The following is a 72,089-nucleotide window of genomic DNA, read 5'->3' as shown; positions in this document are numbered from 1 at the left end:
AAGACAGAAGACAGATAATAGGTCCCAAACTGGATATAAATAACTGGGGATTAAGCAGATCAATGAAATTTTAAGTTACTCAAAAAAGCAAATATTTGATAATTAAGAATATAAGTGACTATTAAAGACTCAAATTGATATACAAAGTGAATCATCATACTACCTTTTGCCTTAAAAATGTAAATATGCTTACAAAACAAGACATTTCAAAATTTAATTAGATGTGTAACTCATTAATTTTATCTACATATTCCAAAAGATGTGTTACTGTCAATCTAAGGCATAATGACCAAGTTTTGTTGTAATTCTTTCATTTGAAACTGATAGCTGGCCATTTTATCATACACATACACACACACACATATGGGTGTGTGTGTGTGTGTGTGTGTGTGTGTGTGTGTATAAAATCTAGTTACACAGAGACATACAAGCATATCTAAAAGACTTAAAAATATATAAATCCTTTAAGCCTAATTTGCAATGTGACTGCTTGATTGAGACTGCGGTTTCGGTCAGGACCTCATGCAAGCAAACTTTTGTTCAATCACTCCCTGGGCCTATGGACAATTATTTTAATGTGGAAAATCGATGTCAAAATAAGTTTTCTTTTAGCTTCCCTCAAAACCGTTCCACTTCTTCTCCACTGTGTTAGAAGTGGTTTAATTAGCCAAGTAATTTTCTTTTAAAAACTTGTGAAATAATAAATGAAGGATACAATTTCAGGAAAGTGAGTGACATTTTTTTTACACATCGAAAAAGTAATGTTATTTCTAGCTACATGATAAATACAGTTTGAATATAAAAGAATGAATCAACTTCATCCAATTTATCAGAATCCAAAAAGAGAATTTTCACCTGCAGCAGTCCCTTTGGAATTAATGTGTGCCTGAGATTTACTTTGGTAATTTCTGTCTCTACCAGTTCTCAGTAGATTGATAGGCAGGCATTTAGCTGGATCTCCAAAAACTTCCTTCTGTCATCTAATGGCAAAAAAACTACTTGATGGTATGCAATTACTTTGATCAATCAATCAATACAGATTGTGTGCATTCATCATTTCACCATCACTGAGCCAGAAGTAAGTAAGGTAAGTGTGAATAAAACCAAGGAATGGAAGTTTGGACTCAAACGCATGCAAATTAGCTCCACTGTCACTGTCACCTTCATCCCATTGTTCATCAATTTGCTCCAGTGGGCACCAGTAATGTCTCCATTGTGAGAATAGTTGTTACTATTTTTGGCATATCGAATACACCACGGGAAGCTTGCCCGGCTCTGCCATGTGGGCAAGATACTCTCGGTAGATCGCTGGGCTCTCCAAGAGGATTAGAGGAATCGAACCAGGGTCGGCTGCATGCAAGGCAAATGCCCTACCCACTGTGCTATCGCTCCAGCCCCAAATTAGCTTAATACATATAAAATAATTATCAAAGCCCATAGCATATTCATAAAGGGTGATTTATGTTGAAGGATCACAAAGGAGGAAAAATGTTAAGGTTATATGCATGAATATGGCAGTTTCTACAGGACGGTGCTTGCAAAGAGAATGACCATGCCTATATGAACAGATTTTGACTGAATATGTGAGAGGAACAAGTTGATTCTGACTCATGCATGCAGATGTGCCTAAGAGAGACTGGCCCCACCTAAGGATGGAAAGTCTGATTAAAAAAAAAAAAAGGCAGGATTTGACTTTGAGCTGATAAGAAATTGCCCTAGAGGGTTCTACCCTTTCTCAAAGGGTTTATGTTCCAGACCTGAGGGGACGCCTAGAAGCCCTTGCTCTCACACCAGACCATCAACTCCATCAGAGCAGAGACCAAGCTCCTGTTCTGGCTGTTTGTTTCCTCAGGCCTACCTCTCTGCATCACCCTCGGCAATTGTAGGCAGAGATGGAACACCGACTTCCTGTGACCCTTAAGTGACAGACTTCTAGACTTCTGTTTGCGCATGGGCGCAACTGCTCAATTTTAGCAGACAAACACTCTCTATTTACATTGACTCTTTACCTTCAGGAAAGTCATTTGTTCCCTTCCTTGGATATTGTTTGAGCCCTTAGTGATAATTCTTAGTGTGTAACCTCCTGGCGGCTAAGGAAAGCCCCGACAGCTCTTCCTCTTCCAGGTTCGGTGGGCCCCACGGGTGACTCTCGTGGAGCGGGGAAGAGAAAGACGGTCACCTTCTCTCCAACCGCCTCAAACACCCGGGACCCAGGGTTACTGGGTTCTTGTCTCGCTCGCGGAAAAGAATTTCAGGAGTAGACAAGCAGTGAAGTAACAGACTTTATTTAGAAGGTCTTAGGGAAGGAGGAAGAGATAAGTGGAAAAGGAAAAAGCAGTAGGAGTAACGCGCTCAAGAAAGAACGCGGGCTCCTCCAAAGATGGAGGGAGCCTTGAATGGACTATTGGGCTGTTTTTTATAGGTTCTTTACAGCCTCCCCCCACCCACATGTGGTTTCTTTTCAAGTATACCAGGGAGGTTGGGAGTGGTGATAGCCTTCTTTGGGGAACCTCCTGGGGAGGGGTCTACTATCCTCAGAGTCTGTTGAAGGTCTTATCAGGTGCGGTTTCACAGGGGGGGGGTGTCTCAGGATTCTCCTCCCCGGAGGCTTTGATGATCTGAGTTTCATTGCCAGGGGCCTTTCCCTACCTACCTGCCTACATCAGGTGGACTCGGGCCACTTCCCCTCCGGGGACAGTCAGTGCCGTGGGCGGATGAGGGAGGAAACGAGGGTCCAGCTGGTCAGTGATCAGTTGCTGTTTATTCCATTCTCCCCGGGCGCCTGTTCCAGCCTCACCAAGGCCCCCATTCCAGTCTCAGGCTGCCCCTCATGCCCGGCTCCTCCGGTCTCTCCCGCTCATCTCTCCGCACTCCCTCTTGCAGCCTGGGCTCTCATCCCTCCCCACACCTGCTCCTGCATTCTCCCCCTCCATTCTTCTCGCTCAGGCCCCCTTGCTAGTCTCTCCCGGATCCATCTTCCTGCCCTGGTCTCTCTCTAGTCTCTCTCCAACTCCCCACAGTGGGGGTAGACACCACACCCCAGTAGCCCAATCAACATATCAAAAACTCTTCCTGATTGCCCATCAGGCTCAAGGGCAGAAATCCCACAGAGGGTTTTTTTTTCTCCTCTCCTTAGACCAATAATTTAATTAACATCTTAATTAAGATCTTAATTCTACTTCTTTTTTTTTCTGTTTTTGTTTGTTTGTTTTGGTTTTTGGGTTGCACCTGGCGATGCACAGGGGTTACTCCTGGCTCTGCACTAAGGAATCACTCCTGGCCGTGCTCAGGGGACCATATGGGATGCTGGGAATCGAACCCGGGTCGGCCGCATGCAAGGCAAATGCCCTACCCACTGTACTATAGCTCCAGCCTCTTAATTCTACTTCTTAATATTAGTTATTTTGTATGGACACAGTAAGAAATACATTGAGCTTGTAGGGTGGCTCTCTTGGGGACATCTCGCCACAGACTCAGGCTACAGTGCTCAGGCCAGATTAATCATTCCAAACCCTAGCAGGGTCCGAATCTAGTTATTACTTTTTTGGATCATGACAGAATTTGTTCATGACCATGCTCTTTACTTATAGTTAAGTATTATGGGGCTTTGGCCAGGCACATTTCAATGCCAGGGTAGCACATAGCTCACAGCTTGCCCTAGGTCTATCCAGTCCCTCATCGGGACCCTGCTTTTTGGGTGCTAGTAAGGGCACCCAAAAGTAAGGGCAACTGCGGCTTAAGTTGAGAGAACAGATGTCCAAGAGGAAAATATCATTCAGTCACTCAACTCCCAAGCTACAAAAGCATAGCATTAACTATCTTCTTATATTCATACAAAAAGGACTTTGCTCTGAATTAACTATGCAGAGGTCTTAAAGAGAAGAGAAAAACAATATTTACTAGTCAAGAGAGTACAAAGAAAGAGGTTACAAGTAAACACAGAGGAATAGGAGCACGGTGATGGGAGTAACTCACTAAACCTAAGCTCCCTGCGGCAAGATGGAAAGGACAAACCAATGTTATCCTATACTTACCTTAGCTAAAAATGAAGTATTCAAGAATGGTAGAAAATGAAAGAGAAATTGGCAACAGGAAGCAAGAGGTCCAGTATAATAACTAACAGATAACTTTTCTGAAATGAACTTAAATACCAAGTAATTGTGTCTAAGTTTGTCTACGGATTCACTCTTCTCTTACATTTCTCTATTTAAAAAAAAAAGCAAACTCAAATATATCTCCTTGCATCTTTGTTTTGGAAACTGGCATACAAGCCATCATTTCTTTGTAAGGTCAGTGTGTTTGCTAAGATGTGCTGGAGCACTTCTTAACCCTGGAGAGCAAGGCAAAAGTGAAATGGGAAGTAAACCCAGGGCTCAGAAAACCTCTGTGCAATCCTGGGGTATCTGCCCACAGTCACTGAAAAACAAATGGTCAGTGTATATCCGGGAAAACTGTAATGCTATCTAGAAAGAACATATTTTGCTTTTGACATGTTACTGTTCAAAAATGAAGCAAAAATAAAAGATAACTATTATGTACCAGCCCTTACCTCAGAGCAGAACAAACGCTAAACTATTAAATATGTATTAAGAATTTGAAATGATCGTTCCCACAGTGACCATAACCCAGCTGTCAGATAAATGTGTAGGAATTTGTGATGTTATATACAATACAGTGCTGTGTGCCATAAAAGAAAATAATGTTGCTTACCAGTGGCTTCTGGAGTTATTTTCATTTGGAACTTTAAAGTTTATGTCACCCTCATCTGAAATGATTTGTTTTGAATACTAAAACTCACCGTTATATTTTGTTTATATGACCGTAACTCTTTGTGTTAAACTTTTGTTGAAAGAAAGGGACAAGACAAACAAGTAGACGAGGTCATATGTTTCTACTGATCTGTATTGAAGTGCCAACTTCCGTTATTCTCTCCCATTCTAACAAAACAGAATTCTAATGTAAAGCCACAAGATTGCATCTGTAATATATAAGTAATTGTATTAGCCACTGTAAAAAAGTGAAAAGATGAATGTCACAAAGGTTTCTGTCTTAGGACTGTCCTAGAATTAATCCAGTAGCAAAATTGAATGGTTGCATGTGTGATACAGCAGTACTTTAGGAAAAGATGCCAAAGAATTGAAAAAGAGGGAATGATTGTATCTATGTAAAGGGAAAGGTAAGATGGAAACTTGACCAAAATTTATACAAATGAGGGGCTGGAGCAATAGTACAGTGGGTAAGGTTTTTTACCTTGCATACGGCCCACCTGGGTTCAATTCCCAACAACCCATATTATCTCCTGAGCACCACAAGGAGTAATTCCTGAGTACAGAGCCAGGAGTAATCACTGAGCATCACCCCCAGTGACACAAAAGGCAGAAAATAAATAAATAAGTTATACAAATGACTTCGATGTAAGCCTGTGTACTTTCTATAGAGAGAGATACAGGGTGCTTTATTTTTATATTTTTTGATACAAGGTGCTTTAGAATATCATAATCTCATTGAAATTAGGATGTGGTTTCAGAATGGCTTTTTTTTAACCAATAAGCTCTTTTTTTTTTCTTTTTTGCTCTTTGGGTCATACCCGGTGATGTACAGGGTTTACTCCTGGCTCTGCACTCAGGAATTACTACTGGCAGTGCTCAGGGGACCATATGGGATGCTGGGATTCGCACCTAGGTCGGCCACGTGCAAGGCAAATGCCCTACCCGCTGTGCTATCTCTCCAGCCCCGCAATAAGCTCTTTTATTTCCTAAATCCATGAGACTTTCTCAACCATACTGTTGGTAAAATTTACAAGGATCCAATTTTTGTCTGTTCCTTCCTTTTGCAAACTTTTATTTAGGCACTCAGATATAATATTAATAGTTTCACATATGCAATGTCCTAACCACACAGATTACAAGGTCCCTCACAACACCATCATCATTTCCTTTGACTAAGTCAGTTCTGATGGCCACAGATCCTTAGCTCTTACCATGGGCCAATTGTTATTCCCTTGCTATATTTCTTTATATTCCACACAGGACATACAGCATTCTGCATTGTCCCCTCACTTTCACTAGCTGTTGTTCCTTTGTTAGGGCTGACCTAACTGTGTCGGGGTTACCCATCTCTGTGTCCTGTGCCCGGGGCTATGCCCAGCAACATTGAGGGAACCAAACAGTACCAGAGATTGACCTGTGGTCTCCTGCATGCAAGGTATATACTCTTTCCTGTGAATTTCTTTCTTTCCTGGGGGTCAGGGGCACACTGCTCAGGGCTTAATCTTGACCCTTTGCCCAGGGATCAGTCTCGGTGTGCTTAAGAGACCATATCGGGTACCAGGATTGAACCTGGGGTGGTTGCATACAAGGCAAGTGCCATACTCACTGCACTATCCCTCCCTTCAGCTGTCATTTGGATGTTTCACATCAGTGTTTCAGTTCGCAATCATGAGAATTGTAAATAAACTTACATTCCAGATCTATATACCATTGTGTGCTACACACACAGATATGCAGACGCATAGGACTAGTCGACAAGCCATCATTTTGTTTGTTTGGGGGCCACTCCCAGCGAACACTTTACCTGCTGCTCAGTCTCTCCACCCTCCCTCCTACACCCCCCCCCCCCCCTGCTGCAAGCTGTCTTAAGGACCAAATCTCTTTCAGGTCCCTTCTCTCCAGCTCATGGCTTTTATATGACTGTGGGGAGTGTTAGAGTGTAAGGCTCAGGCAGCTTCCCGAGAAATATTCTAACTGCTGCTCCTTTCTCCGAAGCAAAAACAGTCTGGGAGAGGCCAAGAGCACATCTACCTAGAGAGATTGGGAAGGACAGATGAATCTCTTAGTCGAGACATGGAAAATGTCTAACCTGTCACCTGACAACGTGCATAAAGTGATAGTGATGCATGTTCTAGTGTATCCAAAAGGCAACCAAGTTCAACCACTAACAGGCTCCTAAGTTTGAGAAACTGAAATTGGCTGAGTCCACTCTAACATCCATTATGCGTTGAAAGAAGTAGAGATGAGGCTAGACAGAGAGAACCTGGAGAAAATCTGAACGAATTTATCATTTACTTTAAAGATATCAGATGTGGATAGAAATTATCTGACCAGTGAGTGCTAAGTCGTAGTGACAAATGTCACAAAACAAAATTGAAAGTGTGTGAAGTGACATGGATAAGCCCAGGAAATCTGAGAGATCTCATTATCATTCAGAAATGGACATCTGAGAAAAATATGGTTAAACTGAAAATAGAATTTCTGAGCACAACACAGCGCAAGGTTGCTGTAAGGGTCATATTTTCATAACCGTTTATTTTTTTTTTAGCTTTTTGGGTCACACCCGGCAATGCACAGGGGTTACTCCTGGCTCATCCACTCAGGAATTACTCCTGGCAGTGCTCAGGGGACCATATGGGATGCTGGGAATCATACGCGGGTCAGCCGCATGCAAGGCAAATGCCCTACACTCTGTGCTATTGCTCCAGCCCCTTGATAATTATTTTTAACACACAGGCTATGTGCTATATTTAAGCACATGTGAATATTAAACATTTAAATAAGAAATAAAATATTGAAGGCTGTGGAGGTAGTACAAAACTTAAACTACTTAGCTTGCATGTGGCAAATCTGAATTCAATCCCTGGTAGCACATCTGGTCCTCTGAGCATCACCAGGAGTCACAAGCAATGCTTACACACCACCAGTGTATCACCTAAATCCAAAATACATACATATATATTATAAATTGATTTTTTTCACTTTGGGGGCTATACCTGGATATGTACAGGGCTTACTTCTGGTTCTGTGCACTCAGGGATCATTTTTGATGGGTAGGGGACCATATGGGGTGATGGGGATCAAACCTGGGTCTACCACATGCAAGGCAAGTGCCTCACTGGCTGGACCATCTCTTTGGCCCCATAAGTGGATTTTTTTAAAGCAAGTTTGGGAGACCATAAGGATTTTACAGAAATAGAACCAAGGCATTGCATAAGACAGTTCAACTATTTATGCATTGCTTTATTGATTTTTGGAAAAAGAAGAAAAACATTTCTCATTAGCACATAGGTTTTTATTATTTTATTATCTCTATAAACATAAACAATAAGATAAAAATGAAGGGAAAATCTTGTAAGATTGAGAGGTAGTGAACTTCTAAAGGAACATAGCTATAGAAACTGAGGCAGGAAGTCCTCCAAAGTGAAATGAGCACTAATATCATGATATGAGATGCCCGTGGGAACAGAACACACAGCAGAACACCTGAACACATTCTTATTGGTGCCAACTTTATCAACTTTCCCACTAAAGCCAGACTGAACTCAGCACAAGGACGCAGCCTGGCTGTCTGTGTGCCAGTGCATCCCTTGTATCACTAACTCTGCAGTGACTAAGCTTAGAAATTGGAGCCAAAGTATGAAGTACTCTCGGCTCTCCAAAGACCAAAGTTATGAACCCATGTGTCCTCACAGGAATGTGGGTGAATGACCACTTAGCACAGCACTCATCGGACAGCTGAACCACAAACACTGCATCTGCCACACACACACACAAGGAATCTAGAACATCCTTGGAGTTTCCATGATGTGCTTTTCTACACTGGGATAAAACAGCGAGCAGATGCCACGTGGTTATGTAGCCCAGGCTTCTAGTGTTCGAAAGACAAAGCTAGACTCCCTCCCTTCAACCAACTTTCTCTGTTGCCAGTCCATGAAAATTGCTGTAGCATGTTTGTGAGTTATTCTATCTTTCCATTATTGTGATTAAGCTGAGTATGGTTAAATACAGTCCTTTTGAAAAAAATAGATAGGGGGCTGGAGCAATAGTACAGCGGGTCGGGCATTTGCCTTGTATGTGGCAGACGTTGGTTCGATCCCCAGCATCCCATGTGGTCCCCCGAGCACCTCCAGGAGTAATTTCTGAGTGCAGAGCAAGGAGTAATCCCTGTGCATAGCCAGGCATGACCAAAAAATAAACAAATAAATATATAATTAAATAATAATAAAATAGATAATTTGTGTAAACCAAAGGAATTTATCACACACACTGTCACACACACACACATACACACATGGGATTTGTAGATGAAGATAGTTTTGTCAAAAGTTGCTTAATATACTAGTCAGATAAACACCAGAAATCAATGTGTAGATGAATGAGCTGCAAGTGAATAAATGAAGAACGGGCATCTAAGCAGTTCTTCAAACAAGTTCAACTATGATGGGTAGTAAGGAGGTTGGAGGCTGATCCGAGGAAGATAGGACTGCAATCTTTGTACTGATTGGAGAATCCTTGCTATGACTGGAATGCCGATGAAAGGAAACTGACAGAATAAATGAGATGGATTCTGATTGTCAGAGAAGACGAGAAACAGAGTGAAGGCATTACAAATTAAAAGCTGAGCGAGATCCAGAGCATCCTTCCAGGGTGTGACCTTAGGTCTGGGGAAACACTTTTCCTCTTCTTAGAAGATGGAGGGAAGATGCCACGTGGCCATGCCTCACTGCGGAAACAGGGAGCTGATGAGATCTCTGGAGACAATATCCTTTGGGACTTAATGGACACCGTCTTCTAAAAAGAGGTGGCGGGGTTCACTGAGAAATTCTGGGGGAGTAAGCCATACTTCAGTGCCAGGCGTACTAAATCAGAGACCAAAGAAAATCCCCTGCTGGCTTGTGAGGGTCTGTGGGGTGTGTGCGCTGAGGAGTTGCAGTCACCAAGTGCTCTGTGACAGGACGTCCTCAGTGCTCGGTGACCTGTTGTGGCGACAGGAAACGGGAAGAATCTCCAGTGTATTTGTGAGACACTCTGACAGGGAAGATGGTATAGGGCAAGGCCAAGAATGACACGAAATTTAATGATCATGATATAAATGAGTTAAATAATGACTCTTGTCTTTCCCATTTGCCTTTTATTCCCCTCTTCCCAATGGACAGAGTCTGAGGACTTTGTCTACTCAACTATAGGCAGGGAGCTCCTTACTGCCGGACACCATACTAATATCTGTCTCAGTCATCTATAGCATGGTACTGTAAGAATATTTCTTTGAATTCCTCTGAACAAATGATGTGTTGAACGTTTTAAGAAACATTACAGTTAAAACATTACGTTGCTTTAAAATATTAAAAATGAAATGTTTTAAAATCATTTTACTCATTGTTGAAAATGAATAAGATATTTCTAATTTCATTGGGAAAGATTTTATTGCAAAGTATCAAGCAATTGTCTACCAGGAAATTGTCAAGGTAACAGCTTTGTGCAGATTTTTAATATTATAAAATGTGGTCGTCAACCCTAACATCTTAAGCGAGGAGTAGTCCTCAAACACTTCCGAGTGGGGCACCCAAACAAATGCATTTTCAAGTAAGAAGTTCCACACTGGGGCCAGAGATATAGTACAAGGGTCATGGCTCTCACCTTGCATGTGGCCAACCCTGGTTTGATTCGCAGCACCACTGAACCACTGATGGTTCCCTGGGTGCTGTCAGGGGTCACTCCTAAGCAGCGTCAGAAATAGCCTCTGAGCAGATCAGGGTGTAGTCCTCATTAACAACACTCATTCCTGAAAAAAAAAAAAAGAATAAGGAAAGTTCAAACATTTGTACCAGACCATTGTATGCCTGAAACTCAACAATAAATAACTTCTTAAATCACAGTGCTTTAATAAAAAAATAAAATAAAATATGTCAGTTCAACACACAAAAACACCATTTGTGTGTATTTTTAAAATTATATTACAATCACTTGAACACTGTGTGATCTCATTTTAGCTCAGCAGAATTATACTCATAGGCTGAAAAACATTGTTTAAAATTTTTCTCAAATGTTCTCATGGAACATTGTGACATCTGTGCCAAAGGATTCTAACAAGTTTTTAGAAAATGTTATGAAATAGCCTTTAGGATGGAATATATACATGGGTAGGCTGCCTAATGCAATATAACATAATGGTTCCAAGTTCCAAAACATTGGTAAACTGCATGCCACAAGAGATTCCAACTCTTGAGAAGCAAGCTGACTTTAAACATGTATGGAAAATTGTAGAACATGTTCTTCAGTAGAGCAAGACTCATGAATAGAGAGGAATTGCAAATTTGAGGAGATAATACATTTCTTCCTCAAGTGTTAGATCTTTCCCTAAAAGTTCTATAGTGTTATTAACTTAGATTCACCTTAAAAGAATACTTAAGTAGCTACAGGTAAAATTATACATTGCTCCCAGAGCCTAGTAGAATCCTAATAACAGCTCTTATCTACCCATTCACCTTTCCCCGCCAATAAAAAGTTCTCTGCAGGAAGTCTATTTGTAATAGCCCTGCTCCGATATACAAAATCTATACATTTAACATGAAAACAAATCATAGCTCCAGTTGACGCTGCAGGCTATTTGGAGTAGTGTGTATTAAAACTAAGCCTCCAGCTGGAAAAAAAACAACAACAACATGAAACAGATTTTTTTTTAAAGGAGGATATTGGAAAACAACCAAGACATTCAGAAAGGAAGGACACCTAGGGAGCAGAGTCCTAGAGAAAAAGAAATCAAGGAGAGGTGCAGTGAACACTCTGCACCCAACGATTCCTCCAGGCAGTTGTCATGTTTTGTCCTTCAGAAAGAGTTGAAAAGGCCACAAGGAGTTCATTTATTGTTTCAGGATCTCATTCACCCCTGGGAAGAGACAACTAAGAAGGGCTTCACTTTTGTCAAATCACCAACTAGTAGTTTCTTTCCTTGAACTACCTGAGGCTTATGCCTAAATCTATTTAAAAAGGACACCTCCTGAAAACTGCTTCCAGGGTTTTTTATTGTTGTTTTTCTTTTTTTTTCCCCCCACATAGTAATTATTTCTACTTGTCTTTTTTTAAATTTTATTTATTCATCATGAGATAGTTACAAGCTTTCATGTCTGAGTTGCAATCACACAATGATCAAACGCCCATCCCTCCACCAGTGCACATTCCCCACCACCAGTATCCCCAGTATACTTCCCTTTCCCACCCTCCCACTGCCTCCATGGCACACAATATTCCCCATAATCTCTTGCCCGCAAGGCAGAGCCTGGCAAGCTACCTATGGCGTATTGGATATGCCAAAAACAGTAACAAGTCTCACAATGGAGACATTACTGGTGCCTGCTCGAGCAAATCAATGAGCAATGGGATGACAATGATACAGTGATAGAGTGATACACTCTCTACTTTTGGACATTATGGTTTGCAATGCAGATATTGAGAGGTTATCATGTTTGGTTCTTTATCTACTTTCGGCACACACACATCTCCCATCCCAAACAATTCCTCCTACTATTGTTTTCTTAGTGATCTTAGTGTTTTCTTCTCTATTCCAACTGTCCTTTCCCTGCCCACTAGTGAGGGTGGGCTTCCAACTATGGAATAATCTTCCTGACCCTTCTATCTACTATCCTTGGGTGTTGGTCTTTACTCCTGCCCATGCATAGATCTAGAACATTAGAAAAAATACAGCCTGTGAAGGTTACAATAAGGTTGTTATTCTTGCTTCTAACAGTACAATAATGGTAATTTTTATTCATTTTTTAATATTTTTTTTCTTTTTGGGTCATATCTGGCAATGCACAGGGATTACTCCTGACTCTACTCTCAGGAATTCCTCCTGGTGGTGCTCGGGTGACCATATGGGATGCTGAGAATCGAACCTGGGTCGGCTGCGTTTAAGGCAAATGCCCTACCCGCTGTGCTATTGCTCCAGCCCCAATAATGGTCATTTTTAGCAACTTAAACGTTAGAACTCTGTTTCCCAAAATTTCAACTGATACATTAGTACTCTCATGAAAAAAAGAACTCTCCTTAATATAATTTTCTATGACCACATAGAAGGAATTCTCAATGTCATGAATATGGTCTTGGAAGTGTCCGTGAACGGACAGCCAGCGCAGATTTAGTGTATGTACAAGAGTGAGGTTCCCACAGCACACTTCTAGCCCCAAAAATATGACCACACTTGTAAATGAAGACCCCAAAATACTTCTACTGCCTAACAATTACTTGCATTCATTCACCTATTCATTTATTTCCAACCCAGTTAGGTTGAATATTCTTCCATTTCAGGATATCACACACACACACACACACACACACACATACACACACACACACACACACACACACATACACACTGCAGCAGCTAGACCATTGACCCTAACTTGCACATCTTTAGAATCAGAATGGAAACTAGCCCCCAGCCAAACCAAGGAGGTGTGGGGATAACAGGATTGGTCCCTAAAGAGTAGGGCTGGCCAGGAATAATCTTTTGCAGACTGTGGGTTTGGGTTGTCCTTGGGGTTGCTCTGGCAATGCCAGGAGCACAGAAGATTGACCTGCTCTACTGCCTGCAAACCATGTGCTCGGCACATTGAACTATTGCTTCAGTCCAGGAATATATATTTCTCATCTAGCTACAGCTAAGCGATGTTGAGTGAAACCATTATTCAAGTACTTGTTGTTTATATTGCTGCTGGAATATTCAAAACAATATGACTACAATATCTAAAAGGTCAAATGATTCAAATCGTTTATCAAATCTTTGTTCAAGAAAAACTGTTGGCTGATATATATCCCAATCGAAATCTAGATAAATTCTGTTTATATGTACTGAGAAATTTAAGAGTTAGTTTTTCTTCTCCACTCCCTTGGGATTTTGGTGGGGTTTTCTGTTGTTGTTGTTGTTGTTGTTTTATTTTTAATTTATTGAATTACCGTGACAAAAGTTACAAAACTTTCAGGTTTAAGTCTCAGTCATATAATGATCAAATCCCCATGCCTTCACTAGTGCACCTGTTACCCCACCAAGAACCCCAATATACCCCCCTCCCACACCCACCCCTGCACCTGAGTGACTAATGATCTTCACTTTATTCTTTCTATACTTTGGATACATTCAATATTTCAACAGAGAACTAACCATTATTATTTGGAGTTTTCTCCCAACAACCAAACCTGCTGAAAAGGTATCCTTTGATAGTTTGTTTTCCATTGCTGAAAATGAAGATTGTAGGAGCCTCTGAGGCCACGACAGCAGCCATAATGGTTTTGGATTTCTGTTGTTTTAGCTCAGTTTACAGTCTAGATGCATTTCTATAAGAAGTCTCTGGGTGCCAAAATGGGTTAGTAGACCTCCCGGATCATAGTCTTTAAGGAGCAGAGGGGCCATGTTGTGCGCGGCTGCTCCAGATCTCGTCTGGGCAGAGAGCATGCCCGTAACACCCCCATCCCATGATCTCTTGTGCCAGGTCACTACAAGATCATACCTCTGGGTTGTGAGTTCTAGAAGATGGCGAACACCGCATGGGTACTGCTGCTGCCGTTGCTATCTTCCCTGTAAGAAAGAAAGCATTGGAAGAGAAAATCTTTCCCCTTCCCCGGGCAGCATGGGGTTGTGGCTCAGCTCATAGTCTAGATGCATTTCTATAAGAAGTCTCTGGGTGCCAAAATGGGTTAGGTGACCTTCCGGATCATAGTCTTTAAGGAGCAGAGGGGCCGTGTCATGCGAGGCTGCTCCGGATCTCTCTGTTTTCATGGGCTCATCCACCTGAGATCGTGGATCACTCTTGACTCTGTGCTCAGGAGTCACTCCTGACATTGCATCAGTCCACTGTGTGGTGCTAGGGAATGAATCCAGGTCAACTGCATGCAAGGCAGCATCCTACCCACTGAATTCTTTTTTTTTTTTTTTGAGTTAAGAAATACTTTATATAAATGTGAATTTTTAAATCTTTGAATTACTCAGTTGGATAATAGTATTCTAATTATATTCCATAGACCATATGTTCTGGGAAAAGCAATAATTTAGTAGCAATACAGTGGTTATTCAGTTACTTTAATAAAAAGTCATTTTTTGGAAAATATTGGAACTAATTTATTGGATCACAATGATTAGATTCTTGTTATCAAGAGCTCTCACATAGTAAATTTAAACTTTCATAACTGTATAAATAAAAACTTGGAAGAATAAAACACTGAGCCAGAATTAAACCCTGATCACTTCCGGAAGTGATCCCAAAACCAAAACAAACAAAAACTGTCTCTTAAATAATGTGAGAGATGTTTAAAAGTTATGATAAAACAGTCATAGTAGAAAAAGCTATTGCAAAATCAACAATAACTTTGAGTATTATTATTCATTATGTATGAGGCATTAGGCTAGTTTAATTTTCAAAACGATGTGATTGTACTGCATATGTCAACTAAAATATTATGTGTTGTGTAATTTTATATTTAAGTAACAGGGAACAATTTAACTGGCTATTTACCAATATATTTTTTAAGATCACACTGAAACTGAAAATTAAAAATAATGAAAAGAGGTGATTTTATAAACAGATTTTATCATTTGCAATATGAATTTCTGCTATTATGTGCTTTTTATTCCTGCTCTTTGTACATGGAATTTGGCAATAAATGATAGAACAGTCCAACGTCCACTTCGATGATCAACCAGAGATAGATTATCACTTGTATCACTTGTCATCCCGTTGATCTTCAATTTGCTCAAGCGGGCACCAGTAATGTATCCATTTGTCCCTGTCACGTGCTAGTGCAGCATAATGATATTCGCTTGCTCCAGGAACAGGAAGAGCCTCAAACCATTCATTCAGGGATTTGACGAAGAAATCTGACCATCTACTTGGTGGGTGGCCACGAGGTCTTCTGACGTCCCATGGAATCCAGTCGGTAACAGCTCTAGTCCAGTGGTCATCTCTGAATCGCATTACATGACCGACCCATCTGATTTTTGATGCCTTGGCAAACGAGACAGCGTCCCTGATTCTTGACCATTGATGGAGGTCAGAACTCCAGATTACTTCTCTCCTTGAGTGAGACGTGATACTCCTAGTATAGCTCCTTCAATTCCTCTTTGGGATATCCGAATAGTGTTCTCATCCTGTTTGCATAGGGCCCAGGTCTCTAAGGCATATGTTAGTGCAGGAAGAATGGTGGAATCGAAAAGATGTGCCCAGAGTAGGGGGGTTCTTTGTTCTCTTAACAACTTCTTCAATACTCTTGAAGGCATTCCATGCTGCTCTCTTCCTTCTGTGCAGTTCTGGCACCAAGTCGTTCCTCATGTTGATTTCTCGACCCAGGTACACATAGCTGCTGCATTCGGAGATGTTCATTATATTGAGAGCAAATGGAGCTTCAGGGACTAGTTCGTTTTTCATGAGATCATCTTGTTGAGATTCAGCGCAATCTGACATTTCCACACTCCTGGTTGAAGTCGGACAGCATTTGTGCCGCTTGGCCAATATTTGGTGTTATGAGAACGATGTCATCAGCGAAGCGGAGGTGCTGTAATTGCCGACCATCTATCTTCACTCCCATTCCTTCCCATTCCAGTCATCACATGATGTTCTCAAGGGTCGCACTGAAGAGTTTTGGTGAAATGGTATCACCCTGCCGCACTCCTCTTTACATCAATAATCACTTCCTTGTAGAATGGTGAGATCCTGGTGGTGAATCCACAATACAGCTCAAGGAGGATTTTGATATACTGAGTTTGAACACCCTGTTTGGCCAGGGCTTCGATGACCGCTTCAGTCTCAACAGAATCGAAGGCCTCCTTTAAGTCGATGAACGTTAGACAGAGCGGCATCTTGAACTCTCACGAAAGTTCATTGAGTTTCGTCACTGTGTGGATATAGTCTGTTGTGCTGAATCCCCTTTGGAACCAGGCTTGCTCGCATGGTTGTCCTTTCTCTAATGTTCTGCTTATTCTATTCAGGATGACACGAGTGAACAATTTGTAGACGACAGACAGCAGGCAGATTGGGATTGGGCGATGGTTGCCTATGTCATGGATGTCTCCCTTCTTGTACAACAGAACAGTGCTACTGGTTTTCCACTGAGACAGAACCTTGCATTCAGACAGGTAGCATGTAAAGAGCCAAGCCAGTGTATTGATGAGTTCTGGTAGCAGATTCTTCAGGTGTTCGGGTCTGATCTTGTCTGGACCAGGTGCTGTACACGTCTTTACCAATGAAATGGCATGTCGGATTTCAGAAGGGAGGACATTGGGAACGACATATCCATCCTGCGGAATTTGGTATGTGGGCAGGTGGACAGGGCTCTCAAAGAGATCTGAGTAGAAGTCGTGAATAATTTTCTCCATTGCCTTTCTGGAAGATGTGATAGATCCATCGGGACCTTGGATGGCAGTCATCTTGGTCTTTATTTGGCGAAGGACAGGCGAGCGTTACAAATACTTTTCTGGGATTCTGCTGCACTGGCCAACACTGCTGCTCTTCTCTCTTTGAGGTCTTCCTTTATCACATCTGCACAGCTTTGTGATCTTGGACGTTAGCTTGTGGTTGCCTGAAGTTTGCGCCAAACGATGTTGACAAATGAGCTCAAGAGTTTCCAAAGGCAGGCATCTATATCAATATAGATCTCATCATTATAATAAAGCAAAGAAAAAAATCAGCTGGACCATCACTATTGTGCCTCCAAACAGACATTCAATGATAGAATTGTTAAACTATGGAAAAACCAAAAAGCTCCTTGCCCAGAAGCAGAGTAATTCAAATAAGATTTCCTTGTGTTCATAGGAATTATACATTCCATAGTCATAAATTAGATTTGCGTTTCAAATCTAAATGTTTAATCAGAAATTGCTCTTTATATTATGATAAACCCCTTATAAACATAAATTCCCTGCTTCGTTTTACCAAGTCTCAGTGTTATAATGCAGTGTTGTGTGAACATATCTTTTAAATTTTTAAAGCTCCGTGTTTACAAGACAAAATTTTCAAGAGTGGGATGCTGTTAGTATCTAGGGAAGTATCCCCCACTGCTCTATATTCTTCTCCTACTAAATGAGTAATGGACGTAGTATCAGGCAGCGTCACAAGCTAGAAATCACTTTCAGCATGCACCCATTAAATTGCAAATTCTAGAATAAAATAGTCACACATACACACACACACACACACACACACGCACACGCACACACACACACACACACACAGAGTGATAAGGGACCAGGGGTATTAAAGAGACAGAAAACAGCAGGAGAGGACAGCTTCCTCTTTACTCTCAGAGTAAGAAGATAAATTTTGGAGGGAGAGGAGGTGCCAGTGGTGCACACAAACTGGATACCCGTCAAACACACACACACACTGCGTGATACCCCTCAAATACACACACTGAGTGATACCCCTCAAATACACACACTGAGTGATACCCCTCAAATACACACACTGAGTGATACCCCTCAAATACACACATAGATTATAACCCTCAAACACACACACCAGGCGATACTCCTCAAACACACACACACACACACACACGCACACAAGCCACAAGCACGCGGACTCACACACACACACAAACACTCCAGGTGAAATCCATTAAACACACACTAGGTGATACCCCTCAAACACACACTGGGTGACACCCCTCAAGCACACATTGGGTGACGCCCCTCAAGCACACACACAGAACAATACCCTTTAGCCTCCATTCTTCTGGGGTGTGAAAAGGAGGGAATGGAAATTGTTTTTTCAACAAGTTAAAGGAAAAGGACTGAGCTGGAACAATGACAAGCCCGGCTTCTAGGCTTCTGGTCTTCTGCCTCACTTAACTAACCTGTTCAATTAAATCATGATAAAAGTTCCCTGGGCCTCCAGGGCCCCCAAAGACCACAGCTCCTCACTGCACACAGATCCTTCCCGTGCAGGAAGAGGCTACTCTACAACATACTGAGAGAATCAGACAGCTTCCATACTACCCATCACAGTCCTTGGGGTACCTGAGTCTTGGGGCACATCAATCCTATGCTACCCAACACCGTGTACTCTACTCTTAATTTACATAATGATATTGGCTATTTTGGTTAGTTAATTAATTCAGGTAGTGATTATTCCTGCTTACAATTGATTTCTAAACTAGAGGGAGCATTTTAACAATAAACAAGTTGTATGTGCCATTTATATCACTGCTTAGACTCTTCATGTAAGTTTTTTCAAGTTGTTCACTGATGATTTTTTCCCTATTTCTCTGAGGAGAAAGGAAAGATCATAAGTGTGTTTAAACATACAAACATGACTATCTATGAAATGGAAGATGATACTTAAGATGAATGATTTGGAACTGAGTACATTTTTGTAATCATTGAACTAGAAAGATCTTGACAGATAGAAAATTCACTATATTTGACAATCAAGCAAGCAGTCAATATTTAAAGGGAAGAGAAACTTCTCTCATTTTTGAAATATCGATGGGGAAGAAAAGATGTTGTTATGAAGAAATTCAGCTACTTACGTTCATATCTGTGTGCATTTCAAAGGTATCTCAAGGCACATCAGCATCAGCTGGTTCAGTTCAGATAAAGAACATAAATTCATTATAAATAAAAAATAATTATGTTCGGCTTCAACTTCAATATAATTGTGGAAAAATTTACTTGGTGTCAGTAACTCATACCAATGTGCTTAATAATTGCAAACAATTTCAGGGATTAAACAATAAAATACAACAAAATATCTTCCCTCAAAAAATAAACATTTCTGTTGGTACTTTGCTCAATATGGCTGAAATATCAATAGAGATTATGTATGTAACTCTCTTTACCTTAAAAGTGTTCCTTATGTATTTTTTTCATAGAGGACAAACATTTGCTACTTTATCATTTAATCCTAGAGATCAAAATTCTTAATTTTAAGGTGAAGCTATAATAATTAGTAAGAAAATTTCACAAAATAACATTTCCCTCAACTACTGGGCATTAAGATTTTTAGAATATTCAAAACTGTTTACGCAATGACAATATGAACTCTAAGATCCCTGTCTCCTTGAGGAAACCAAGTATTCCTGATAGAATAATTGGTTCACCTGCAAGTAATCATGGCATTTTGTTTCCTATTTAAGCTATTTCTACCTTCTTCAATTATGCAAGTTCACCAAGTGCTTAGCATGTTGGTGTGATAACAGAATAGTGAAATCTTATTGCTGCTTTTCCTTTTGTCACTTTGAACCGAGTTCTTCATCTGTGCTGTGCAGGCTTTGGGCAGCCCATTGATAATGCTCACAGCAAATGAAAATAGCTCCCATTTACTTCAAACATTTCTATATTTTCTTTGAGCAAAGCAGAATGAATAAAATAATGGTCCCTCAGCTTTATGCTTTTAATTTTCATATCTTAAAATTCTGTGGTCTGTTTTACTGATGTTCTTTCTCTCTTATCATTGGTTCTCTTTGATTTTCCTTTCTCATGTTCCACAGGGATTATTTTTTTATAAAGGACTTCAAGAAATAATAATTTTGACTTGTTCAGAAATATATCAAGTTCATAAACCAAAATTGGAATGAACATTAAAAATGGTTCTAAAGAGAAAAGTGAAATAAGTTTTAAGGAATATCTATTTTATGCCGATTTTTTCACGTCACTTAATCAGTTAGAAATTTCAATTACAAATGATAAAAGGTTTGGATAATTAGGAACATGATCTACATAATTTGATTTAGTAATGGAAATGAGCGAAAAGACACCAAAGGTGATTTGGGGGTACCTGAGAGTTCAGTTTAATTGAATTGTAAAACTGTCTGTGGCCAAGATAAAATTAACATAGAATTCAGTAAGAATATGATATTAGTTGATATAAGCAAGGTTGTCACAATTTAATGGCAGTTCTGACTATTTCAATTTTTTATAAACCTATATTCCAAGTATAGAAAATTATGTAAAGAGTATCTGAGAATTATCTAAAGAGTATCTGCAGGGAAGAAGGAAGTTGGGAAGGTGTCAAGGTGGGTGTCGAGAAGAGATTCCTTAAGAAAAGGCTAATAAAGTATTACAAGGAGAGGGAAAAGCTAATAAAGTACTGCAAGGAGAGGAAAGCCCCTGAAGAATTGCTGTTTGAGAAACTAAGATCCAAGATACTTATGCAGAAAGTTTAAGTAAGCACTGTCAAGGTGTTGCATGTGTTTAGTTTTCAAGGGGACCCAAGCAAAAGTCTGAATCTTGACCTTAAGAAGCTTCAGAGGTGTTTGCATTACAGGCTCAGCGTGAAGGAGTTCTGGAGCCAGTCAGACGTACCAGACACAAAACTCAGTGGGAGATGCCAGATGCAGCAAAGTTAGTCATATTCATGATTTAGGGATTTAAAGCACAAAACAGGCCAGAGCAACTGCTCATTTCAAATTTCAAAATGTTCAAATAAAGGGGCCAAAGGGTATGCTTTAGGTGTGTACGTTTTATCAGTCCTTGGGACTAGAGCAAATCACTTCCTCTGATCTTGGGATTGTAACTATCCCTCCTTCCTGATTGGCCAAATATGCCCAGGAGTGACCCCCTCAGGCCTCCTAAACAAAATTTGGAGTCCAAATATAAAATTTACAATAATTCAAATAAGACAAGAAACGGAGTTGGTGGTAATGTTTCTTGATCTGGGCATTGGATTCACAGTTTTGTACAAGTATCTGAAGGCTTTCACATGGAGATTCTACTATGTACTCTGAACATTATAGTTTTTTAAAGTTCTAGAAGCTAATGATATGGTACAGAGGTAAGGGGCTTTCCTTGTTTGTAGCAAGCCCAGGTTCAATCCCTGGCACCACATATGGTGCCCTGAGCACTGCAGAAAGAATCCCTGAACACAGAGCCAAGAGTAAGCCTGAGCACCACTGGGTGTGTCACTCCCCCACTAAAGAAATATTCCAAAGGTACGAAGGAAAATATAAATAATAATTTTGGATGAAATATGTTTTCTTAAAGAACTATTTTTGGAAAATTTTTAGAGCAGCTAATGATGGATGGTTGTTGGCTGAATAATATGGTTGGTAAAGAAAATTATAAAAATATATATAAGAATTGGCCAAAAGTTCCATTTTCCCAGAATCACGGCCTAGTGCTCCTCAAACGCTGTTTCCAGAGACAAGTGTAGTTAAAAGTTTAATGTCTATTCTTCTCTAACGTATTTTCCTAAGCTGCTGTATTCTGCATTCAACATAAGTTAAAACATGTCCTAGATATCGTTCTCTCATTTGCTCTCTGACTCCCCTGTATACTCGGGAATTTGCCTCAGATGGAAGTCGGGGAGCCTTTCCTTGCTGTGTGTGCTTTCTGCTACTGTGTGGCTGTCTTTTATGCGGACACACTCCAAAGAGGGACATGCATCTTCCTGGTAGCGATTCTCACACTCGTCAAGTAGCATGAATCAAAATTCTATGTACATATTCTTATGCAGAAAGAAGAAACTTTGGAGGCTAGCTGACAGTGATATTCCCAGTCATATCCTTGAACACACTGACTCAACACTGCTAAATTGTTCACTCAAAGGACTGTTACACTGTATATTATACTCAGGAATGTAATATGTTTATTTTATTTGGTTAATATTTTTGTATGGAAATGACAAATTTTTCAGTACTACTTTAATTTCTCTGAATAATTGTTTTAGGTCATCTTATAAATGCCACTTATCTTTCGATGTATTTTATTGATCTGCTGAAGAACTTTCAACACTGAATGCAGTAACACAATGAGAACTATTTATGTAGTCACAGTTTATTTTTGTTGGTGCTGCTGTTGTTGTAATTTGTGGGGTTTTATCACACAATGTGACCAATTGTCTGACAGGTGGAACTTCTATCCAGATTCTAAACTCTCTCTTGAGGATTTAAGAACAAAAAACAAAACATTACAAACAAAAGGGAACCCTTTTATCCAGAGTTTATTTCCTATCTCTCCAGTGCTTCTCTGTCAAGGCTTTCCGTAAATTATCACTGTTGCTCTTCAATTAGTTTACACATGCTTTCCTGGGATTCACTCTGAAATTTTGATATGTTTTTTCTGTGATAGTTAAGCATAATTTCTAATTTTGTATTCTTTAAATTATTTAACAGTGAAATATAGGAAACCCACTCATTGTGTGCAGTTGACTAATTTTCACATACCTTCATGGGTGGGCGGGGAAACAGTTCAAGTGGTGGCACATTTTTTTATGTGTTAACATTGATTCAAATGATTCATTGATTCAAAGTTTTCATTCCCCCAAATTATTTTCTACTTACAGTATTTTTACAATGTGCTGTGAGAGTAGGATCCTTCCGTTCTGCTTTTGAACAATTTTATTTTTTGTCAAAGAGTTTAAGATTTTTGAACATATAAATTTTTTAAAAAATTATGACTCATATTGGAACTGCTTTTTTTTGGTGGGGCTGGAGTTGAGACACACTACCCTGCGGTCAGAAATCATTCCTGGAGGTCCTCAGGAGACCATCCATGGTGCCAGGAATTGAGCCCTGGCCACCTTGCATGTCTTAATCCTTGCACTATCTCTCCAGCCACATGGAATTATGTTATTTTTAAAAAAAAAATCAGGACAGGAGAATCAGTACAGGAGGTCAGGTGCTTGTCCTGTATCAACTGACTTGGTTAGAAGTCTGGAACTAACTAACTATGGCCTCCCCAGCACTAAAGGAGTGATTCCTGAGTATGGAACTAGGAGCCAACTTTGAGCACGGCTCAGGTGAGTACCCCCCACCCCAGCCCAGACCACAGGGAAAAAAAAAATCACGTTGCCAATATTCAATCTTTCCATTATATAAGCCAATTCTTAGTTTCTTTGTGTTTGTTGTGTGATAGTTCTAATTCTGATCTCCATAAATGATGCAAACTTTGACTCTCAGGCTTACACCAATTCTTATGTGACTGTGTGCTATTGGAACAAGGATGCTTCCACCATGTATCTGTCATCTTTGTGGCAAATAAAAAACATTGATTTTTGTGACAGCATTTCCCTCATACCCTTCGATTACACTAAAGTTACCCTAAAGATTTTATCATTTATTATTTAAAATCATGTTGGATATTAAGTCTTCTACAAATACATTTTCCTTATCATATTATTCTACTTTATGTCTTCATCTATAAGCTATAAATCTCAAGACATGAGAATACAGGTATCATGTTTTTGTTCCAGAAATGGAGAAAAATGCAACTAATGTAGTAAATATTAATGTGCTAGGGCTACCACTCTTTTTAGAAATAAAATCTTTGAACATCTTATGAGAGTAATAAAATTTGTTTCTTATCATGACAATAAAATATCATGGTCATATTCACAAAATTCAAATGTTTATTGAATACTCTCAAGGAGCACTTACCCTAACATACTAGACATTTACATTTTCACACCTATAAATGTGAAAACCTATTTTTATTTGATTTTACAAATATGTATGATAAATAGATTTTTTCTCTTATCTGTATATACTTACCTTTCTAGATTGCACTGAAATAAATATTATATTAATATTGAAAGCAATAAAAATATACAATAGGATGTGTTTTAGCCAGAAAGTGGTTTTGCATATACCACTGTAGTTTTTTTTTTTTAATTTTTATTTTATCACCATGTGGAAAGTTACAAAGTTCTCAGGTTTATGTCTCAGTTATACAATATTCAAACACCATCCCTTCACCAGTGCCCATATTCCACCTACCACTGTAGTTTTTAAGTCTCAGTATCATTTGTCAGTTTTAATAAAGAATTCTAATTTGATGAAATGATTTGAAAGACACTACTTAAACTATATACTGATTAGCATATTCTTGAATAGAGAGGAATTAAGAGCATACTTTACTCACTGGCACTATTTCCAGTACTGTAAACAAGCATAATTATATTGATAACACCACCCAGGGAAAAATTCAGTTCAATAGTCCCTTTACCTAGGAACACATTAGGGAGACTCTGCATTGACTGAAGGGCAAAACTAAAAGCAAACAAGTAAACATGGGAAATTGATTGGTCAGCTTTCTGAATTTTGATGACACTGATGCTATGGTATTACACAGAATCCTCAAGTTAGCCATGATCTCTTCACAGAAGCCCCCCCTAACCTTTCGAAAATTATTTTCCTATCAGAGATAAGGCACATATTATACTGGTACCAAAATTTTGAAAAGTGCCACGTGTAGGGTGAATTCATTATAATCTTGTGCATATGCAGCTGGGTACAACAGGACCAGATAACAATTAAGCGCTGCCCTGTTTTGATATTTCTAAGATCCCTGACTTAGACTCGTATTCATTATGCCTGTCTGAGCAACACGCTTCGTCTCTGTCCTCTCCATCTTGCTGTGTTTCCTATCTCCAAATCAATAAACCTTAAAAGTGTCTTGTAATAGTTACAGGATGTTCCTCCAGGGAGAAATTGTTGTGTTAGGGTTTTGATGGTTTTTGACACTATACCAATTTCATTTGACAATGCACTGAAAGTTGAACACTGAAGTGAGCCGTGCTAGTAATTTAATACCTTCCTTGGAATATTGTCTTTCAATCTCAGACAGGAAGCCATTATCTGTGCAAACTGGCCTACGTTCATTTCTTCCGTTTGACTTTTCAGGAGGTAGCTTCAGAGTGTCTTACTGTGAAATTGTGTTAGGTCCTACCATTTCTCCTGCTTGTATTTTTCTTGAGTTTGAATTTCTAAGATATATGGTATTAATAATTCCAAATTTACTCACCACTTACTATGGCCTCTGCAGTTGCTTCCTTTATCTTCCATTAAAATAGCCAAAGACATCTCCTCAGATCTCATCTCTTCTAGATTATCTAAAGGACCATGAACAGGCCATTTCATCAAGGATGCAGTTCCTTCAACTCAAGAGGTAATGGTGTTGAAAGGACAGTTTTCAAATGTAAACTGTGATAGAAATAATAGAAATGTCTGGTGTTTTCTGCCTTATCCTGTGAGAACTCAGGACTGCACATCCCATCAGGACTGGGAGTCTTCTTGTTTGACCTTTTAATTTTCATTTCTAATAGACAGCATTTCAGCATCAGGAAATACAACATAATAGGACTGTAATGAACTGTTTGAAGTCAATATAGCATGTAACTGTGAAGATCTAAACTGGAAAAACAGATGAAAAGTCTATAGCTTCTAATATTGAATTTGTCAAGACATGATGAGAGCAAGAGTACAGAGGGTAGGATGTTTCCCTCGATGTGCTTGACCCGGGTTATATCCTTCACACCTGATATGGTCCCCTGAGCCCCCTCGGAATGAGCTCTGAGTACAGAGTCAAGAGTAAGCGCTGAGCACTGCTGGGTATCATCCCCCAAAACCTAAATAAATAAATGACTCTGCCAAAATCATTACAGAAATGAGAAGAAGGGTTATGGAAATCCCTAAATGGACAGAAGCATCTTTGCAATTAAGTGGCATTCTAGGGAACTGGAAGATGCCAGCAGGAGAGGGAGGAAATCTTGGCAAGACAGGATCCTAGCAGTTATCCTGTAGGAGACAGGAATGCAGGACACCACTGTGAATTCTGACACTTTCCATTGCACAAAGGTCTTCATGGATAGTGCATCCTGTGGACAGATCTCTCTAAAAACATACATGTGACAAATTTTTAATGATCATGCTAGAGGCTGGAGAGCTAGAGAACAGGTGAAAGCATATGCTCTCTGTGGTGCCAATCTGGGGTTCAGTCTCAGGGTGTGGCACCCCAAGGGAGGCCCAGGCAATGCCCAGCACCACAAGGCCCAAATGGCAACACATGCCAGGGTCTACGGATGGAACCACCTGCTTGACCAAGAAGTGCCAGGAGTGACTGTAGGTCCTTGAGCACCACTTGGGTGCACCCCGAATCAAAACAATAAGTCAAATGATCAAACCAATGTTCAGTTGGATACTAGAAATGCTTTAGAGAAAAGTTTTCGATGAATACTACTCATTTTATGTCTACAGGAAGATTTAGCCCATCATTGTGTGATCCAGTGACTCTCCAATGCAGATTATATGTTTGAACTTTCTCACATAAGAATACTATGGTGAGAAAACAAATCCAAACAAGCAGAAAGTATATATATAATCAAACACCACTGCCAGAATATTTGAATACTTGCTGTGTGACGATGTTTTGCTTAGTAAAGGGAATTGTTAAATAGTTTGAACATGTTTGTTCCTCTTGGAAATACAGTATTAGTTCTTTAAGTGCAAAATGTAGGGGAAATAGTATGAAATATTTATTTTATCACATTAAACGCTGATGCAATAAAGAAAAAAAATCCAAGGTACCCTACCACTTGTTTCAACAGATAAAAAAAGATAAGTATTTCCACTCTTAAATTTAAGGGAAGAAACATTTGTTGTGTTAATTATTGTGACTCTCAGCAAGCATATTGAGAAATAGAGTATGGAAGAAGAAAATATTCAGGTAAGAAGAGTCCTTTCTGCGCTGCCTTCAGGGGACTCATTTTGAAAATTGTAAATTTCTAAATATAGTCAGGCAGAAAATTGTTACTCTCTTGAAGAAAGGATTTTTTTTAGAAACCTACTCCTGTTATTTAGTGGACCAGAATGGAAAGAAGAGCACTTAAGTTCCTAATGCAAGGAAAATCTTATTAAAATACTGCACACCAAGATTTTAAGAAGTTGGTATGTTTAAAATATCTATTATTTTATTTATTCCAAGAAAATCAGAGGGAGCCAGTTTTCCAAGGCTGAAAGAAGAAATTATTAAACACTCTGATTTAGGGAGCTATTTAGCTTTTTATAAATATTTCAAACTTAATTCTCAGAGAACCTTATAACTGTTGGCTTGTGTAATGCGCAATGCATAAAATATAAATACCTCAGAAGGATTTTGTGCAATGAACAACCAACATACAACACAATCATCATAACGTATGAATTCCCCAATTATGATAATTTAATTCTCCATATGTTAAAGCCAAGAATAAATGAGTATCTCACATTTGGGAAGATAATAAATAACAGTTGGGAAGGGGACTGGAATGATAATATAAGGGTTAAAGTGCTGCCTTGCTGTGGCCAAGCTGAGTTTATCCCCAAATTGCATAATTCCCTGAGCACAGAGCCACAAGCAAGTTCTGAACACTGTATGGCACAATAAAAAATTTAAGAAAAAGATCCAAAATATTAGAATAAAGGCATTTTATAGCATTCTGATTGGTGTTGGCATATTCTATAGGTAGTATGCCTTCCATATTGATACATGGAAGTCTTCACCCTAAGTGCCCCAGGATATGATTGTATTTGGTTATAGAGCCTTAAAAAGGCTATTAGCTTAATGTGATGTGATTAAGGGTCCTAATCAAGTATAATTGGTACTTCACAAGGAAAACAGCAGGACAGAGAAATACAGAGAAGGACTTACAGGTAAAGGTACAGAAAAATAATTGTGTACAAACCAAAGAGAAAGGACTCAGAAGATGCCAACCCTCCTGGCGTCATGATCTCAGAATTTTAGCCTCCAAAATGGTGAGAAATTAAATGTCTCTTGTCAAACCATCCCTTCTGTAATACCATCTATCGCAGCCGAGTAGATTAATATAGCAACCTCCCAAGTAAAAAAGACACCCAAGGGAACGTGAGCTGTCCGTTGTTTTGATTCACATATTAGGATAAATGTACAAAACGAACAAGGGCAATATTTCCAAAACATGGGAGAAATGTTAAATACTTAAATACTGTGCCATGTGGCAGGAAAACTATACTGGGCTGAAAGTTTGTATTTACTGAATTAGACTGAGCTTTCCACGAAGGTCATAGCAGAATATAAGAATACTGCAGAGGGGGTTGGAGCGATAGCACAGCGGGTAGGGTGTTTGCCGTTTGCCTTGCACGAGGCAGACCCAGGTTTGATTCCCAGCATCCCATATGGTCCCCTGAATTACCAGGAGGAATTTCTGAGTGCAGAGCCACGAGTATCCCCTGTCCAAGGCCAGGTGTGACTGGAAAAGAAAAAAAAAAGAATACTGCAGAGCTAGTTCTCGAAACTTTTGGAAAACTATTCTCTCTGGTGAGAAGAATGTTCAAAACAAATGATTTTATGAAATTTCCATGAGTGCTGGATTTTCTTTTCAGGTGACTTACACAGAAAGTGACCCATTATTAGCTATACCCTTATTTATTGGAGTGATAAGGAAGAGCTGAGAGTCCAGATGAATATTGTCACAAAGGAAAGAAATCCAACATATTTGTCAATGAATTTATCTAGAATTCCAATATCTTATTTATTGTGCCACAGCTCCAACTTGTGAAATGAATTTACACAATGAGTTACATTAATTTTTCCACACGAGTCTTTCTACATTTTCTAAAAAAAAATTAGTTGATTAGGCTTTGTTAAAAAATCATCCTTCTCTTGGCAAAGTGGCTAAGGTCATTTTTTTTCAACTGTTTGATGAAATGGTAATTTTGTATCTGGTATTGTAGCACTGTCCTCACATTGTTTATTGATTTGCTCGAGCGGGCACCAGTAAGGTCTCCATTGTGAGACTTGTTACTATTTTTGGCATATCGAATATGCCACAGGGAGCTTGCCAGGCTCTGCCAGGCAGGCAGGAGACTCTCGGTAGCTTGCTGGGCTCTCTGAGAGGGACAGAGGAATCGAACCCGGGTGGGCCTTCTGCAAGGCAAACACCCTACCCGTTGTGCTATCCCTTCAGCCATATCTGGTACTAGTATTTATAATTCCAGGAAACCTATTAAATTATATGTTTAAAATGTCTTCATTGATGTAATTACCATTGTCAATAGCAGTGTTTCTCAGTGGTCACGGGGGGGAACTGCAGAAATGGAGGCCAAGGCATAAGGGACCACGGTCTGATAAAGGATGGGAAACTCTAGTAGAAGACATTTTTTCAAACTGACAATTGCACTTTTTAGTACCATAAAAAATGTAGAAGTAGAAATGTAATAATTGTTACATTAACTGGCAGGTAATATTAATTACAATGAATAGTATCGTGTTTTCATTTTTTGCTTTGCTTTGGTTTTTGGCCCGCACTAAGCAGTGCTGATGTGCTTATTCCGGGGTTTGTGTTCGGGGTTCATTCCTGGTAGTGCTTGGGAACCATATGTGTGACAGGAATTGAACCCAAGTAGACCGTATGCAAGGAAAGTGCTTAACTCACTGTGCAAACACTTTGGCCTTATGTTTTCATTTCTTTATAGCACTGTGTCCTTCATTTAATTTCAAAGAAACATATAACATTAGCATTTACAGAACTAGGAATTCAGATGTAGAATTATGTTCTAAAATTTATGATAAACCAGAGGACTAAATTTATTTCCTATAAATTAATGACACTAGCAAAGATCTTGAAACTTGAATTTCTATTCATTTCTAACTAAGCAATGTAAAAGATCAGTTTGAATCCTGTATGTTACACTTGAGCCATTTCTGATATTTGTTGAAACTTAATTTTATCATGAAAATGTTCACATCATTACTCCAGATTTCTTAAAATGTTGAAAATATCTCCATCCCACAAAAAATAAAATAGTGGTGTTTAGCAACTCTTTTAACTTTTCTTGGTCTCAGACTTCATTTTGAAATGGGAGCAATTATATGGACCTAAATGAACTGAAAGATTTTTTTTATACAACTCAAATAATTTGAGGTCTGTGGAAAGAGATTGCATTAAAGCACTAAGCACTACATCAAAAAGGTAATATTATGGATAATTGGGTGATTCAAATTTTTATAGGGCGGTCATATCGAAGAGTTCTTGGAAATAATCTATTTCCAAGATTAAGCTGAATATATCTTCAACTTAATCTTATGATCATTAAGAGGTAAGACACAGCCTGTCTGAAGGAAAAATGTCTTTAGAGTATCCTTTCATAGGTTAGAAATTCAGAAGCAAAATTTTTTTTTAAATAATCTAATTCAAACTGGTCATGGATTAAAGTCAAGGAGAAAGATCTGGCAGCAGAGGGAGATTAAATGATATGAAGGCATATCCAGAAGCAAGCGCTTCCAATGAACATGCATCTTAGCCAGAACTGTTCTCGGGGTAAATTTATAATAATCCTGGAAATCACTGAGTTGTGCAAACCAAACTAGACAATTGAAGCAGGTGCCTGGCATTAGGAGAGATGAAAATGAGTTTCTCTTCTCTCTGCTTTCAAGATTAGGACGGCATAATAGGAATATACATCGATTCCAAGGAGAGCATCATGCCAGCTCTCTATTGCAGATGGAACTGTGCAAAGCATCCCAAATGATTAAGGATAAAAAACAGTCCAAACAAGAATGCATGATGCATCATAAAACAACTCTTAGTTTTTCTCCTGGAAGTCCTTATGCTTCACAGATTTTGAGGTTAGAAAGTGATAAAGTTTCAGTTGCAACTGACCACAAAAATATAGTAAATTGAGACTTCTAATCTCAACTACTAGGATAAACTCTTTTGATTGGCTAGACTTAAGTGAATGCTACTAACAGGAAAAAAAAATTGCTCATAAAATCCCTTCCATAAACAGGCAAGAATTCTTTAATGGAATACAAAAAGTTATGAGTAATTTACGGTCAGACCTGAAAATTCATTAGGTTGTAATATGTCTGTAACACTGTAGTACTGTCTTCCTGTTGTTCATCAATTTGCTCCAGCGGGCACCAGTAACATTTTCATTGTGAGACTTGTTGTTACTATTTTTTGGCATATTGAATACACCACAGGGAGCTTGCTAGGCTCTGCTGTGCGGGCGGGATACTCTCAGTAGCTTGTCAGGCTCTCTGAGAGTGACGAAGGAATGGAACCTGGGTTGGCCACGTGCAAGGCAAACACCCTACCTCCTGTGCTATCACTCCAGCCCATGTCTATGGTATCTAGGGAAAATCAACATACTTATACAATATATAACAATCTCCCAGTATGTTAATATAAAGCATTACAATAACTACTCAAATTTATTACTAGAACCAGTATAGTCAAAGCCAATTATTGCTATTAAAAACAAAGTTTGGGGGCTGGAGAAATGCACAGCAGTTAGAGCATATGCCTTGCACATGGCTGACCCAGGTTCGATTCTCAGCATCCTATATGGTCCCCTGAGCACTTCCAGGAGTAATTCCTGAGTGCAGAGCCAGGAGTAACCCCTGTGCATCGCTGGGTGTGACCCAAAAAACAACAACAACAAAAAAATGACAAGGTTTAAGAAATAGTGTTGGGTAGTATTTCCTAGAACATAAATTTCATTCTGTTGAACAAAAATAAAGCAGGTACTTTATTTTTCCAAATATTTCAAAAGGTACTTGAAGTTATATATATTTTTTTAAATTTATTTATTTTTAATTAGAGAATCACCGTGAGGGTACAGTTACAGATTTATACACTTTTGTGCTTATACTTCCCTCATACAAAGTTCGGGAACCCATCCCTTCACCAGTGCCCATTCTCCACCACCCGTAAACCCAGTGTCCCTCCCACCCTCCCCAATCCCATCTCCCCCCACCCCACCCTGCCACTGTGGCAAGGCATTCCCTTCTGTTCTCTCTCTCTAATTAGCTGTTGTGGTTTGCAATAAAGGTGTTGAGTGGCCGCTGTGCTCAGTCTCTAGCCCTCATTCAGCCCGCAACTCCCTTCCCCCACATGGCCTTCGACTACAATGTAGTTGGTGATCGCTTCTCTGAGTTGCCCTTTCCCCGGAACGTGAGGCCAGCCTCGAAGCCATGGAGTCAACCTCCTGGTACTTATTTCTACAGTTCTTGGGTGTTAGTCTCCCACTCTGTTATTCTATATACCATAGATGAGTGCAATCTTTCTATGTCTGTCTCTCTCTTTCTGACTCATTTCACTCAGCATGAAACTTTTCATGCCCATCCACTTAACTACAAAATTCTTGACCTCCTTTTTTCTAACAGCTGCATAGTATTCCATTGTATAGATGTACCAAAGTTTCCTCAACCAGTCATCCGTTTTGGGGCATTCGGGTTTTTTCCAGATTCTGGCTATTGTAAACAGTGCTGCGATGAACATACATGTGCAGATGTTGTTTCGATTGTACTTTTTTGCCTCTCTGGGATATATTCCCAGCAGTGGTATTGCTGGGTCAAATGGGAATTCAATATCTAATTTTTTGAGAGTCGTCCAAATTGTTTTCCAGAAGGGCTGAACCAGTCGGCATTCCCACCAGCAGTGAAGAAGGGTCCCTTTCTCCCCACATCCTCTCCAACAGCGGTTGCTTTTGTTCTTTTGGATGTGTGCCAGTCTCTGTGGTGTGAGGTGGTATCTCATGGTTGTTTTGATCTGCATCTCTCTGATGATTAGTGATGCAGAGCACTTTTTCATGTGCCTTTTGGCCATTCGTATTTCTTCCTTGGTAAAGTTTCTGTTCATTTCTTCGCCCCATTTTTTGATGGGGTTGGATGTTTTCTTCTTGTAGAGTTCAACCAGTGCTTTATATACCATTGATATCAACCCCTTATCTGATGGGTATTGTGTAAATATCCTTTCCCATTCTGTGGATAGTCTTTGTATTCTGGTCACTGTATCTCTTGCGGTGCAGAAGCTTTTTAGTTTAATGTAGTCCCATTTGTTGATCTCTGTTTTTACTAGATTGCTTAGTTCCGTGTCACCTTTGAAGATACCTTTATCTTCAATATCGTGGAGGGTTTCGCCGACCTTGTCTTCAATGTACCTTATGGTTTGTGGTCTAATGTTGAGGTCTTTAATCCATTTTGATCTGACTTTTGTGCATGGTGTCAGGTCAAGGTCTAAACCCATTTTTTTGCATGTGGTTGTCCAGTTGTGCCAGCACCATTTGTTAAAGAGGCTTTCCTTGCTCCACTTCACATCTCTTGCTCCCTTATCAAAGATTAGATGGTCATACATTTGGGGTTGTGTGTAGGGATATTCCACCCTGTTCCATTGGTCTACGGCTCTGCCTTTGTTCCAGTACCATGCTGTTTTAATTGTTACTGCTTTGTAGTAAAGTTTGACGTTGGGGATGGTGATGCCTCCCATCATCTTTTTCCCAAGAATTGTTTTAGCTATCCTTGGACGTTTGTTATTCCATATGAATTTTAGGATTGCTTGATCCATTTCTTTGAAGAGTGTCATGGGTATATTTATAGGGATCGCATTGAATCTGTATAATGCTTTAGGGAATATTGCCATTTTGACAACATTGATTCTCCCTATCCACGAGCAGGGTATATGTTTCCATTTCCTCATGTCCTCTTTGATTTCATGGAGTAGCGTTATGTAGTTTTCTTTGTAAAGGTCTTTTACTTCCTTGGTTAAGCTGATTCCGAGGTACTTGATTTTCTGGGGCACGATTGTGAATGGGATTGCTTTTTTCATGTCCCTTTCCTCTGCCTCATTGTTTGCATATATGAAGGCCATGGATTTTTGGGTATTGGTTTTGTAGCCTGCAACTTTACTGTATAAGTCTATTGTTTCTAAGAGTTTCTTAGTAGAGGTTTTAGGCTTCTCTAGATATAGTATCATGTCGTCTGCAAATAGTGAGAGTTTGATTTCTTCCCTTCCTATCTGGATGCCCTTAATCTCTTTTTCTTGTCTAATAGCTATCGCAAGTACTTCCAGTACTATATTGAAGAGGAGTGGTGAGAGTGGGCATCCTTGTCTTGTGCCCGATCTCAGAGGAAAGGCCCTTAGTTTTTCCCCGTTGAGGATAATGCTTGCCGTAGGTTTGTGATAGATGGCTTCGACTATCTTGAGGAAAGTTCCTCCAAACCCCATTTTGGCGAGGGTTTTCATCATGAAAGGATGTTGGATCTTGTCAAATGCTTTCTCTGCATCTATTGATATGATCATATGGTTTTTATCTTTACTTTTGTTGATATGCTGGATTATGTTGATTGATTTCCGAATGTTAAACCATCCTTGCATCCCTGGGATGAATCCCACTTGGTCGTGATGTATGATCTTTTTGATGAGTTGTTGGATCCTATTTGCTAGTATTTTGTTGAGGATCTTCGCATCGGTGTTCATCAGGGAAATTGGTCTGTAATTTTCTTTCTTAGTGGTGTCTTTGTTTGCTTTTGGTATTAGGGAGATATGTGCTTCATAGAAACTGTTTGGGAGAGTTCCTGTTTTTTCAATTTCCTGGAAAAGTTTGAGGAAAACAGGCAATAGGTCTTCTTTAAATGTTTGGAAGAATTCGCCAGTGAAACCATCTGGGCCTGGGCTTTTGTTTTTGGGGAGGTTTTTGATTACAGTTTCAATTTCCTTAACATTGATGGGTCTATTCAGGTATTCCAGGTCTTCTTTCTTCAGTGTTGGGAGATTGTAGGAATCAAGGAATCCATCCATTTCTTTTAGGTTCTCCTTTTTTGTGGCGTAAAGACCTTCAAAGTAGTCTCTAATGATCTTTTGAATCTCACTGGTTTCTGTTATGATGTCCCCCTTTTCATTTCTGATTCGATTTATTAGAGTTTTCTCTCTTTCTTTCTTTGTGAGACTTGCTAGCGGTTTATCAATCTTATTTATTTTCTCAAAGAACCAACTCTTTGTTTCATTGATCTTTCGGATTGTTTTTTTGGTTTCGATGTCATTAATTTCTGCTCTAATTTTTATTATTTCTTTCCTTCGGTCTGGTTTGGGGTCCTTTTTCTGGTCCTTTTCTAGGGTCTTGAGTCGTGAAGTCAAGCTATCTATGTGGGTCCTTTCTTCCTTCCTGAGGAATGCTTGGAGAGCTATAAATTTTCCCCTTAACATGGCTTTAGCTGCGTCTCATAGGTTTTGGTAGCTCGTGTCTTCATTCTCATTTGTTTCTAAGTATCTTTTGATTTCTTCCTTGATTTCCTTCTTGACCCACTCATTGTTCAGCATGGAATTGTTTAATTTCCACGTGTTTGATTTGATTTTCCGTATTTGTGGGTGGTTAGCTTCTATCTTCAGCGCATCATGATCTGAAAAGATGGTTGATACAATTTCTATTTTTCCGATTCTATTGAGGTATGTTCTGGGGCCCAGTACATGGTCTATTTTTGAAAATGTTCCATGTGCACTGGAAAAGAATGTGTATTCTTTCTTTTTGGGGTGTAAGGCCCTGTATAGGTCTATTAGGCCTCTCTCTTGAAGCTATATTTTTTATACCTTGATCCTGTATGACACTCTGAGAAGAGGCCAATAAGTTCTCCTTCTTGAGCAACTAAGTTCAAAAACCAACAACTTCCCTGAGCAAAGGGACTACCATGTACCTGCCCTAATTGTCCCCTGGTAGGTAACAGAAAACTGGAGAGTATATCTATTCCCAAGAGCCTGTGCAATTATTCAAATTAGCTGATCAACTGGGAGTCTTCAAAATCTAGCTAACACCACCATTCTTTCCATTTATAAACTGCCCCTCTCCATAGAGAATTTCAGATTGTGACTTAGTCCCAAGTTCCAGGCACTTAGACAATGTGGCATGGCAACGTCTGTTTAAGAATACAAGACAAAAACCTCTTCTCATCTGTCTCAGGGGAATTTCAGGATTTCTACTTCCCAAAGAATCCTCACCTCTAATAAAACAAACATCGTGGCTACAAAAGGGAGAAATATGCACATTGTCTTTGTGCATTCAGGGTCTAGAAACCAAAAAAAAGAGAGAGATTTTGTGATGAAAAATATCTAACATTTATCAAACACTGTCAATGTCACTGCCATCCCGTTGTTCATCGATTTGTCGAGCGGGCACCAGTAATGTCTCTCAATGTGAGACTTATTGTTACTGTTTTTGGCATATCCAATATGCCACAGGCAGCTTGCCAGGCTCTACTGTGCGGGCGGGATACTCTCGGTAGCTTGCCGGGTTCTCCAAGAGGGGCGGGGGAATCGAACACGGGTCGACTTTGTGAAAGGCAAACGCTCTATAGCTGTGCTATCGCTCCAGGCCTTATTAAACACTGTTATAAGCAATGAACATTTTTGATTATTGCACTGATAATGTTTTATTCCTTAAAATATACTTGACATTTTAAAAATATTATTATTCTATCTTATAGAACATAAGGCTCATCAAGGGATGGAGGCAGAGTGATAAAGATTAAGACAGAGAGAGAGAGAAGAAAAGAGAGAAAGGGAATATGCGTGCTTGAGTGAGTAAACTAAATATTGATGGAAGACATTTTGGAAATAAGCTGAACTGGCAGGTTTTGGATAATATTTTACGATGGTCTATGATGGTAGTACAATATTACTATGTCCTCACCAAAATCCATTTTTCCTTAGACATCCTGGGACACTTAGACAACTTGAAAACAAAGTTGATCAAAGTGATCAACTTCCATACAGTTATGTATGGCCATGCAAAGACATCTACTGGTAATGACAGAAAAGATGCATACTTCTTTTTCACTTTATCCAACTCTTTCTACCACTGATGTCTTCCTGGACATAAAGGATACTCAGTGTAACCTTGGTAATGAAAGTCAAAATTACAGACAAAAGATCTAAGTCAAAATCTGAAGGAAAAATACCAACCAGGAGAACCTTCTTAGGACCCCAAGGAGAGGGAGAAGTAGCTTGTATTGAATTAAGCTGTTGGGCTGTAGGGGAGGGAGTATCAGTGTCAAAAAACAATTATAAACAAATATCTTTACTAAGAAAAGAATTTCTAGTACTTTGCCTTATGACTATAATGGGCATACAAGTAAAAATAGAAAATCCTAGAACTAAGCTTGTTACATTTAAGAGAGAATTATGGCTTTGTTGTAGGCTTGCGATGATAGAAAAGGTTTGTGATATCTAAGTACAGATCTTGAAAAGCAATTGGATGTTTGCTGGAAAAAATAAGCCATCTCTTAAGTAGATTTGGATTTGGGTGTCAATAACACTAAGTTCATACATTGCTCAGCAACTATAAGATAACCTCAAGAGACTATCAAGAGTGATGGCCATTGGGGCTGGAGCAATAGCACAGTGGGTAGGGCATTTGCATTGCATGTAGCCAACCCGGGTTCTATTCCCAGCATCCCATATGGTCCCCTGAGCACCGACAGGGGCTAATCCCTGAGTGCAAAAGCCAGGAGTAACCCCTGTGCATTGTCAGGTGTGACCCAAAAAGAAAAAAAAGTGATGGCAATGTTATTCTGTCAATTTACCTTAAAAACAGGACTTACATTGATTATACTTAAACTACAGCAACAAAATTCATACCAAAAATCGGTATGGGATAAAAGGAAGTAAAGATGAAGTTGAATCTAGTAGACATTAAACACTAACATTTCGATGACAATTTAAAAAATCAATACAATAAAATAAATGGCAACCAGGTAAGAAGAAGTAATGAGAATTATACTCATTATAAATTTAAACATTGATCATGCAATAGCGCATTCTGGTCAGAAATTATGTATTTGAATATATGCAGCCTTACAGTAGTTGCATTCATTAGGAAACAAAATGAGATGGTGCATTTATATCTCATCCTTAGCACAGTTGTCTAGCCCGAGTGGAAACAGCTCTTTAAAAAGTACTTTCCTGGGTTGATTCTCAGAGCAAACACGCCATTAATTATTTCAAGCAAAGAATTTCAAAAATAGTCTGGTTAGAATTCCAAAAAGAATCCATCACAGGGTCTTAAATCTAGTTTTTTAAATTATATTCATTTGTACAACTGGCCATATGCCAAACTTTATAATGAGACTTAACATGGAATGCGACTCAGGAAAATAGCAAATGCTATGTTAAAGAGTCAAAACATAGTTTTACATTTAACTAGTTCCTGAAACACTTGTAGCAAGAATTTATCTTTCAACTGTAGACATACTTTCTTCATTTCATTGGTGGGGGAAATATGTGCCTTTATAGTATCTAAACCACGTAAAATTTCACCAACTATTAAGATAGGACAAAGCATAAAAGAATTACAATTTACTCATATATAAAAATAGAATTCTTGGGGCTGGAGCACAGCGGGGAGGGCCTTTGCCTTGCACGAGGCTGACCCAGGTTCGATTCCCAGCATCCCATATCATCCCCTGAGCACCGCCAGGAGTAGTTCCTGAGTGCAAAGCCAGGAGGTAACCTCTGTGCATTGCCAGTGTGACCCAAAGAGCAAAAAAGTATAATTTTTATTTACCTTAGCTTTGAATTACATTTTATTGATCACTAGAATGCTCCATAACCTTTAGCAGATATTGCTTACTGTTTTTCTGGTATCTAGATCAGAAATAACTGAGAAATAACTCAATAGCTCTTTTTGATTTTAAAATGTGTGGTATTAGCCAAAGAAAATGTAGTCTGGAAAATCTCTTTTGGTGGAAATAATAATAAAATTTACAATATAATTCTATTTTAAGAATAAAATTAACAGCGTTAAAATTTAAACCCTCAAAAGGAAAGCAGAAAGGGGGCAAAAAGGAATTAAGCAACAGGGTCTTATTACTTCATGGGCAAAAATGTGCTCAAAAAAGTGGTATGTGATAAAAAAAAATAATAATGATATAAACACTGGGGAAGTTTCAGTACAAAATACCTAGGAAGTCGTGGACTCTGGCAAGCATCCTTTAGGGTTTCCATTCAGGTGGCTAAAAAAGACATAGTGAAAGTGAAGCAAGAATGTGACACAAATACACATCCCTGGAAGGTCACACATCCCTGTTCAAATACTGGGTAATCAACATCAGTACCAGTAGAATTCACAACTGGGCCTTGCATTTTAGGCATTTTAGGCATTAGGCATTTTCCCAAGCAGAGCTTTTTTCTTCATGCTTGATATGTTTGCAGCACTTAAGAATGAATCTCTGCTTGCAGATATTAGGACACGCTTGTTTTTATCTAACTTATGGCAGAGTGTCCAGGGCTCCCATGGAAAGTGGTTCTGGTCCCTCTGTTGATCCAATTCTCAGTGCACATTCAACCACCACAAAGCCATCACTGGCCACAACATTTCCAGGGGCTGCGAGATCTCAGGATCTTAATGTGATTTCCTAAAGCAAGTGTCTTTATAAAAAATTCAAATCCACAAATCCCCCCAATTTTTTGGTTTGTAGACCATATCAGTTCCCAATGTGGTAATGACTGTAGAATTATCCGGGAGCAGATAATTAAGCCAACAATCTAATCAGACATTTCACCCTTTTCTATCATGCTCATGGCTGTCTCCCAAGGGTTACCTTGGTTGTAGAAAGTCTGATAGGGAGACAGAGCTGGAGGATCAAAACACACTCATAGAGAACAAATCATGCTGGACTCCGCTTTGTTATCCAGATCTTCAAACAAAAAAGAACCCAAAGCATCACTGTCATTGACAGTTTAAAATATTTATGCTATTTGATATATATAAAAGGCCTCAGTAAAGAGAAACATGTGAATGGAAACATTACTAGTTCAAAGAATTTTATTTCCCAGACATAAAAGACACCCTAATTTTCTCCAAATGAATGTCACTTCTAGTGTGTTTTATGAGTACCTTCATTGTTGTTAGATCCTGAAATGCAATAAAATGAACCTAATATAGGATACCTCAGAATATTTGCTGGATTCTCCAGGAAGCTGCATCAGCTGCCATTGGAAACACTCCAAGAATGTCGCTTAGCTACCCTTTGAGGAAATTCATTTATAAAAACGTCACCCGAATAAGTAAATCCGTCTAGTTTTTAATGCTTATTTGAAATAGAGTTTTTCATGTCAGTGTGTTCTCCTCATTGAGATCATGTTCAGTCCCTCTTTGAAGATGAATTGTGTTCTAGCAACTTCTCCAAACACCTGGGAGATGTAAGTCTTGGCTCCTTGCCACAGTTACAAACTCATTTATCTTCTGTCCACCTAATTAATGAGTCCTCATCCAGAGATCCCACTGTGATATAAGGTGCTAAATGATTCTGGACCACCCCATGTAAAATAACCTCCACCATGAGGACTGTAGGACACAGTGTGCCCATGAAGTAGTGCTACCATCAAAATAGCTGTCATCCTAGATGAATATAAGGCAACATGACAGAGCACAGATGTTTGGGGTTTCATAATTAAACCTAGAAGCATAGCACCGGGTCATGGGGTTCATGTTGTGGCAATGACTTCGACTCAACAGGGAAAGATTGCTTGCAAAGCATACTCAGACAAAAAGGAACTGCAACTCTGTAACATCAAAGAGCCATTCAGAATTGATGAAGGATCCATTTACACCTGATTTCAGGGAGCCGCTTCACTTATGCCCAGAACAGATTTGCCTCACATCCTGCCCCACCCTCTGCTTCCATACCACAACAGTTATGTGGTCAGAGAAATGGGCTCAGACTTGATGCATGAGAGAACTTGGATCTGAGCTTGTATAATGCATGACGCCCTGAGTTCTGGTATGGATCTTTGGGACAAAGATATTATGACATAGTCTAATCATAATTATTGAAATGTATTTATAAGTATAAGTCATTGGATTCAATCCATGATCTCTGAATCTTAAAAGACCTACTAATATATTACCATCATAGATAAAATCATGTATTTATCTACCAATGTAAGTTAGCTGTGATTTTTTATTTCATCTTTACAATATTAGTCACTCTACGTGATTTTAAAACTCACTGTTATTAGGAAAATGCGTACTTTTTATATGGGTACTGAAAAATTAAGCAGATGGTCAAATGAATTTCTGAATATTTATTCACATAAAAGATATTTTTAGTTTTAAAATTACCTTATATGTGTAATTAAAATGTCTGAATTTATCATCCACCTCTATCTGTACAGAAAAAAATAATAAAAGTTTCAAATTTGAAAATCTTAGTATATATCCAATTCACAATACGTATTTTGTTAAAGACTATAGTAAGGAAATGGACTACCATAACTGTATTGTAACTTTAATAAATAAAAACATAAGACACAGCTAAATCAATATGAGGAATTTTGTAAATGTGGTATTTGTTTCTATTGGAAAACTAATGAACTCACTTTGAAGAATCTCAAAATACGCTGAAATTTATTCTATGGGAAATAAAATGTGCATTAATTGCTTTTTGGATTTGGTTTGTCTGGTTTTGTGTGGACTGTAGGTCTTTGATTACCATACATCAATTGCCCAAATCTCTGGAGGGTAAATACTGGTATGATAAACTGGAAAATACAAATGGGAAAGGCAATTTGTATGGCTTCATTTTTAAAGATATTCTTTGGTTGAGCTATGAATATAAGGGTCTTGTGGAGTCTCATAGCCAGTGACCACAGATGAGCAGTGAAAAGGAAGCGCAAATGGCCAGTAAGACGGAGGAGGGCGTATATTAATACACAATTTTTCCTAGGAGTTTTCCCCAAAGCTAGAGAATCTTATGACAAGGGTAAGACAAGACAACAAAAGTAGAATCCCAAGTGTGGCATGTGGAGTCAACTGTGGGCTGGCATTTCCGTGAAGGCGGAGGGCAGCAGACCACGTCTGAACTTCACCAACAGTCTGCACAGAAAACCAATAAATGACCAAAATTACAGTGTCCTCCTCATCTTCTGTAGGACCTTAAGGTAACACATCTCTCTTCAAGTAATGACAAGAATCCATTTTCCAGGAGACACTTGTAACCCCCCTTTAGTGCTATTTATTTTTAGGTATAAAGTACCTAATAGTTTTCAAGGAGAGACCCAAGAACAATTAATGCATTTTTACTTAACAAGTAAATATTCATGAAAGGAGGAGATATCCAATTTGTTATCACCTACTTTCAGTGGAAAATAGATTACAGAATTATGTATGTCAGACAAAATTTTACATAGAAAATCAGGTGTTAAGTGTTTCATTTTAAAAATAAATATATATTTGGCTGGTGGTAGGGTGATTTTCTTGCATGTTGCCAAGATGGTTTCAATCTTCAGCTCCTCACCTGGTCACTGGAGTCCCTCCAGGTTTATCCCAAAGCACATGTTGTCTGTAATACATAATTTTTTCAATTAAAAATAAATATATGGGGGCTGGAGCGATAGCAGACTGGGCAGGGCATTTCCCATATGGTCCCCCAAGCACTGCCAGGAGTAATTCCTGAGTGCAGAACCAGGAATAATCCCTGTGCAATGCTGGGTGTGATGCAAAATAAATAAATAAATAAATAAATATTGAGAAAATAGACAAAAGCATATAAAATATCCCTAGTTTTAATGACATAAAACTGTGAACATATAAATATAGAGATAATTTATAACCTATTGAATTGTCAAAAGCTTAAAAGGTCAATAGAAAGTGGCAGGAAGATATACAGTCAGTCCTTTTATGTCCTCAAAGTCATATGATCTCTTTTTGGAGGGTAGTTTAGTAACATCTTCACCTTTAAACATATGACAACTCTCAATATAAAATAAATATGATTTAAATAGCAAATTGCACAAATTAAAGTATGTTTGGATAAGATATAAAATGGAACACCATATAAACTCTCAAAATAATAGAGAGATATTCACCTACCCATAAAAAAAGTTCTATGCTCCACATCAGTACATAACAGTACATAAGAATCTTCTTCATTTAAACAGTAATTATTTTTGTGTGTTTAGTTATGAACTTAAAAATGTTTTAGAAGCTATTATTTATAGCATAATCTCATTTTGTTTTGAAATAATACTGCACATACTTCCATACTAATAAAAGAATCTAGAAAACATTATCTCATTATTACCATTGATTTCCTTTAGATAAAGAATTATTGGGATTTTCTACCTTTTATTTTATGATATGTATGTTATTGTAGCTTCAGTAATGAGCAACAGTAATCACAATCAAAAAGTGAAACAATTATTTCTTACTTATAATTGTATAAAAACTTTATAGCTATAGTTTATATATTTACATTTTTCTAATTACACTTCTATAATTATTATTATACTATATCATTATACTTTTAAATTTGGAGTTTGGGTCTGATTCTATGGGCAATTCTCTTATTTCTACTTTAGTAAAAATTGGCTCTGCTATTGAGCAGGAAAGTATACTTCAGTAACTGAGATTCATTAAGAATCATTACTCACACATGCAACCCTAACACTCTGCCAATACATAGCTACACAGTAATAATATAGTGTGCATTCATATATGAATGCATACATATTTATGCGTGTCTATAATTCAAATATATTTTAGAAGGTGGCTTTCCCTAGACACAAAAGTAATCTAATAACTGTTACTGCAGACTTCTCTGTTCTTTGTAAGTAGTGTTTTGTGATTAAATAAAAATTTACTAAAACTTTGTTTAGAATACATTCAGCCTATGAATATTGAATTATAGTCAAGAAATCTATTGAAATAATTGCTCAATGGGTTAATTTCTTCCTTTCTTCCTTTCTTCCCTCCCTCCCTACTTCTTACCTCTTCCCTGTCCTCCTGTCCTTCCTCCTTCCTTCCTTCCTCCTTCCTTCCTTCCTCCTTTCCTCCTCCCTTCTTTCCTTCCTTCCTTCCCTCCTCCTTCCTTCTTTCCTTTCTTCCTTTCTTCCTCCCTTCCTCCCTCGCTCCTTCTGTCCTTCCTACCTTCCTTCCTCCTTTCTTCCTCCCTCCCTCCCTCCCACCTTCCTTCCTTCTTTCCTTTCATCCTCCTTCCTTCCTTTCTCCTTCCTCCCTTCCTCCCTCCCTCCCTCTCTCCTTCCTTCCTTCTTTCATTCCTTTCTCCCTTCCTCTCTCCCTCCCTCCTTCCTTCCTTCCTTTCTTCTGCCTTCCTTCCTTCCTTCCTTCCTTCCTTTCTTCCTTCCTTCCTTCCTTCCTTCCTTCCTTCCTTCCTTCCTTCCTTCTTCCTCCCTCCCTCCCCAGTCAGGCTGGAGTTGGTCCTGGCAGTTCTGAAGCCCTAACTCTGGCTCTAGCATACAAAGCAAGTGCTTAGCCTTTGAGTTATTGCTCCAACCCTGCCCCCACCCAGACACTGCATTTTCAGTCTTCACTTCCACTTTTATAATTGACTACATCATTGCCACTTAGTTTTCCAATTGACACGAGACCTTCCAAAGACCTCAAGCGTCTTTTGACCAGTGTCCAGTCTCCAGGCATAGATGAATGCTCGGCCCAGTATTTACTTGAAGAGCTATGGTGCAGAAATTGGCAAGCTGTGGAAGTTGCTAAACTCAGACTATTGCACAGGGAAAATACCACATGCTTTGATGTCTCCTTACCCTCTTACGGGCTAGATGATTTATGATAATTTAAGGAGTGTCCAAGGAGAGAGTTGCCTTCCCACACCAGTTGGAGGCATATCCACACAAGGAAGTGATGGGCAAGAGGGAAGAGGAATATTACAAACCAGGCCCTTCGGGAATTCCAGGGAATTGGGCTCAGAGCAGATTGTAGGAGAAACTAGAAGGAGGACATTTATAAGCTGATTTGTTCAGCTTATACAAAGAAAGACAGCTATATCTAAATACAAGGGAAAGTGTGTGTTTGGTTAATATTATTCGGAACTTTACAAATTGAAGAGTGTTTTGTGAATTGTGATGAAACCTAAACAAAGTGTTTGAAAAATCCTCAAACTTAGACAAGAGAAATACAACCCAATCTATCTTAAATGAAATAAAGATGGAATGTGGCTCACAGTACTGAGCAAAATCAACTCCTCGAGTGGCCCGATGAAAATTCTCCAGGAGAAAACCAGGCATTTGCTTCATTTTCATCTATCATGTCTTGGCTCTGATATACCTCAGTAGACTTTGTTCTGAAGGAGCTACTTCTTGTACTTTTTTTCCAAAGCTTCCAACCGATATGTTGCCAAATTTAGACCCTTTGTTGAAAGTGAAGACTAATATTCAATAGTTGGATAAACTAGTAACAATGATTGGCTAAAGAGGGCATGAGTTCGACCCTGATAACTTGCTGTGAATTCATCCCCATGTAGCCACATATCCTGAAAACAGATGAGCATGGATATCATCAGGAAACTTGGAGTTAAAGCTAAATAAAAGAAGGGGTGAATATGCAGGTCATATGATGATATAACTTGTTGATGGACTGGAGATTAGTGAAGGGAAATATCAGATGCTGAGAAGTGGGTCCATTTGCATGCTCAACACTCCTTGGCCTTCTCACACTCCAAGTCCAAGGAAAATCTTAGAGCATCCCCATTCTCTGACTCCTAGAAGTCTGATTCTCAAAGATTCCCTTTGCGTAGAGAGACAGGGATCTCATTTCATTTCATTTCATCTCACAAGCTCACCTTTTCCTCTATACATCACTGCAACGCTGGGGGCTAAAGAGTCCACAAAAATGTCTTTTCTGAGTCTGTTTGTGCAGACCCCGAACCCTCATGCACCACGTTGACAGTAACAAGCTAAGAAAATGAAGTCTCTACATAAAACAAAAATCAGTAACCACAAGAATAGTTGTTTTTAAAGCTAATTCGTGCAGAGAAGAAGATGACTACCCATCTTCATGAGATCCACACAGATAAGACAAGGGCATGGACCGGTTGATCAACTTGAGCATTCATGAAAAATACATCCTATGAATTCATTTTTTATACTATGATTACTCCTTTTCCTCTCTTAATCATCTCTACAGGGAGACAGTCTTTAATTGTGCTTCCTATATTTGGCTCCTTTTCTTTGATTAGAAAGGCTCCACTCTACTCTTCTATGCCGTTCCCCAGAAGTCTGTTCAGATCCTCCTTAGCCTTCTAAAGTCCCGCTTCTTACCCACATCATAGATCCTGATAATGCAAAAGGCCATAGAGCCAAAGCTGGTTGTTGTTTCATTACAGTAAAAAGTTCTTAAATTAAACAGATGATTCCCTTCACATGTCACCGTAGAGAAACACAGTGTATATTTTTTTTATATTCCCATATTCTTCCTTGGTAAGTAAAGATGCCATCCCAGAGCAAGAATTGAGATTTGCAGTCTGTCATCAACACAAGGGCATAGACAGCACCAAACAAGAAAAAGAAAACCTAGACTCTGAATTATAAAACTTATTAACAAACAGCTTGGGGTGAGGGAAAGGGTCAGACCAGAGGTGATAAATAGGACAATGGTCAAGGGTCATGGACACTTTGTCAGTGGTGGTATTTAGTAACATACATCAGTAGCATGAAGCATAAAAATTTTATAACAATATTACCTAAATTATTTTTAAACATTTAATTCAGATACTTTCTAAAAGATAGAAGATACTTTCTAGAAGAAATGTTATCTGATCTCCCTATAAATATGACCATTATTCCATAAAAATCACCAGAGTGGTATGATTATACCATATTGATTGGTCTTTGCCAGTTTTCTCAAGTGATTGAGGAAAAGACTTATGTTATAATCAGGTCAGAGTATAAAGTCACTTTCAAAAGAGATACTATTTCAACCATTTACAAGAAGAAATAAGTGATAGCACATTCTTTTTACCATCTGCCCAGGTATCGCTGAATAACAAACAGCAGAACTATGTGCTGTCTTTGTATTTGTATGTGTATGTTCACTCACTCGGGCGCCTGCAGCGATGGAGATGGATATGTAGTATACTATATATCATATTACTTGGGACTTTCCTTAGTGACAGCATTTGCGAAGTCTTGCATCAGCAAGTTATTCATTTACCCTGGGAGAAGTGTTAATGGTGCTATTATACTAATGGTTTATATATAACCCAGCCTTCAAATGAGCTTCATTTAAAATTGGCACTGCTAGCTTACACCTGCAAAAAGGTGAACATTTTTCTCCTGGCTTGGGAAGGGAAGAAGCTGGTTTTCATCACAAAATATATGTCTATTTTTTTTATTTTGATTATAATGCAAAGCCACAGGGCAGACTCTTGAATGAGAAGAAATTTACCTAAGAGTTTAGGAGAAAATCAGCCTTTTTCACATGCTGGACAAGATCAGTATGTGCATTTAAGACATTTGTTTGTATATCTCAGGCACAGGGAATAGGGTTAGATTTACCCTACTTGTAAATTCCTTATTCCATTATCTGGAAGGCAGTTTCCAACCAGAAAAGTATAATCATTTCTTGTTTTTTAAACACTCTATCATTGCAGATTATACTTTTTTGCTCTGTGCAACAGGCATAGAGAGTATTCAACTATCAGAGGAACTCTCATTCTCAGATTTAGATTGTTAGAGGGGCGTGCATGAAGCCCTTTGGAGGTACTCGGGGTGATCTAATCCAAGCAACCAAAGTGTAAGAGTTGAAGTAGCACTGAGTATGGAGCTCATTGATCTCAGATGAAGCCGCATCAAGTGATCCAGAGGTCTTGAACAAAATCACCCCCTCTCAATGAGACATTTGATCTCCATCCAACACCAAAGTTGCTGTCAGACCTCCTCAGATAAGAAAACTCCACCTGGGCCTGTTCGTAGACATAGCACTGAAAGTTACCCAGTTCTATACACATGTGTTTCACGAGTGAGTGTGCAAAAGGAAAGGTGCATATTTTCCCAGCATTTCAAAGTGTAAATGTGTCATGTAGGGGCTGGAGTGATAGCATACGGGTAGGGCATTTGCCTTGCACGTGGTTAACCTGGATTTGATTTCCCAGCATCCCATATGGTCCCCTAAACTCCGCCAGGAGTGATTCCTGAGTGCATGAGCCAGGAGTAACCCTTGTACATTGCTGGGTGTGACCCAAAAAGCAAAAAAAAAAAAAAAAAGTGTCATGTAAGGTGTAAGACAGACTGAATTTGCATGAAAACGCATTATTTAAATAAGAAAATGCATGTTGATTCAGTGATCCTGTAACCCTATTTGAGAGTTAGAAACCTGCTAATTTGTAGGGAGAAATTTCCTGGAGCTTTTGCCCAAATATTATTCTCTTTCCAGGGTTCACATCAACTTGGTCATCCCTGAACTTCAACTGCCTACCTGCAGGCATTCAGAAAAGCTGCTGTATTTATCCCACTCATTTAAGGGAGGAGAATCAATGCATCTTCAACTACTTCAACAAGTTCAGGGTCATCTTTAAAAAAGAAATGAGAGTGACAAGAGCTACTTAGAAATTCAGTTTTTTCCCCCATATGAACAGTTTGATTTTATTATGTAGGCCCTACACAAGTAAGAGAACAACCGATGGGAAAGAAGAGGCATAGGTCTCTTCCTCTCGGCCCTTCACAGCCTGCTACTAGTGTCCTCAGACACTCAGTTACTACCAGGTGTAGCAAAAGTGTCTCCTTTCTGGCTCTAAACACAATTGATGTAGACTCCAATGAGTGCACTCAGGAAAAGAAACCTAGAGGGACTTGCCCTTCCTTGGGAAGAGGACAGTACGGAAGCAGGAACTGCAAAAAAAAAAAAAAAAAAAAAAAAAAAAAAAACAGCAGAGATTTGTTTTCCGAACACGAACAAGGGCTCAAACTCAGACCTACTGGGCTTTGCTGGTCTGAATGGAGAAAACTAGATGAACTCGATGCACACATCATGAGTGAATGCCTGGAAACAGCCTGTGAACTTCTGCCAGCAACAGCTAATTTGCAGCAACGGGGTTCATGAAAATGACAGTTTCGGTTGGTGTGTGGGGAAGCAAACAGCCATTTGAGAGGATGAAGAGCACGGGACCTGCCAAGTGGGGTTGGCAGGGGATGGCCGACCCACTGGGTACCAGGCCTCATATTTAATGTTCTGCGCGCATACATTTCCTTTAAGAGCACAAGCCAGGAGAGAGCAGTGCGTGCTGTAGCCTGGAGGAGCGTTCCCGGCAGGTGACGCTGACGAAAGCTGTCAACCTGGGAAAGACGGGGAACGCCAGACACAGAGAAGGAGGAGGAAGGTCAAAAGCCAATTCACAAGAGATGGAATGATTCTTAAGAATAGCTTTTCTAGGTGCAAAGTTGACACAGGTGGAATGCAAAAGAAAAAATTAAAGCATAGTTAGAAAATAGAGAAAAGTTCAAAGTAAATCAAAGTTATTCCACCACTATTCCCAGCGGAGTTCCTATTTGCACTGCACTGTAAATTCCTCTCGAGAATTTTTGACTCACAACACTAATATAGCAAAAGACGCTACTGAGTATTATATTGAATCACTCTTCTGTTATGGCGATGACATTAACATTCTTCCCACATATCTTATACGATAAACAACAAATATGTAAATTAGGGTAATTGTAGAAATATTATGGAGACTTTCTATTAGCCTATCATTTTACCTACATAATAGCAAATAGGTATTTTGAGAACAGCTTCCCATGTGTGCACACTGATAGAAATTGATGAGACTGTCAGCTAGTTTAGTCACATTGTATTCCATTGCTCCAAAATTCTGCGATCAGGTGGCATACGTCACTAGAAAAACTTCCCCTTGTTCATTAAATGGAGATTCTGAACAAATCTCCAGCATGTCAGAGGTTGTATTCAGTATCGAAACTACAGGCAAGCCAGACATTGCAGGATAACGGGATCCCGGAAACAGTGACTGACGGATATCCCTCCTTTGGGTTTCTTGGAATTTCTTTTGGAGTTATCTCATCTCTCAGTCAGGAAGACAGATCACCCATTCTCAAAGGTGGAATTAGGAAAAAGACTTTCTCTGAAATGGGAGAAGAGAGGCAAGAGAAAATGCAAAACTAGTAGATTCTGGGCCTTAGGGAACAGGGCTGGTCTCTGCACGGGCCGTCTGACTGGGATATGGCAAGAGTTAGAAGGACAGGAGTGGAGGGTGACATTTCTACCTCCTTGGGATAAAGTAAAAACAAAAACAAACTTTCAGTATTCTTAATAAAGCTCTACTTAGTCTCTAGCTATGAGAAAAAAAGGCTGTGGAGAGGTCAGAAAGCATACCAGCCCCTGGGGAGACACTGAAGTTAGGGTTCCTCCTTCTACAGATTAGTAAATTGGAAAAAATATGTATCCTCTGGATGACCTTTATATATCCACCCTGCACGAAATCTGAGTGCAAAAGGGTTAGGTTGTCCTGTCAACACAACAAGTAAGGCTTGAGATTTGATAAGAATCCAGTTACAGTGTGTGTGTGTGTGTGCGTGCATGTGTGTGTTTGCATATCACAGAATTTAACTGAACAAACATATTTGTCTATTTATAGTTTGCAGAGCTGCCACTTGCATTCTCAATTAATTTCACAATAACCCTGTGGTAGTGCTGATTTGGGCCCCACTTTTTATTCATTCATCATAAAAATACTCAGTCTGGTAGATGCCCAAATCTGTGCTAGGTTCTAAATACTTTTGAAACCTATTGGGCCCCACCTAACATCTGTAGGACATAAATAAATTCCAACATGTTTATGACAACCATATTGAAAATCAACTGGAAATTTGGAGTGCTCATATTATCCCACTAGGGACGTAAGCAAAGGCACTTTGGAGCTAGTGGAGAGATGCCCCGCATACCATTTTGTGAGAAAGTCTTTGTGCAGTTGATGCTTTGTGGTTTGATCTGAATCTCCTGACGTGGCTGAGCTCCAGGTATTCATATCCATGACCTTGGCGTGATTTCTGCCCTTCTGTGTTGGAAGGGGAGAGCTAGGGCACTTATTTAGGAATATGGGTCTAACTCACTCTCTCAGGAGATTTTATAGGAAAATTTAAAAAACAGAACTTTAGAAAAGTTTAACTATTTTTGTAACAACAAAACAGATGAGAGGTACTGCTGGAATTGAAACCAGGGCTGTGCAACAATGGTTGGAAGGATGCTAGGGATGGGAGATGATGAAAGCAGACAAAAAACAAACATGACGACCTCTCAGTATCTGTGCTGCAAGCCACAATGCTCCAAAGTAAATAGAGAGCAAGAAGGAACATGTCTGTCATAGAGGAAGGGGATGAGGAAATGGGTGGTGAAAAACTCATGCTGTTGAAGGAATGGGTGTTCAATCATTGCATGACTGAAACTCAAACATAAAGCCTTTGTAACTGTATCTTATGGTGATTCAGTTAAAAAAAAAAAGGGAAAAAAAGAAAAAAATTCAGGACTGTGCATTCCCATATTTCTTTTTTTTTTTTAATTGAATTACCATGTGGAAAGTTCCAGAGCTTTCAGACTTAAGCCTCAGTTCTACAATGCTCAACACCCATCCCTTCACCAGTGCACATATTCCACCACCAGGGGCCCCAGTATACCTCCCCCCACCCCAATCCCCACTTCCCCTCCCAGCCTGTGTAGCTGATAGATTTCACTTTACTTTGATTACATTCAATATTTCAACAAAAAACTCACTATTATTGTTTGGAGTTCCCCCCCCCAAAGTCAGACCTGTTGAAAAGGAACCATTTGATAATATTTTCCATTGTTGACAATTAAGAGATATGAGGTTTTGGATTTCTGTATTTTAGTAACTAAGTCCAGGGAAATTTCTGCCAGAAATTGCATTACTGCAAGCTTTTACTTTCCTTTTGTGGTGCTCATAAAATGGAAAAGCCGAGAGAGAAAAACCCTTCCCCTCCTGGTGCAGCATGGGGCAGTGGCTCAGTTCACAGTCTAGAGACATTTCTGCAAGCTGCTGGTGCCCAAAGTAGTTTAGCTGGCCTCTGGGATCCTGCTCGTGCAGCCTCGAAAAGGCCACACACCTGTGGCCTCTGCGCTTAAATCTCAGTGGAGGGCGGGGCCGGTACCACCCCCATTCAGGGATCTCTCACATTCCCTTTGCTGCAGGCTCGTACCTCCTTTTTGTGCTCATAAAATGGTGGTCGCCGTGCTGTGCCCGGAAAGGAAGAGCCGAGAGGGCAAAGCCCTTCCCCTCCTGATGCAGCGTGGGACAGTGGCTCAGTTCACAGTTTAGAGACATTTCTGCAAGAAGCTGCTGTTGCCCAAAGTAGTTTAGCTGGCCTCTGGGATCACGCTCGTGCAGCCGCAGAAAGGCCAGCATTCCCACATTTCTGCTATGAAACAAAAACCAAATACTCATGAGCTATCATCTATGTCGTAGTGTTAAAAAACACTTTTCTTATTTTCCTCCAGTGAAGACAAGGACTAAATCATGGGCATCAAACATGTGAGTCATGTGCTTGACCACTGAGCTATATATCTGGCCCAACACAGATATTTTCAAATTTTTAATTTTTCCTCAGGGCTGGGAAGATAGTTCAAAGGACTGGCTAACTTGATTTACATATGGAAGCCCAAATTGATAGTAGTACTGCATGACACCCCAAGGATTGAGGGGTACAACCCTGCTGTACTTCAGTCTGACTGTCCACTAGCATACTAGGTGACTAAGCAACTGAGCCAGAAAATCAAATTCTTTGCACTGCACAAACCAAGAGACATGAGGCACGGACCCTGGACCTGAGCACCACTAGGAAAGCCCCTCCTTCTCCCCCCCCCCAATAAAAACTCCTTTCTTATGTTTTCTTCAAAATATGCGATTCTCTCAAGAAAGTGACAGAAACTGGTGTGATATGCAATGATTTAGATTGAGATGTTTAATAGCAGACTCAAAGGAAGGAAGTTTGGGTCAAGGGCCACATAAAAGAGTCTGGGAAAGTAAAATCAAAAATAAATTCCGTTTCATGTGCAGAGGAGATGAATGAGGTCAATGAGAGAGACATCAAAGAATCCCTATCAACCATGTGAGTCCTCACATCCAGATCACTTCATTTCCGTCCACCTAAAAATGCAAAATAAAGAGGGAAAAAAAATCTGCTTTGAAATTACACTAAAATTACTCTTAAGGATTCTACAAAAATATCGAGGATATCTGCTGAGTTTCACTTACCTCCCAGGATGAAGATTATATTTGAAATTAGAGAAACGATAGGTGAGGCAATTATTATGCCGGGGCTCAGGAGAGAGCGGGAGGAAGCAGAGTCATGCTCTGTCATGACCTGTCATGCTCTAGGCCCGCCATCACCTTTGCTCCATGTAGGCCCACAGTGTCAGCTTTTACTTTGAACACCTGCCTCCTCTCAGCTCCTAGCAATGAGAGGGGATGGTTTTCGAACAAGCAGTCTTTGCCCCAGGATGCAAGATCCATTCTTGATCCCTGGGGGTGTGCAGCAGATTTAGTACCTTACTCTCCTTTGATGTTGCTTCTGAGCTGGGGGCGCCTGGTTTTAATCCCAGGGAAGGGTGCTAAGTGCTCATATGTGTCTGGCATGATTGCTTGGAGAAAGCGTGATTCTGTGATTGATGAAGGGAAGGACATCTGGAAAACATTCTCTGCTGTGCTTGAGGCCCTCCACAGCCCTGATATGCTGTAGAAGAACAGGGAACACGTCTGCGCCCAGAACACAGCTCCACGGGCAGCTCATTTCCTCCAGGATAAGCGCTTGTTATTAGTCTTTTGCATATTAGTCTACATTATTTTTATGACTGATTTCAGCATTCACTATGTTATTCAAGGCATATACTAAATTAGTAATTTTAGTATGGACATCTTGCAAAAATTCCATTGGGTAATTTTTCAAATATATTTTTCTCTATAATGGTCTTGGTTATATTTTCATTAGACTTTGTATTTTTTTCTTTCTTACCAATGTTTCAAATCCCACCACCAATATCCTCTTCCCTCCATCAGTGTCCCCAGGTCCCCTGACACCCAGGCCTGGTCCATTTGCAGGTACATGACAAATTAATTTCTTATTACTCAAACAAAACTTAGAGAAGTGGCAAATGGAATTCTCAATTTGTAGTGATTGATAGCTATATGAGTTTAACCTCTGTAAATAAAGATTTTCAAATCATTTGATACAATATAGTATACTGTCTATTCTCATTTACATAACTGAGTTTTCAACTCTGATGCCTAAAATATATTGCATTAAATTTTATTTTGTACTTGATCTTATTGCAGTAATCATCATATCTTTCCTGTCATAAATTAAGTTTTTTTTTCTATTTTTCCCCCTTGGCAGGTATATAACAAATTTATTTCATATTATTTTATCCAAAAAAATCTTTAAAAGGATGGAAAATAGAAATATCAAAAAATTAGTCAATTAAAGTCAAATTTTGATGACAAATTGCTGTTTTTAACCTTTGTTAATCTATTAGAGGGCAATCATATGCACCATTAGGGAGTTCCAGACTCAATGCCATACAATGGGAAGTTTCTTCTGACCCTTAAAGGAGTTCTTTTAACACTCCTTGCAACAGGGTAGGTAGTATACATATTTTAAAGTCTGAAGCTCTGAACACAGAATAACAGAAGCTGATAAAATGATTGAGGTGGTCCAAGATGATAAAGGGTATATCACAAGGAAACAGCAGAAAAATAGTGAAAAATAGTCTGTAAAGAAATAAACAGCGTGTCAGAGAACTACAGAGTACGTTCAAGAGGAACAATTCAAGAATCACTCAAGTCCTGAACAATAGGAAGGCAAATTTGATGAAGAAACAATAGTCAAAGAAATCATCTGTAAGAATTTCATAGAGTTAAGGATTACAGGCACCGACATCCAAGAGGACCAAAGATTCCCAGTGAAGACAGACCCAATTAAGAAAGCTCCAAAGATAAAGACAGAATATTGAAAGCAGTAAGATCCATAAAAAGAATTTACATACAAAGGAAAACCCGTAAGACATAAAGCAGATCTATCAAATGAGACTCTACAACCCAGATATAGTACAAAAACTCAACAAAATGAACACCACACTGAGCATACTCTATCCAGTTAGATTAGCATTCAGATTTGAAGAAACTACACAGATTTTCATAAACGGGCAACAGTTTAGGAAAATCATCCCCTGGAAAAACTAGTCTTGTAAGAAGAGTTAAGATCTCCCGTAAAGGACAGAAGAAACTTCCCATCATATCTTTGATCCTGTTAAAACATTTATCACGCAGGGGTCCCTTTCATGTATTCCAGGTGTGAATCCTTGCATTTATTCTGCCTGCCACTTAGAGTAAATGGATGCCCTGTTTCTGACTCTTTCCTGTCTTCTTTTCCTTTTGAAACTGAGAAGATTAGCAGCTAATTTTTTTGGTGTAAATGTGTGGATAAGGGGAGGGAGTTGATTGATCTAGGAAGGATTGTTCATTGTTTGTTTTACCATGGGACTCCCCAGGGGCCTAGGATAAGGAAATGTCTTGAAGGAGGAGTCAGCATTCCTGTCTGTCGGTATCTCAGGGGGCTGCTCCCTACACAGAATAATGCCCTGGATCTCCTTTGCTCCGTGATGTCACTGTTTACGGGTGGGATTCTGCAGTTTCTAATATCAGAGTCTCCAACTGCAGGTAATTCAGGCCATGTGTTTTAACCATCTGGGTGGAGTCCAGCTCTTTGCTGATGCCCAAGTTCCCTGGGATCTCATTTGACGTTTACCCTTTCTGTGCTGATCCCAGTTTTCTGGGTCTAGACAACTCGCTTCTGGTCCCTCTTCTTTCAGGGACCCATGGCCTGGTCTAGAGCTATTGTACGTTAGCTCTGACTACGATTGTCAGCATCCGGTTGCTCCTCACTGGATTTCTGTACAGCCTACAATTCTTCTCTTCACTTAGGTCACTGGGTGTTCCTTTATGTTATACGTACAGCTTTCCATGTAGCTACTCTATAATAGTTAAAAGCATACAAATCAATACTGATATGAAATCTAGAGATAGAGGTAAACAGGTTTGCTGAGAAGGTCAAATGTAGCTCAGTTTATGACTTTATGAAACAGGTCTTTCTCCAACTATTGTTTTATTTTTAATTATATTACCCTTTTTAGATTTGGGTGAGAAATATTTATTTAAACATACTTAAATAAGTCTGTATTTCACTATTAATTTTTTTTATTCATTCATTTTGCCTATTGTAGGCCCCTCTGATTAGGTTAATATTACTTCAAGGCGTTCTAAATCCTTGAAATGTGATGCTGCATGCAAGTGTTATCAAGATGGTATTTTTGAACAAAATAAATGTTTTCACTATGGGAAATACCAATATAATAGTCTCATTATTGTATAATTATATGAACACTCAATAAACCCTACATGAAACCTAATTAGAACATTTATTATAAAAGTTCTCAACAAATATACTTTTTAAGGAACTGCTTTTTATTAAATATTTTAGCAAATGAGCCATTATTTAAAACTACTCAGAATCTGAGACAAATCAGAAAAATTCTTACAGGGAAAATTATTGCATTAAGTATAATAGCAAAATACTTAAACTCTGTTCCTTAATTATATCAATTCAATTTTCTAATTACACTAATATTAACATACAGTATCAGAATAGATGAAATAAAAAACAATGTAACTCTTAGCAAAGCTAGATGACAAAGATACAAAGCTTTGTAAGAAAGATAATTATCTGTGTAATAGAAAGTGTGAAAATAACATAATTTACATTCTTTGGTATATTTATAAATTTCCACAAATGATTTATTCAAGTCAATTTGGTTATATTAAAAATTCATTTAAAATATTAATTTCAAATTAGAGGGGATTAAAAAAAAGCATTTGATGTATTCTTATTTTAGACCTGATATAAATAGTATAAAATGGAAACATATGTATACCTTATAAAATCATTATCAATATTATAGATAGAAATGACAGCAGTAAAGTAGAAAAGAAGAAAATACTTCAAATCATAATGTAAGTACATAACTTGGAATGGAGGAAAAGTATATAAGTACTTAAATCTTATTTAATAAGACATAAATTTCTAGAAGAAGACTATAATTTCAAAAAAGGTACTGTGACAAATGAAATACTGGACAAAGATATTCCAGCTTGAGCAAAATATGGTTGTATAAATCTCCCTAAAACTCTCCAAGGTTCTTATAAATGTTGATGGTAATCAACATCAATATTTTCTCACTATAGTTATTATATTCGTTATTATCATAATGAATACAATGGCATGAATATCCTTGGGAATTACAGAGATGAGAGAAGATAATGATGTACCGCCTGACACACCATCCCCAGCACAAGGCATGGCCCAGCTCGCCCATACCAAAGGAAATAAGATGTTTGATATCGAAGGGGCTCAGAATACAGTATCTCAAAATATTACAATTGACATCAGCAATTGTTGTAGTTGAAAACCTCCGGAAACCAGCCACAGCCATGCTGAAGGACACTCTCCACAACATTCAGATGAGCCTCATGCATAAAGGAAATGACAGAGGAACCCAAGTGTGCGGGACCTAGGGCTGAGATCTCCAAGGCTGCTCGGATTGGGACTGAGCCTCTTCCACCCAGATTCCCCATTTTCCAGTAGCTAATCAGTCACACTCAGAAACTGCCCACTTCGTCATGTAATCTCATCAACAGCCAATACCCAGAGACTATAAAACCAAGCTCCCGGAAGAGAGCAACACATAGTCTCTTGCCCTCACTCCTGGCTGTTTTCACCAGGGTCTGTTGGAGGGGGTAGGTTGAGTTTCCTTTCTTACGCTGAGCAGATCCCTGGCAGTTGAAGATCTCCATAACCCAGCCACAGCCATGCTGAAGGACACTCTCCACACGTTCAGACAAGCCTCACTCATGAAGGAACCAGCAGAGGAACCCAGGTGTTCGGGACCCGGGGCTGAGATCTCCAAAGCTGCTCTGATTGGGACTGGGCATCTTCCACCCAGATTTTCCATTTTCCAGTAGCTAGGCAGTCACACCCAGAAACTGCCCCCAGCACCATGTAATCCCATCAACAGTCAACATTCAGAGACTATAAAACGAAGGTCCTGGAAGTGTGCGGCCGCAATGTGGCCACACGACATCTGATAGCCTAATTCTCCCTCTTGGAGAACCTGGAAAGCTACCGACAGTTTACTGCCCGCATGGGAGAGAGCTTGGCAAGTTCCTCGTGGCGTATTCATATGCCAACTACAGTACAATGATGATTCTCATTCCCTTTACCCTGACGAGTCTCTAATGTGGCACCATTGGGAAGCATGAGTAAAGAGAGGCTGCTAAAATCTCAGGGCTAGGATGAATGGAGACGTTACTGGGCCCACTCAAGCAAATCAATGATCAACAGGATGACAGTGACAGTGACAGTGAATATCAAGTTGAAGTACACTCCTTTCCAATTGCCCATTTCAAATCCAGTTCCAATTATTTATTAACTACAATATTGGCTTAGGTTGATGATAATAATTATGCCTACTTTACTAAACTTTGGATGTTATAACAATTAATTTTAATGCACAATTAAATACCAAAAGAATATTGTACTTTAACTCAAAAAAAATAGGACCTCACACCCTCAAAATACTTACAACTGAATTTTATGCTGAAATACATTGGAGGCATACAATATTTTGATTTTAGCCACTGAAGTGAATCTAAAATACATTATCACTCTTTACTATTAAACATAATTTCATTTTATTCTGGTTAAAAATACCATGCATGCTCATTTGGCGTATGCATTATTTCATTACTATACAAGTATTGTTTGGACAAAGCTAATTACTATTGCTTTCTCAGCAGCAAAGTTTTTTATCTGTGCTTATTTAGCTGATACATCTCCCCAATCAATATTCATTACACACATTTCCCAGGATATGTGGATGGGTGGCAGAATTTCTAAGCCCTTATACATATAATATTTGACTTCTGTTGTGATATGTGATATTTCTATGCTCATTTTTTGTTAAAGGATCAATTGACCAACAATAATGAAAAATAGGGGTAATTCTGATTAGGTCGGTTGACTTTAGTTGAATTATGACTGCTTCCATGTCTTTTCTTTTATTACAAAGAATTATTTACAACTATACTGACAAATACCTACTGTGTGTCTATCTAAAGTAAAAGTCATTAGATTTAGGTAACACTAATTTTTTTTTCCCTTTCTAGTCACTTTTCAAGTGCTCAATAGCTATATCTGATTCAAGGTCACATATTAAGTATCACGGAGATAGAAAATTGTCAACATAATCCAAAGATTCATTAAGAGCATTCCTCTATGGTGTCTTGCCTTCAAAGAAATTTGTTAAGACATAAGTTCAGTGCTTTACCCAAAGCATATAACTTTATTTTTGCAAAGTTTAGTTCCTTTAAGTTTCATAAGATATCCATTTAACCCTTTATTTCAGTGTCTTTTCCAAGTTAAATGCACACTCATTTTCCAATCGCCTCATTTATTTTTCTACCAGTTCTCCTTTTACATAATTAATCTTCCTAATCAACAATTTTTTCATTCCCGTTTTACTTGTCACCAAACACTTGCTTAGGGAACTGAAGCAAGAGTATATTAGGTAGGGCATTTGCCTTGTATTGACCAACCTGGGTATAAGCCCCAGTATCCCATATGGTCCCCTGAGCACCAACAAGAAAGATCCTTGGGCACAGAGCCAGGAGTAGGCTCTAAGCATTACAAGATGTTCCTTCACCCACAAACAAAACAAACACTTGTCTTAGATTTAAAGGTATTGAGTAGAAAGAAGTAATTTGCTAAGAATTTTAAGCTGAAGATAGAGGAGATACTCTCTCTGGTCTATATTAAACTATGAAGGACAGAATTTATTTATTTATTTATTTTTTATTATTTTTTTTTAAGTGAGAGAAAAGGAGGACTTTATTTTTTTTATCTGTTATTATTTTATTTATTTATTTATTTATTTATTATTTTTATAATTTATTTATTTTTAATTAGAGAATCACCGTGAGGGTACAGTTACAGATTTATACACTTTTGTGCTTATACTTCCCTCATACAAAGTTCGGGAACCCATCCCTTCACCAGTGCCCATTCTCCACCACCCGTAAACCCGGCGTCCCTCCCACCCTCCCCAATCCCATCTCCCCCCCACCCCACTTGTCACAAAAATTCCCTTCTGTTCTCTCTCTCTAATTAGCTGTTGTGGTTTGCAATAAAGGTGTTCAGTGGCCACTGTGCTCAGTCTCTAGCCCTCATTCAGCCCGCAACTCCCTTCCCCCACATGGCCTTCAACTACAATGTAGTTGGTGATCGCTTCTCTGAGTTGCCCTTTCCCCGGAACGTGAGGCCAGCCGCGAAGCCATGGGGTCAACCTCCTGGTACTTATTTCTACAGTTCTTGGGTATTAGTCTCCCACTCTGATATTCTATATACCATAGATGAGTGCAGTATTTCTATGTCTGTCTCTCTCTTTCTGACTCATTTCACTCAGCATGAAACTTTTCATGCCCATCCACTTAACTACAAAATTCTTGACTTCCTTTTTTCTAACAGCTGCATAGTATTCCATTGTATAGATGTACCAAAGTTTCCTCAACCAGTCATCCGTTTTGGGGCATTCGGGTTTTTTCCAGATTCTGGCTATTGTAAACAGTGCTGCGATGAACATACATGTGCAGATGTTGTTTCGATTGTACTTTGTTGCCTCTCTGGGATATATTCCCAGCAGTGGTATTGCTGGGTCAAATGGGAGCTCAACCTCTAGTTTTCTGAGAATCGTCCATACTGTTTTCCAAAAGGGCTGAACTAGCCGGCATTCCCACCAGCAGTGTAGAAGGGTCCCTTTCTCCCCACATCCTCTCCAACAGCGGTTGCTTTTGTTCTTTTGGATGTGTGCCAGTCTCTGTGGTGTGAGGTGGTATCTCATGGTTGTTTTGATCTGCATCTCTCTGATGATTAGTGATGCAGAGCACTTTTTCATGTGCCTTTTGGCTATTCGTATTTCTTCCTTGGTAAAGTTTCTGTTCATTTCTTCGCCCCATTTTTTGATGGGGTTGGATGTTTTCTTTTTGTAGAGTTCAACCAGTGCTTTATATACCATTGATATCAACCCTTTATCTGATGGGTATTGTGTAAATATCCTTTCCCATTCTGTGGATAGTCTTTGTATTCTGGTCACTGTATCTCTTGCGGTACAGAAGCTTTTTAGTTTAATGTAGTCCCATTTGTTGATCTCTGTTTTTACTAGATTGCTTAGTTCCGTGTCACCTTTGAAGATACCTTTATCTTCAATATCGTGGAGGGTTTTGCCGACCTTGTCTTCAATGTACCTTATGGTTTGTGGTCTAATGTTGAGGTCTTTAATCCATTTTGATCTGACTTTTGTGCATGGTGTCAGGTCAAGGTCTAAACCCATTTTTTTGCATGTGGTTGTCCAGTTTTGCCAGCACCATTTGTTAAAGAGGCTTTCCTTGCTCCACTTCACATCTCTTGCTCCCTTATCAAAGATTAGATGATCATACATTTGGGGTTGTGTGTAGGGATATTCCACCCTGTTCCATTGGTCTACGGCTCTGCCTTTGTTCCAGTACCATGCTGTTTTAATTGTTACTGCTTTGTAGTAAAGATTGAGGCTGGGGGGACCCTGCTGCGGAGCGAGCATGATGGAAGAGCCCAAGGAAGCGCTCTTGGACTCCAAACAGCCCACTGAACTAATTCCGGCATGGGACCAGAGACCCCACGGTGCGCTGAAACAGTGGGAGCCGGGCATCCCCCAATTCTTTTAACCTCTCTCTCTCCACACCTCCCCCCTGAGCACAGCACAGGATCCGCGGTTTTCCTGAGCGCAAAATGGAGACGGCGACCCAGCTGAAACGGGAGGCGCGCGCGCTTGCGGGAGGCCCCAGGGGGCGGGGGCGGCGACCCCCGCCCACAGCAGATAGATACTTAAACCCACCTCCCCCACGTGCGCTTCCCTTTGGACCCTGCTGCGGAGCAAGCATGATGGAAGAGCCCAAGGAAGCGCTCTTGGACTCCAAACAGCCCACTGAACTAATTCCGGCATGGGACCAGAGACCCCACGGTGCGCTGAAACAGTGGGAGCCGGGCATCCCCCAATTCTTTTAACCTCTCTCTCTCTCCACACCTCCCCCCTGAGCACAGCGCAGGATCCGCGGTTTTCCTGAGCGCAAAATGGAGACGCCGAGCCTCTCTCTAGGCTTCTCCATCTTATGAGCACCATAAAAGGGTAAAAGTTTGTAGTGATGTTATTTCTGGTTGTACTTTCCCTGGACTTTATACAGAAACCCAAAACCCAAAACCCAAAACCTAAAACCTAATGTCATCTTAGCATCAGCAATATGTAATATGTCCCTTTTTAATGGGTCGGACTTTTGTGGGAGATCCTAACAAGAATAGTAAGTCTGTTGCTGAAATATTGAAGGCAATCAAAGTGGTAGCCATCTCTCTAGACTGAACTAAGCTATATCCCCACGCCGGCTGAGAAGAAATATCCTTCTTCCTCGGGAAGAAAGGCGGCGTGGTGTCAAACATAGTGTGATGTCCATTAAGCAAACAGACCTGGTGGCGTGGGAATGGGATATAAGGGGAAAAATTATGTACATGGAACAGTGGGACGCTGGTGGAATCTCGAGCTGGAGCCGATACCAGCGCAAGCCCTTCGGTTCCAGAAACTGCTTGCAGAAACTCTACTAGTCTATCAACTAAGCCAGAGCCCCACGCCTGCCGATGACGGGAAATAACCATCCTTTTCGGTTTTTTTTTTCCCTTGTCAGGCAGCGTGGCGATTACCAAACAGGCGTGAACTCGGTGGCACGGGGCAAGGGGGAAAAAGAAAAGTTATGTAACAAACAGCGGGACTTAATATCTCTATATTCTTAGCAGTGGAGAACTATCAAATGCCTCCTTGGCAATGGGACTGCTTTCCTTTTTTGGGGGAAACCCCAACAACGGTAGTGAGTTGTGTGTTGAAACATGGAATGTAATCGAGATAAGGCATAAACGAAGTGGAACTTATCATGTACAAGGGTGGGGACTGGGGAGGTGGGAGGGGGTGGCAGGTATACTGGGGGGGTTGGTGATGGGAGATGGGCACTGGTAAAGGGAAGGGTGTTTGAGAATTGTATAACCGACATAATCCTGAGAACTATGTAACCCTCCACATGGTGATTCAATAAAATTATTTAAAAAAAAAAAAAAAAAAGATTTTCTCACTCTAAGAGGCAGAAGTAAAAAAAAAAAAAAAAAAAAAGATTGAGGCTGGGGAGGGTGATGCCTCCCATCATCTTTTTCCCAAGAATTGTTTTAGCTATCCTTGGACGTTTGTTATTCCATATGAATTTTAGGATTGCTTGATCCATTTCTTTGAAGAATGTCATGGGTATACATATTGGGATCGCATTGAATCTGTATAATGCTTTAGGGAGTATTGCCATTTTGACAACATTGATTCTCCCTATCCACGAGCAGGGTATATGTTTCCATTTCCTCATGTCCTCTTTGATTTCATGGAGTAGCGTTTTGTAGTTTTCTTTGTAAAGGTCTTTTACTTCCTTGGTTAAGCTGATTCCGAGGTACTTGATTTTCTGGGGCACAATTGTGAATGGGATTGCTTTTTTCATGTCCCTTTCCTCTGCCTCATTGTTTGCATATATGAAGGCCATGGATTTTTGGGTATTGATTTTGTAGCCTGCAACTTTACTGTATAAGTCTATTGTTTCTAAGAGTTTCTTAGTAGAGGTTTTAGGCTTCTCTAGATATAGTATCATGTCGTCTGCAAATAGTGAGAGTTTGATTTCTTCCTTTCCTATCTGGATGCCCTTAATCTCTTTTTCTTGTCTAATAGCTATCGCAAGTACTTCCAGTACTATATTGAAGAGGAGTGGTGAGAGTGGGCATCCTTGTCTTGTGCCCGATCTCAGAGGAAAGGCCCTTAGTTTTTCCCCGTTGAGGATAATGCTTGCAGTAGGTTTGTGATAGATGGCTTCGACTATCTTGAGGAAAGTTCCTCCAAACCCCATTTTGGCGAGGGTTTTCATCATGAAAGGATGTTGGATCTTGTCAAATGCTTTCTCTGCATCTATTGATATGATCATATGGTTTTTGTCTTTACTTTTGTTGATATGCTGGATTATGTTGATTGATTTCCGAATGTTAAACCATCCTTGCATCCCTGGGATGAATCCCACTTGGTCGTGATGTATGATCTTTTTGATGAGTTGTTGGATCCTATTTGCTAGTATTTTGTTGAGGATCTTCGCATCGGTGTTCATCAGGGAAATTGGTCTGTAATTTTCTTTCTTAGTGGTGTCTTTGTTTGCTTTTGGTATTAGGGAGATATGTGCTTCATAGAAACTGTTTGGGAGAGTTCCTGTTTTTTCAATTTCCTGGAAAAGTTTGAGGAAAACAGGCAATAGGTCTTCTTTAAATGTTTGGAAGAATTCGCCAGTGAAACCATCTGGACCTGGGCTTTTGTTTTTGGGGAGGTTTTTGATTACAGTTTCAATTTCCTTAACATTGATGGGTCTATTCAGGTATTCCAGGTCTTCTTTCTTGAGTGTTGGGAGATTGTAGGAATCAAGGAATCCATCCATTTCTTTTAGGTTCTCCTTTTTTGTGGCGTAAAGACCTTCAAAGTAGTCTCTAATGATCTTTTGAATCTCACTGGTTTCTGTTATGATGTCCCCCTTTTCATTTCTGATTCGATTTATTAGAGTTTTCTCTCTTTCTTTCTTTGTGAGTCTTGCTAGCGGTTTATCAATCTTATTTATTTTCTCAAAGAACCAACTCTTTGTTTCATTGATCTTTCGGATTGTTTTTTTGGTTTTGATGTCATTAATTTCTGCTCTAATTTTTATTATTTCTTTCCTTCGGTCTGGTTTGGAGTCCTTTTTCTGGTCCTTTTCTAAGGTCTTGAGTCGTGAAGTCAAGCTATCTATGTGGGTCCTTTCTTCCTTCCTGAGGAATGCTTGGAGAGCTATAAATTTTCCCCTTAACACGGCTTTAGCTGCGTCCCATAGGTTTTGGTAGCTCGTGTCTTCATTCTCATTTGTTTCTAAGTATCTTTTGATTTCTTCCTTGATTTCCTTCCTGACCCACTCATTGTTCAACATTGAATTGTTTAGTTTCCAGGTGTTTGATTTGATTTTCCGTGTTTGTGAGTGGTTAGCTTCTATCTTCAGCGCATCGTGGTCAGAAAAAATGGTTGATACAATTTCTATTTTTCCGATTCTATTGAGGTATGTTCTGGGGCCCAGTACATGGTCTATTTTAGAAAATGTTCCGTGTGCACTGGAAAAGAATGTGTATTCTTTCTTTTTGGGGTGTAAGGCCCTGTATAGGTCTATTAGGCCTCTCTCTTCTATTTCTTCTTTCAGAGTCAGTGTTTCCTTGTTGAGTTTTGTTCTTGTGGATCTATCTAGAGGCGATAAGGCCGTATTGAAGTCTCCGACTACAATTGTGCTGTTAGTGATGTCCTCTTTGAAGTCTGTTAGGAGTTGTTTTAAATATTTAGCCGGTCGTTCGTTAGGAGCATATACGTTTAAGAGTGTGATTTCTTCCTGTTGTACATATCCCTTGATAAACAGAAAATGACCTTTGCTGTCCCTTTTGATCTTTTTCATCCTAAAATCTATGTTGTCGGATACCAGGATGGCCACTCCAGCTTTTTTAAGGGGGTTGTTTGCTTGGAGGATTGTTTTCCATCCTTTGACTTTGAGTCTATGTTTACTCTGTTTGTTCAGGTGTGTTTCTTGCAGGCAACAGAATGTTGGGTTTAATTTCCGGATCCATTTAGCCACTCTGTGTCTCTTGATAGGTGCATTTAGGCCATTGACATTGAGAGAGATTATTGTGATGTGGTTTTGTGTCATCTTTCTGTGGGATTTGTTGTTCTTATGGGGCTCCTCCTTGTCTTACAGTAGCCCCTTTAGACCTTCTTTCAAGATTGGTTTTGAGTCTATGAAGGACCTGAGCTGTTGTTTATCTGAGAAGTAGTGTATAGTTCCTTCGAGTTTGAGTGAGAGTTTAGCCGGATAAAGTATTCTTGGTGAGGCATTCATTTCGTTGAGTTTTTTCACTATGTCCCACCATTGTCTTCGGGCTCGGAGGGTTTCTTCTGACAGATCGGCCGTAAATCTGAGGGGTGCTCCTTTGTATGTGATTTCCTTCCTTGACCTTGCTGCTTGCAGAATTGCGTCTCTATCCATGGTATCCGTCATTCTGACTATGATATGCCTTGGGGTCTTTTTATTTGGGTCTCTTTTTGCCGGTACTCTTCGGACTCCTTGTATCTGGATGCCTGCCTTGTCCAGCTCTGGGAATTTCTTAGCAATGATATCTTTGACTGTGTTTTTTTCATTGGGGTTGCTTCCCTGCGGTTCTGGTACTCCAATGATTCTTATGTTGTTCCTCTTGAAGTCATCCCCCAGGGCTCTGATTCGCTCTATAGCCATTTTGAGGTCTTTGGCCATGATTTGTTGTTGTCTATAAGCTTTCTGCAGCTCATCTTCCAGATCACTGATTCTGTCTTCGGCTGTAGTCATTCTACTGTTGAGGGCATCTAGTGAGATTTTTATTTCATCTACCGATTCCTTTATTTGTGAGACTTCCGTTCGAAGGTTTGAAATTTCTGCTCTCATTTCTGCTCTCATTTCTTCCTGTATTTTCTTGGTAGACCGTTCCAGCGCTTCATTCATCTCCTCCCTTAATTTATTGGATGTCTGTTCCATATTTGCTTGGAGTAGGTCGACTCTTGGAGGACAGAATTTAAATGTATAAATATAGAAAGGCCATGTCCTAGTTCTATTGCCTTCTTAATCATGATCACATATATGGTGTTTTAATCCTATAGGGTTTAAATTTTAAATAACAAGGCAAATTTACTTTTTCCTAATTTTTTAGTTTTCTATACTTACAAAATTTGCTTTCAAGTGAAGCGCAGTAGCTTTAAACTCACTGGTGTATGCAGGAACTACTGCCAAATCAATGACATGTTTTCCCCTGGAAGAACAAAAAAGCACATATTGTGGTGTTTTGAGTAAAGAATGATTTTAAACACAATTTTAAAAACCTGTGATATAGAAGCAAATGTATTTTTAACCACAGATGTACACTATAAAATCAAAGTAAAAGTTTTCATCTCCCCACTTATTTGGCATAACCCAACCCAGAAAAGAATAAAATCTTTTGGTTTTACTAAAGTCGATCAATCCAGAACTTGCACAAAGATAGCCTGTTTTAATGAAAATAGGAAGCTAAAACTTTATTAATTTTACATTTTTACTAGGAGGATTATACAGTTATAAAGATCTGGACCATGCCAAACTTTAACTTTACTGATCTATCACAAAAGACCAAATGCAGTCATGTTTCAAACCTACACATGTTACTGTGGAAGTAAGATAGAAACAGTCTTTTAATCGATTATGTATAAGCTATCCAAAGAAAGTTTTCTGAAAATTGTAGTTAATATTAAATCTATTGTCTTGCTGCTTCAGAAAACTAAACTCTTAATAGCCATAAAATGCCTATTTCTTTCTGCTCTTCTCCTTTCTCATAGCTCTCTTCTCACTTTGAAAATAAGCAAGCAAGATGGTCTACACAATTGAGACTCAGTGGAGAGCATTTGGCATGTTTTCAATTGTCAAAGACTAAAGGCTCCAAGAGAGAAAAGAGTCTAGAATAGAGTACTAAATTCAGATACTATCGAGAACGTGATAGTTTACCAATAGAAGTAGTTTAGAACAAGCATTATCTTGAGTCAAGCATGGACATCAAGAATTTCTAGCAACGGGACATACCTTCCCTTTTATACATTTATTCTTCACTTAATATTTTCATTTCCTATTCTGACAATAAAACTTGTTTAACTTGTATAAAATAGCCATGGAATATAGATGTATGTTTTATAGACCGAAAAAAATTTTTGATTATCTAAGTAATGGTCTATGATGATTTTTTTAATTAATCATCATCATCATCCCGTTGATTGTCAAATTTCTTGAGCAGTCTCAGTAACATCTCCATTCATCTTAGCTCTGAGATTTCAGAAGCCTCTCTTTAATCGTCCTTTCCAATGGTCCCACATTGGAGGGTCTTTTAGGGTCAGGGGAATGAGATCCATCATTGTTACTGGTTTTGGCATTTGAATACATCATGGAGAGTTTGCAAGGCTCTCCCATGTGGGCAAGAAACTCTCGGTAGCTTGCCAGGTTCTTCAAGAGAGAGAACTAGGCTATAAGATGTCTTCCGGGAACTTGGTTTTATAGTCTCTGGATGTTGGCTGTTGGTGGGATTACACTGCGCCAGGGGCAGTCCCTGAGTGTGACCGCCTAGCTACTGGAAAATTGGGAATCTGGGTGGAAGAGTCCCAGTCCCGATCTGAGCAGGCTTGGAGATCTTAGCCCTGGGTCCCAAACACCTGGGTTCCTCTGCCAGTTTCTTCATGTGTGACACTCATCTGAATGTGTGGAGAGGAGCCTTTAGCATGGCTGTGGCTGGGTTCCAGAGGTCTTGGGCCTTGGAAACTCTGCTCAGGGCAGGTTGGGAAACTGAAACCCACCCCCTCCAAAGGGCCCAAGGGAAGACAGCTAGGCACGGGGGCAAGAGACTCTCTAAATAAGACATCTCTATAGACCAAGATCCGGAGGCCAGCTAGAATACTTTTGGTCCCTACAAGGGCTTGCAGCCATGTCTCTAGACTGTGAACTAAGCCATAGCCCCACGCTGGCCGAGGAGGGGAAATATCCTTCTTTCTCGTTTTTTTCCCCCTTTTTGGAGAGAAGTGGCATGGCGTCCAACATATTATGAGGACTACTAAGCAGGTATGAACTTGGTGGTGCGGGAAGGAGGAAAAAAATTTGTGTTATGAACTTGAAACGGTGGGACAATTGGGCAGTCTCAGGCCTGGGCCGATACCAGCTCGTGCTCCACCGAGATTCTTCCTGGGTGGCCACGCTTTTGTGCGGCCTCTTTGCTGCTGATCGACCAAGATCCGGAGGCCAGCTAGACTACTTTTGGTCCCAGCAAGGACTTACAGCCATGTCTCTAGACTGTGAACTAAGCCATTGCCCCATGCTGCCCCAGGAAGGGAAATGATGCAATTTCTAACATAAATCTCCCTGGACTTAATTACTAAGATACTAAAATACAAAAATTCTAAACCTAAAGACTGCATATCTCTTCATTCTCAGCACTGGAAAACTAATTATCAAATGCTTCCTTCTCAGTAGGGCTATTTTTGGGGGGGAGAATTCCAACAACAATAGTGAGTTTTGTATTGAAACTGGAATGTAATCAAGGTAAAGAGAAAATGAAGTGAAATTTATCAGTTACGCAGGCGGCGGTGGGTGGGTGGGAGGTATACTGGGGTTTTTGAGGGTGGAATATGGGCACTGGTGAAGGGACGGGTGTTTGAGCATTTTATAACTGAGACATAAGCCTGAGAACTTTGTAACTTTCCACATGGTGATTCAATAAAATAAAAATAAAAAAATAAAATAAAAAACACATCTGTAAAAAATTAATATTCATATAAATTATAATCTTGGACCTTTATAGTCACATATCTTTGAGAAATGAAACTGCAGTATAGAAAACCACAGTTCTTCAGTTTGTGGTCTTCTCCTAAGCAAAGAGATAATTTGCATTTCTGCTATCACTATTTGCAGTAGAGTTTCAGAGTAACTCTTTGATGATGAAAACTTGATGATGGAAAACCTTTTCTTTTTTCAAAACTACTCATTGTAGAGACAGGAGGGCAGGTTTCACCTCCCCTCAATAGAGCTGAGAATCACCCAAGGGCTACCTTAGGCCTAGGAGTATATTGAGGGAAGAGGGAGAGAGTGAATTTGAAGGTTTGGGTGGTAACAAGGGTGACACCTGTTTCTCAAGTCAGCAGTGTCTTTTCAAGGAAAAAATAAAACAATGAAATGAAATCAAACCCAGGACTGACAGCAGAACTGAAGTTCCCATTAGGAGTTGGAGTGATCCAAGTGGTCTGTGATGGGAGCCAAGGTGGCGGATGCTGTGGTACCATGTGAATAATAGGGGTTGTACTCAGACAGATGCAGAACTGCAACCTAGTGCGTTCTCAGTCATAAAACATGTTCATGAGCAGTATGCTGAAGAATGTAACAGTATGTAGCTATCAACATCTTTATATGTTAGGTTTACCACTCAAAGTCCAATTCATTTTTCACCATTTGATCCATTTTTCCATATTTACCCATCAAACCTTTGTTCCTTCTTTCCTTTAGATAGTTACCAATTTGATCTAAAAGTTGAAAACTTACTCTTTGCTTTGCTTAATTTATACGTTAGCTCTATTTCCTTATTTTCATAATTTCTTTATTCATTGGATGTTTCAGTGATCACTTTATTCTCTATGTTGCTCTCTGTCTCTGTCGTCTCTGTCTCTGACTCTCTGTCTCTCTCTCAAACACACACACATTATTTGTCATCCATCATCTCTCTGGTAGCTTCACCATTTAGTTACAAAGGCATGTTTTTTCCCAAAGAGAGAAATCAAGTGTCACAGGTAAAAATATACTAAAGTAGGGTGAGCTAAGTTTATTTGGTCTACAACTCCTTTTTCATTAAAAACAACAACAACAAATATTACTTGGTGATCCTAAAAAGATTGAAAAACTATCTTCTTTAAACAGAAGTCACACCCTAATTGCACAGGTAGCTGCTGCTGACCCCAGGCAGGTGCAGTCCTGCCATCTCCCACCAGGAGCCATATTGAGGGAACATCCTTCCACATCGAAGGTGAAGTCACCCCCTCACTTCACTTCCTGTCTATTTCATACACCGAAGAACATTTTAACTTGATCTTAAATAATATTTTAGGAATTGTGAGTTTTGTATTATATGGGTTTATATTTTAAACTCATTTTAAGCTTCACTTCTTTGTGTGAGGCTATATATCCATCAATAACGAAAGTTCAAAGGATGCTGTTGCGTAGTTGGATGAACATTAGATGGGGGAAGTAGCATTTCAAGGGAGTCAGGCTATTATTTGCTATAATATTGCCTTCTCCTCCCCTCTGGGGTCTGTTAACCTCAATCCTGACCTCTCCAGTTTGGAAATGCAGATACAGTCCAATCCTATATTATTTTATAACTCCCCAGATTTTTGTGGTTGGGCATATGCAAAACTGTGTAAGGGAGTGAGTGACAGCTCTCAAAATGCTCAGCGTTCCAGTGAATGGACTAACTGTAATGAAATATGACAAGTGCCATAGCTCCCTGATTGCTACACCCCCACGGCTCCTAATCAATTCCAGTTACGGCCAAGAGGCATCCTTTCAGGCTCTATGATTCCACTGCCTAACGCAACCAAATGATAAGGACAAGAGCTCAAGAGTTCCCAGAGATCAGCAAACCTTAATATCTCTCCATAATTGCAGAAATAGAATCTTAAATGGTGACTAACTGTGTTTATTAGCCAAGTGAATTTATTTGAAAGAGGATTAAAGAGCATCTAAGGAAATTGGACGTGTTTCTCGGTGGCTTTCAGAAGGTGAGGTATTCCATCTGTTTTACTTTCAAAATATTGTTGCAGTCATTTCAATTTTGGAGAAATGGAGAAAACACAGTGAAGACTCGCATGAACTGATGACAAAACAATAACTGTTCTCCGGGCTAATTTGGAGAGAACTTTACTAAACACACTGCAGAAGCATCTCACCTTTGCTTGGTCCCCATGCACCAAATTCTCTTCCCTCCCTGGTATTGTTCCAAAATGATAATTTTCATAAAAAGAAATTTGACTGAGTATTTGATAGAAATCTATATATTTGAGAAATGTATAGTAACTTTATCTGATATCCTCAGTTCATTTCAAAGTTAATCAGCATGTTACAACAGAAGGTAATTCACTGTTGATTTATTAAAATAAGAGGTTATTCATACATTTATTATTAACTAACTGGTTATCTAGATGACTGAA

This window comes from Sorex araneus, chromosome 7 (assembly GCF_027595985.1).
Source record: "Sorex araneus isolate mSorAra2 chromosome 7, mSorAra2.pri, whole genome shotgun sequence".
In the NCBI taxonomy this organism is placed as follows: Eukaryota; Metazoa; Chordata; class Mammalia; order Eulipotyphla; family Soricidae; genus Sorex; species Sorex araneus.
The sequence above is the reverse complement of the archived record's forward strand: the minus strand, read 5'-3'. Positions refer to the sequence as shown.